The sequence below is a fragment of the Vombatus ursinus genome, unplaced genomic scaffold (genome assembly GCF_900497805.2).
Source record: "Vombatus ursinus unplaced genomic scaffold, bare-nosed wombat genome assembly UNPS02014863.1, whole genome shotgun sequence".
NCBI lineage: Eukaryota > Metazoa > Chordata > Mammalia > Diprotodontia > Vombatidae > Vombatus > Vombatus ursinus.
This window is the reverse complement of record NW_020954641.1, coordinates 2,415,934-2,488,022: the sequence shown is the minus strand read 5'-3', so window position 1 is coordinate 2,488,022 and position 72,089 is coordinate 2,415,934. Positions and strand designations below refer to the sequence as shown.

Sequence of the window (72,089 nt, the reverse complement as noted above, 5' to 3'; positions counted from 1 at the left end):
TGGGAATGTTTCATCAAACTAGAGACTTGGTCTATTTTTCACCAGATTCAGCTTCACGCAGCAAACATTTATGGAGCTTCTATGATATGTGGTGCATACTAAACTAAACATAGGGGACACTGAGCTAGAAAGAAACATCCCCTGGCCTAAAGGGCTTTACAGTCATAGCATTATAGACACAGAGCTAGAAAGGACCTTAGCGGTCGTCAAGTCCTACCCCCTCATTTTGTAGATGAGGAAACTGAGGTCCAGAGATGTTGAGTGACTTGTCAGGATCACACAGCTATTGGGTGTGAGTCAGGATTCAATCTCAGGTCTTTCTGAGTTCAAATACAGTGCTCTATCCACTAGGTCACCTAGCAATCTATTGGGAGAAGGATGAGTCAAATACACAACTTCAATAGAAGTTATGATGTGAGGGAAAAGGTTTATTATTGTGTTGAAAAGTTACTTGTGTATGTGTTTTTCTTTTCTTTTTTTGTTGAGGCAGTAGGGGTTAAGTGACTTGCCCAGGGTCACACAGCTAGTAAGTATCTGAGATCAGATTTGAACTCAGATCCTCTTGATTCCAGGGTCAGGGCTCTATTCACTGCATAATCTAGCTGCCTGTGTATATTTTTTTCTACTAGACTGTAAACTTCATGAGGGCAGAGGCTGTGTATATCCTCCTGCCAAACTGCAAGCTCTACGAAGTCAATATTTGTGTCTGTGTGTGTAGGTCCAGCAGTCAATGAGCTCTGGGATGACTATTGCAATGCATCAGCCTGCTAAATTGTAAGCTCTTTGAGGGCAGAGACCTTGCAGACAGGGAACTCTATTAGGACCAGAACTGCCTCTTATCTCACTTTGTACCCCAACCCTACTCAACACTTCTCAAAAGCACTTTCCAAATACCAGTGCTTAATCTGGATTTGCTGACTTGAAGAGGAGAAGGGTGAAGAGATGCTCTAGAGAAGATTCCTGTTAGCCATTCAGATGACACTAGAGGATGACTATTTAGAGCAGCTAGATAGTACAGTGGTTAGAGTGCTGGGCTTGGAGTGAGGAAGATCTGAGTTCAAATCTGCCCTCAGACACTTACTAGCTGTGTGACCCTGGGCAAGTCACTTAACCCTGTTTACCTCAATTTACTCATCTGTAAAGTGATCTGGAGAAGGAAATGGCAAATCACTCCAGTATCTTTGCTAAGAAAACCCCTAAATGGGATCACAAAGAGTCAGACACAACAGAAAAACATGATTCTTGAGGTTCCTCCTAACTTTGAGCTTCTTCAGGATTCTATACATACCAGACAGTTTCCCGAATTTATGATTGATTATTAAATTCCAGTCACTGGTAGATTTTCTTAAGACTCTTACCTCTAAGGAAATTTTCCTTTCAAAAGTCTGTTATACTGGTGAGTTACATAAGTATATCTTGATAACAAAGCAAGATTGCTTGATTTCATTAAAGATAGTCTGGCTCATTCTAGAAAATAATTTGGAGCCATGCCCAAAGAATTATTAAACTGTAACCTTTTGGCCCAGAGATCCCACTACTAGGACAATACCCCAAAGAAATTCTTTTTAAAAAGAAGAAAAGGTCCTATACATACAAAAAATGTTTCTGGCAGCTCTTTTTGTGGTGGCAAAGAGCTAGGCATAAAAGGTTACCTGTCAATTGGGGAATGACTGAACAAATTATGGTACATGAATGTAATGGTGCGCTCATGTGCTGTAAAAAAAATAATGAAAGATATGTTTTCAGACAATCCTGGGAAGGCATATAAATTGATGCAGAGTGAATCAGGCAACATCAGGAGAATAATTCACATGATAACATTGACATTGTAAAAGTTCACAGTTTTGAAAGACTTAAGAACTCTGATCAATGCACAGATCAACGTGACTTTGGAAAACAGCTGATGGAGAATTCACTCACCTCCATTCAGAGAAGTTATGAGCTGCATGCACAAAATGAGGTACACAATCTTGGACAGAATACATATGGGAATTTGTTCTGTGTGAATACGCATCTTTGTCCCAAGGTTTTGTTTTTCTTTTCTTTTCTTTTTCCAGTGAGGTTTGGGTAGGTGGGAGAGAAAAAACTGCATGAAAATTGACAAAAATTAATTTAAGAAATGTAACGAAAAAGGTAGATTGGCTCTATGTTGTATTGCTATGAATAGATTATACTTTCTTCTTTTCAAACTAGCATAGAAAACCTTAGTGTTGCCTGTAGAAGGTGTCATTTTTTCAGAGAATACTATGGATAGATTTCTTTTTCCTTTCAATGAATTTTCATTTTTGGGGTATAGCTTACATTCAGACCAATGTCTTGTGTGGAGTAACAGAGAAAACCCCAACTTTGGGGTTGAAACCAGAGTTCAACTCCTAACTCTGCTACTGTGTGACTTTGGGCTACATTTTTTATTTCTGGGCCTCAGTTTCCCCCTCCGTGAAATGGTGATAATGAGACATGCACTTTTTCCCACACAGAGTTGCTACAGGAAATGAGATAGTGTATATAAATGCTATATAATGACCTTTGTGGAATTATGCTTCTATTGTCTTCTCCACTTCCATTAGTATAGCTAGGAATATAGTATTCACTATATCCTCATTGACTGGAGGCCAAGTGAGTATAAACTAGCTCACTTAGCCCACTACATATAGCTGGCCCAAGACTGTAGGCCATGCTTCACTTTCATGTCCCATTTAGCCATGTACTCATGCCATCTTGCATCTTCCTGCCACTGCTCCCATAAACCCTCCTCCACAATCATTCTCCCATACTCCCTTTCTACCTCTTGCTCTTGGAACAATATTTAAATTAATAGTGCCATAGTTTTGGGGGGAAAGTGAGTCAACTGACTATCTAGTGGCTTTATTCACCATCCCTATGAGTCCCCAGACCACAACTCTTTTACTTAGCCACCATTCCGCTACATGCGTTGTCTTCTTCTTAAGCAAAGTTTATTGAGGGCAGGGACAGTCTCTTTTTTGTATTTGTATCTTCAGAACTTAGTATAGTGCCTGGCACTTGGTTAATTCATAATAAATAGTCATTAATTCATTCATTCTATCTACATGCTTTACATGTGGAAAAAAGGATTTTTCCTATCTTCAGCCTTGGTGGAGAGAGGTTGAGGACTGAGGGATGGTGTTGAGAGATAGGAAGCTGGATTTGGTCTCTGATAAGAAGCCAGAGGGGTAAGATAACCACTTTCTTGGAATTCTAAAGTCCTGGGTATAAGGCATTCATGTGATCATGGGTTCATAGATTTAGAACTAGAAGGAGGCTTAAAAGTCACCTAGTCTAACCCTTTAATTTTACAGATGAGGAAACTGAGACCCAGAGAAGTTAAATGGCTTGCTGATGCCAAAGGCAGAATTTGAAGCCAGGTCTTCCTGACTACTAAGACTAGCACTCCAGTCATTTCACCATGATTCCCCAGGCTAATACACCTTCTGACTACCCTCTGCTATCAGAACAAATTTATCATAGATGATTATGATTCATAGAAAAGTTCCTTCTAGGTGAGTTTGGGTTGTCAAGTGTGAATGACATGTTAATTGTGCCCATCTCTGAACAGCAATTGAATTTCCTGACCAGCTTTCTATCCATTCATTAAACCTGTGTTTCTTCCTCATTCCTCCCCCAATATCCTTCTCTAAATTGATGTGGAGGTAATTCTGGGTTCTCAAAGGCTGACCTAGCAGAGCTCAATCTCCAACAGGTCTTACCAAGCTGAAAAGGCATCCACAGGGCTAGTCTGGCAAAGAGAAAGAGGTTCATCACGAGAAAGTTGAATGTTTTGGCCACAATGAACCATAAAATGAGGAAGGGTTGTGTGATCTAAACCTACAACATTTAGATCAGTGGTTCTTGATCTAAGGAGAAGTGTTTACTACTGTCCTGGTGTGTGTTCTGGTCTATGAATGACCACAACCACTCTTTTCTGCCCTGGAACTCTGAGGAGAGTTCCCCTCCACTGTGGCCATAAGCTCTGCAATGCTAGTGCTCCTCCTCGCCCTGGGACTGCCACCCAGGACTGGGACCTGTAGATCAGGGGTTCTTAAACATTTTTGTGTCATGGATACTTTTGTTAATCAGGTAAATTCTAGGGACCCCTTCTCAGAAAGTACCTAAATTAAAATGCACAAGATTGTGAAAGAAACCAATCATATTGAAATATAGTTATCAAAATTTAAAAATAAACACAAGTTAATGGATTGCAGGTTAAGAGGCCTTGACTTAGATGGTCTTCAGTCCTGGGCTTCCCTTGTTTTTCAGCCAATTGATAACAAGGCAGCAGAAAAGGAGACAGAGAGTGCTGAGAATAACGCAGCTCTTTCATTGTGTAAAGAATGTAATTCAACTGTTGTTACTCTTAATATTCCATCGTTATCCAACAAACAAGTTGACAGATGGCTGAGAAATTGGGTATCTATTAAAACAATCAGAGAGAGTCCTCCACTATGCTATGCAGCCTTTAAGGAGAATTGATAGAAAGTCAAGGACTGCAGAGGTGGAGGACATCCGACGTGGGGTGTTTGGTATTCTGTCAGATGTAGTCAATGTGTTGGTTAGTTATGCTCTTCTGAACTGTATTTCTCTTTCTTTTCAATCTTTGTTATAAGGGTGGCTCACTAGGGAGTAGTGAGGAAGAGATATAATTGGAAATGAAAATTTATAAAAATCAGAACATGCCAAATATATATGTGTATATATGTATGTACCATGCATATCCATACATGTAAGCACACACATACATATACATGTATGTTTTGTATTTACATGTATGTGTATATGTATATGTTTAAAGAAAGACATAGAGAAGAATTACACAGAATGAAAAGGTAGAGAAGGTTGGCTCTGATATTCTATGATATATGTTCTAAAATTTTTTCCAGCTCTACAGTTCTGTGTTCTGAGAGTCCCTCCCAGCTCTGATGCAATCACTGCTATGGAGAACCTCAGGGGGTAGCCTCAGGGCTCTATGTGCATGGGACAAATGTAGAGGCTGGTGACTCTGTTCTTTGCAGCAAGCCGTTGGGATTTATTGACATGTGGTAGTGTTTTCTTTACCTGCCAGCTTTTTACGTTTCCCACAAATACCATTGGCTTTGAGCTCAGAGAATTTTTAAATCAGTTGGCTGCTTTCAAATGTTTGCAAACACCCGTGGAAGCAGCATGAAACTTTGCATAAAAACCTTCTCTGCTGGAGTTTGGGTGTGCCCATCAACCTGACTTGGCTCACAAACGACTGAAACAGAGCCCATAGGGACAAGATGTTCCCAAGTTGGGGAGGAACATCTCTGTGGTGAATGAGCCTTGGATGGGGAGTCAAGAGGACCTGGGTTTGAAGCATAACTCTGATACCTAACTATGTAATCCTGGGAAAGTTCCCTACCCTTCAGAAATGGAACTAGATGTTCTCTCTAAAGTACTTTCCAATTACATAGCCTATGATCTTACAACTATCCTCCAATCTAGTGGTCTATAAAGTAGGGGACCCCAGCTTCTTGGGGGGCTCTGGCATGACCCCAAAAGGTATCATCCAAACATGGGCTTATTCCTAACGTATCCAGATGGCCCACTTCCCTGGTTGTCTCCCAACTCTCCCCACTCGTGCCTTCCTGTGGCTGTACAAGATCCCAATTTATCCCTTTCTGTCCGAACATGGGACTCTCAGCATGGTTATAACTTATCCTCCTCCAGTCACTCACACCTGAAACTGTGTAGGTGACACTGGGAAAATTCGTCCTCCCTCAGTGTACCTACACCATGATCCCTACATCACCTCATAGTCAAACCAGGTGCCCCTTGGCTGCCTGTGCATCATTCAGATGGCTCTGTACTCCAGGGCAGTAGTTAGTATGTAAGTAACCCCCATCCCTTTTTGTTTTTAGTGGGGCAGAATGAGTTGCTCAGGATTAGTAGGCATGGATGAACTGCAATCTGCACTGCACATCGCATTATGTTATTTTCAGCTCCCTTTCCCCTTCCTTCCCCTTTCTCCCCTGTTACTGTTGAAGGCATCACGATCCTTCCGGTGGACAAGATTCTCAATGCTGGCGTCATCCTGGACTCTTCCTTTTCTTTCACCTCACAGAGGCAATCACCAAATTTTGTTGCTTTGACCTCTCCAATAGTTCTCGTATTCACCGTCTTATCTCCTTCCACATGGCCATGACCTTAGATCACGTCCTTCTCGTCTTTCCCCTGGACTATTAGAATCATCTTCTAATTGGTCTCCCTGCCTCAAGTCTCTTCCTGCTCCAATATATCCTCCACACAGCTGCCGACGTGATTTGATTTGCCACGGCGCTCCTCTACTCAATACACTCTAATGCCTCACAATTACTGCTAGGATCAGATACTTCCTCTTGATCGCATTGTTTTTAAAGTTCCCTTTAGTGTCAGTTTTATAATGCAAGTAATTATTTGCATAAGAGTGTGTGTGTGTGTGTGTGTGTGTGTGTGTGTGTGTGTGTGTGTGTATGGAAAACCACTCCAGTATCTTTGCCAAGAAAACCCTAGGGACAGTATGGTCCATGAGGTCATGAAGAGTTGGACATGACTGGATGACTCAACAACAACAACAATAACAACAAAAAGCATGAATATCTGTGTGTGTGTGTGTGTGTGTGTGTGTGTGTGGCACAGTAGATGGAGTGCTAGCCCTAGAATCAGGAAGACCTGAGTTCAAATCTGCCTTCAGACACTTACTAGCTGTGTGACCCTGGACAAGTCACTTAACCCTGTTTGCTTCAGTTTCCTCATCTATAAAGTGAGCTGGAGAAGGAAATGGCAAACCACTTCAGTATCTTTGCCAAGAAAACCCCGAACGGGATCATGGAAAGTCAGATATGACTGAAATTACTCAATAACAACAACACACATACATTTATACATACACAGACACATGTATATGTATATACACACACACACACACACACACACATATATATATGTAAAAAAGAAATATACGTGCATTTGGGGCTGCATGCTAATACAAAATTTACTTATGAGTATATATGAACAAAAAAAATCTGAAGACTTTCCCTAATCATGTAATGTTGAGCAGCGAGCTCAAGGACAGATGGCTACTCGAGAGCTCCAGGCTCCAGAATCTCCCCTTACCATGGCTTCCCTTGGACCTTCCCATTGGTCTCAGCCAACATCCAGAATGACTAATCTGCTCTCTAGGCTGGAGAAGGGAGAAGTGTAGAACCGTATGCCTAAGGGATCACAGGCTCATGGAACTACAACTCAGAGGCCATCTGGTCCAACCTCTTGAATTTACAGATGAGGAAACTGAGGCCTAGAGAGGCAAAGTGACTTGCCTAAGGTCACACAAGGAGTAAGTGGCGGAACTAGGATGTTGGTAGCCTCAATTCCCGTCCACCCCCACTTCGAATGGCTATTTCTAATGTCAACCCTAAGTGTTATAGCACTTAAAAGATTTTTTTTTAAATGCTTTTCTTACCAGAGCCCTCAGAATGCAGAGATTACGTACTCAATGCTTCAAGGATATTCAGTGCTTTCATGGCTCCCTATAACTGTTAGGATAAAGCACACATTTTAAAACCCAGTATTATCTGTCTCTAATCTATCATTGTAAGCTTTAATCCACCTCTCCCCACCCCTCATGCATGCTGTTTTGCAGTCCAAATGCCCTAATTCAGAGGTTTTTAATTTGGGGTCTAAGAACTTTAAAAAATATGTTTTTGATAACTGTATTCCAATAATAGGCATTTATTTTTATATATTTAAAAACATTACCCTAAGAAGGGAGCTATGGCTTCAGCAGCCTGCCAAAGGGCTCCAGGACACATGCAAAAAGGTTCAGAATCTCTGTCCTGTTTGATAGTCCTCTTACACATCATCCCATCTCCCATCTGTGTGTGTCTTATTGAATAGATGGTGCCCCATGCCTCAAGCTCCCTCCTTCCTAACCCCAGGCACTTGAAGGCCCTTGGTTCCTTTAAGGTACAGCTTCATTTGTCCCAGAGCCTTTCCTGATCCCCCAGGGTGCTAGTGCACCACTACTCACCCATCCTTCCATACCCAAAATTACCTTGTATATATTCTATATCATCTTATTTGTGTACATAGTATCACTCCGGCCCCCCCCCCCCAAGTCTAATGTAAGCTCCTTAAGGATAAGGGAGTGTTTCATTTTTGTCTTTGAATCTCCCATGCCTAGTATAGTTCCTGGCACATTGTTGTTGTTGTTTTAATAAATGTTTGTTAAATTATATTGAACCTGTAGTTTTAGTGGTACAGGTACTCCCTCCATTGACACAGACCATAATCCCTCAATCATAGTCAATGGTCCTTGAGAAATGTCGGCAAATCTGTCACCCTGGTGATGAGCTTTTCTGTACTCTGTACTTGAATGATGGGCACGGTGTCTTTGGGTCCCTACTTGAAATGCAATTTCCTATCTTTGCAGTATTGCAAAGGACATGTTTATACTCTTTCCCACCCAAGGTTCTTGGGAGGAAATGTTCTGGGTTAGAGAAACAAGAATCAGGGTTTACCACTTCTCACCAGAACTTGCACCTCACCTGCCTAGCGTTCTAGAACCCAGGGTTATCTCCACACTCCAACGAGGTACTTATTGGTATTTATTATTATTTGTATATCTGGTGGAGGAGTGAAACAGTTATTATTCTCATTTTAAAGAGAAGGAGCCCTACAGTTCGCAAGTGAGAAGTGGCTCCTTTAAGGAAACACTTAAAGATTTCAGAGTCTGCATTTGAACCCAAGTTTAAAACTAATATGGCATATTGGAAAGAATGAGCAGTTTGAAGTTCAAACCCCAGGTTTGCTACTTACTAGCTGTGTGACTTTGATCAGGTAACTTTCTCACTCTAAGCTTCATTTTCTTATCTGTGAAATGAGGAGGTTGGCCTAGATGATTTTTAAAGGGAAAGACTTAAGTGTGTACAGCATACTGAGAGCCTTACAAAAATGATCTCATTTAATCCGCATAACAACACTGTGAAATAGATTCTATTACTCCCATTTTACAGATGAGGAAACTGAGACACATAGGGGTTAAATGACTTGTGCAAGGTCACACAACTAATAAGTGTCTGAGGTCAGATTTGAACTCAGGTCTTTCTGACCCCAGGCCTAGCCCTTTATCCACTCTACCACCAAAGCGCCATGATTTTTAAAGTCCCTTCTAGCTCCAGAGTCTAGGAAATCCTGTTCTATCCGTTGAGAGCTGGTTAGCTCACAAACCTACATGCCTCCGTACCCTTGTTGGTAATGGCCAGAAATTCTTCACTTGTTGAAATCTTGCCTTTAAAACTCACTTCAAATGCCACCTTTTCCAGGAAGCCCTTCCTGATGTTTCCAGTTGGTAACAATTTCTTCCTGAGACCTCTAATAACACTCTGGACGTCGAATGCACTAACTATGTAATCTTGCTGTTATCTATTTATGCATATTATAGTTTTTTGTGTTTAGGTCATCTAGCCCTTAACAGACTTTAGGCTCTGTGAGAGCAGGAATCATGTCTTTTCTTAACTCTGTATCTGCCCCAGAGCTGAGCATGGGATTCTGTCCACAGCAGGCTTTTAAAGAACATTGATAATATGAAACCTATATCAAATTGCTTATTGTCTTAGGGAGGGGTGAGGCAGGGAAGGGAGGCAGTAAATTTGGAACTTAAAATTTGAAATGATCAGCAGGATTACTTCCTCCCTTGTTCTGATAAGTATATGTTCACTAATGCACCCTAGGTGCAGATAGAGTTAGCTTTGGGGACTACCAGGTTATGCTGTTGACTTATTGAGTTTACAAGCCACTAACCCCCCTGGTCTTTTCCCCTCAGCACCAACTGGGAAGCTCTGTTCTCTGTATCTCTGTATGTTGAATATTACTTTAATGAAACATTAAATAGGACGAAGTGATATATTCTGACCGCCAGAGGGCGATGGGATGCTGAATATCTATGTCTCAATAGACAACCCCTCCTTCCTCCTCCCTAGCCCCCACCCCACCCCCACCTACTCCCCAAAGTGGCTCACTCACTGTGATACTCAGGGGACCTCTAAACAAATCAGTCACAGAATGTCAGAGCTAGAAGAGACCTTAGGGATGGAGTCCAGTGCTTTCATTTTACTGATGAAGATGCCTCAAGTCACACATTTCTTAGCTTTTTCCAAAGACAATGTAGTACATTACAGTATACTTCTATAAGGAGTACTGAATTGAATTGAAAGAAATGGATTCTGTCTTGGCTCTGCTACCGTTAAATCGTGTGAGCTCAGACAAGTCCTTTTTGCTTTCTGAGCCTCAGTTTCTTCATATGTTAAATAAGGAAAATAATCTCTGCCCTGTCTCTCTCATGGGACTAATATGGTAAACGTGCTTTGTAAAATGTCAAGTGTTATAGAAATGAAACCTATTATTACTTACTAGCTCCTAGCACTTAGAACAACTTCCCCTTTTTCAGTGCTCTAAGAGCATTCATCCTTACTAGGTGAGTCAAATCAGGATGATATCATGGAAAAAGGACTGGGTTGGGAGTCAGCATATTTGAGTATGAATCTTTTCTCTGTCATTGACTCACTATATGACCTTTCCCCATATAGGCCTCAGTTTCCTCATCTGTAAGATTAGAGGGTTGAATTAGATTAAGTCTCTCAGGCATTTGCTAGGCTTTATAGCCTCTAAAGTGCATTCCAAATAAAATATTCTATGTGCTAAGTACTGGCTGGCTCTTACATTCTGTACTGTGTTCTAAAGTTCCCCCTAGCTATAGAGTTCTATGAATGAGATCCATAGCTAACATTTACATAGCACTTCAAGATTTACAAAGTGCTTTACATATGTTATCTCCATAAATTTGCATAATAAGTGCTATTCTTTCCATTTTACAGATGAGAAAACTGAGGATAAGTGAGGTAAAGTAACTTGCCAGGGTCACACAGCTAATAAGTATCAGAGACTGGATTCAAACTCAAGTCTTCCTGTCCCCATGCAGCATCCAGTGATTTATCTATTATCCCTCCTAGATACTAACCAGAAGCTATGGTATGCATTCTCTTCTTATAAATTCAAAAGATTCTTCTCACAGACCCTGCCCTCCCCAAGTCCCAACATACAAAGCTTCATCAGGCTGTAGAGAAAGATGTCCTCAAATCATACAAAGGGGAACATGCTATGTGATGGTGTCTTCCTTAGAGGCAGCTCTGTGGTGAAGAAGACAGAGCCCTGGGCCTGGATTCAGTAAAACATGAGTTCAAATCCAGCCTCTGACACTTATAAGATGTGTGACCTTGGGCAAGTCACTTAACCTCTATCTCCCTCAGTTTCCTCAACTATAAAATGGGGATAATAGTAATCCCTACCTCCTAGGGATAGTTGTAAGGATAAACTGAGATAATATTTGTAAAACATTTAACAGAGTGCCTGGCACATAGTAGGTGCTTAATGAATGCTTGTTTCCTTCCTTCCTGAGATGTTTCGTGCAATGTGAGTTTTCACAAATCATATTATACACTAACTGCACATAGGAATGCCTTATTTAAAGGAACCATGTGGTGAATGTGAATCCTTTCACAGTATGGTTAATTCTTCTTTTCTTCTATCCTTTTGAAAGTTTGTGTTTTCATAATATTCCTTTTCTCTAAATAGAGGAGGGGAATGGAGGGACACACCTGCAATCACACTCTGCTTCATAGGAGTGTCAGAAAAACTAAACATTTGCACTGCCCCCCACTTCCCTTTGGTCAGAGCAGCATGAAGGCTCTAAGGAGGAGGGAACAGATAAATAAATAGAATAAGGAAGGGGCAGAGAAAAGAAGAAAAAGAGAAAGAAAAATAAAGAAAACAGGCAAATAGAGAATGAAAAAAGAAGAAAGGAAAGTAGGAAGAGCAAGTGAAAGAAAAGAGGGAGGGAGGGAGAGGAGAAAGAGAGTATAGAAGAAACAGAAGAAAAGAGAGGGAAAAAGAGAAAGAAGAGAGAAAATGAGGGAGGGAGGAACAGATGATGTAGAGAGAAGAGAGGGGATGGAGAAAGAAAGAAAAAGAAGTAGGAGAAAAGAGAGAGAAGGAAAAAGGGAGGAAAAAAGAGTTGGGTTGGGGTGGGCAAAGTATTGTGGAGAGGATGAGAGAAAGAACCATAACGGAGAATCAAATGTCAAAGTACAAAGTTAAGCTGTTTCAGTGTTTCTTCCATTTATGTTAAAACGATTATTATTTTTTCAAACTTGACAACACAGCCCATCTGGGTCTTGTTGTCCCCTGGGTCCCATTATGAGGCCAGTTCAAGCTGACTCCCATGAACTTGTTAATAATAAAGAAATAAAATCCCTTGAGTGTCGAAGCGTTGTGTCACTGTCCTCGGGTTAGGTGGGACAGGGAAGCCCATGCTAACCCTCTTCTCCTTCGTAGAGACCTTGGTGTTTGGAGATCTCTGGCTGCAGCAACTTGCAGTTTCCTGGTTCGCCCTCATCTCCCAGCTCTTGATCAGCTGTGTTCCTTCCAGATTATCTCCTTCCAGGGCTCACTGCTCCTTTGCCTTCAGATCCTGAGCTCCTCTGTCACCTTTCCAGTGGCAGAAAGGAGGTCACTGTTAGACACAGGCTTGGAGGCAGGCAGCACCATGAGGTATCAGTCCCCAGGTCAATGCTTGTCCTCCCAGGAAAGTAGGAGAAAATACAGACCACTCAGCCTTCAACTGTCCTAGGACAGTCCTGGGTCCCTAAGGAAGAAGGAAAGAGACAATGAGATTTCAGAGAGCACCCGGTTTTTTCATCCCTTCTGGAGTGGCTATATATAGGTCTCTGGATAGATTTCAAGGGGCTTATGAATGGCACAAAAAATACACTTTTATTTCAGTATAATTTGTTTCTTATGTAATCCTATATATTGTATTTAATGCAGTTTAAAACATTATTCTGAGATGGGTTCCAGAAGCTTCATCAGATCAAAGGGATCCATGACAAAAAAAAAAAAAAAAAAAGGTTAAGGACCACTAAGGCTCTACAATTGTTTGAGTCAACCATTTTTCCAATCCCGCGAGGGACCTAAAGGCATGAAAGGGGAAGGGACTTAATATGGTATAGTGGCAAGATCATTAGGTTTTGAATCAGGGTACCTGGGCTTGAATCTTGCCTCAGACACTAGCTATGAGTTTAGACATTTCCCTTTTCTGAACCTTTCACTCTGTTCTTTCTATGCCTCTCTGCCCTTCTCCCACGCTTATACTTTCCCTTCATTCTTCTCTCTCTCTATCCCTTTCTCCCTATTTTCCTCTCCCTTTCTTCCCCTCCTGTTTTTTCTCTATTTTCTCTCTTCTATTTTTGTCTTCTTTCTCTCTCCCTCTTCCTTTCTCTGTTTCTTCCTCTGTCTTTGTCACTCTGCCTCTCTAGTCCTTTGTCCTTTTCTTCCTCTCTTTCATCTGTCTGTCTTTTCTTTCTTCTCTCTATTCCCTCTTTTTTCCTCTCTTCACTCCCCTCCTTTCTGTCTTTTCTTTCTTCTCTCTATTCTCTCTTTTTTCCTCTCTTCCCCCTTACTCCCTTCCTCTCTCTGTCTCTGTCTCTCTCAATGTTCTTCATTTTAAAGTGAAGACAAAGGCAACATGAGACAACTCTCATTTTTCTTCTGTAAAATGACGAGGCTGTCTTCCAGCTATGACATATGAAAAAGGGTTGCTATATTAGCAAAGGCCACAAAGCCAAGAGACACAACTGAAATGTGAGTTTAGGCCTCATAATTCCTAGCCTAGGGGTTCCCAGGCATACCACATCTGATAGAGCAATTTTAATCAGTGCAGGCACAGAAAGAAGAGACGTCATGTATCCTATTCTCAAACTGGGTGAGTGAGGGAGGGAACAACAAACCTTTAACCTGACTCTTTAGTGCATTTGAGCAGCTGTCTTATTTTCCTCTGCCTTCCATTCCAGACCTTATTTTCCTCAATCATTTCACCATTTATTAATACTTCAACACTTTGATGTGGAGCCCCCCTCACAAGTGTAGACCACAACTTTTCCAGACCTTAGTAAAGGGGTTGCCTGAATATGTGAGGCCAAAGGAATTCATCCTGTGGTTTCAACCATTTCTGCTTTCCTTTTATGTGTTATCTTCACCTATTAGAATATAAGCTCCTTGAGGGCAGGAACAGTCTTCTTTTTTTTTTTTTGCTTGCATTTGTATTCCCAATATTTAGCTCAGTGCCTGACACATAGTAAGTGCTTGAAAAATGTCTTGAATGAGTGAATAAATGAATGTCATATGCTTCCCCACGTGTAATTAAGCTGGTCTGAGAGAGACAGAGTCTGCCACTGAAGTCTGTACTCAAAAGCTTTCTAGCTGGGTAAGACCTACCAGTGCTTGTGTTCTACTAGAAGAGTCTCCAAGAATTTAAAGTCAGAGCATTACAGAATTTTTTCTTTTAGAAATCAAAGAAGACCTTAGAGATCATCTAATCCAGCCCCTTCATTTTACAAATGAGTAAACTGAAGTCCAGAGAGGTTGGCGATTTGCTCGAGGTTACTCAGCTATTAAGTGTCCAAGCCAGGATTCAAATCTGGGCCTTATGACTCCAAACCTTCATTAACATGTTCCTCAAACACCGCAAAAATCTAGCGCTATTTCCACTACACCATTTTGCTTGCAAACCATGATATAGGATTAGGGGACAACAATGGCAGGAGTTCTTCATTTACAAAACAAAACACGCTTATAAAACCTTAGGACTAGAAGGAAGGAATTTCAGTGATTCTTGCTTCTCTGCATTGGATAATTGATCATACTATATATTTCTTTGTCCCTGGGATGTTGACCAATCTAGTTCTCAGGTAAAAGGCCTTCATTTTTGGATAGTGTGTTTGTTAAAAGTGGGGAAAGAAAGAACCTGGGGTTGAAAAATCAGAAGCTATAGATGTACATTCCTGCTTTGATGCTTCCTACCTGTGTGACCTTGGGCAAATCACTTAACCTTGCTGGGCCTTAGTTTCCTTATCTGTAGAATAATGGAGTTAGACTAAATGATCTTACTAGCTCTAAATCCTATGATGTAATAAATGCCAACCAGAATAAACAAACAAATAAATAAATGAAACCATATATCACAGATCTCTACCAATTTTCAATGAGATCTCACCAAAATATGATCTTTCAATTCTCTGGTCACAGGGCAGTAGGTGGAATCTCAGTGGTGACCAGAGGGTATGGTCTTGTACAAGGATGAAAAGAAGAGATAACTCAGTTTGTTTAGAAATGGACTCCCAAAACTCTGGGCTCTGAACCAAGCTCTCTTATTAACAGAAAGGTGAAAACTCACTTGCATTAGGTTATATATGTACTATTTAGGGACATGGGTTGTGCTTGCTAGAATCAGGAAGGTTAGAAATGAAGGTCCTTTTGAGATCATCTAGTCCACCCCCTTCATCCACCTCCATTACATAGAAGAGGAAATTAAAGCCCAGTGAGGAGAACTGACCAGCTGAAGGTCAATGAGTTAATTAATGGCATAGGCGAAGTCCTGAATTTGGAGTAAGGGGGCCATGGTTTCAAAACTCACTCATGGACAAACCATTTCATCCACTAGGAGCCTCTGATTTCTCATCAATAAAATGAAAGAATTGGATTGAATAAGTTCTTTTCCATCTCTCACATTATGTATTCTGAAGGCCTTCTCATTGTTAAAATTCAGTGCTGAGGTCCCTCTGAGTTCCAATATTCTATATTCTAATGTCCCTTTTAGCTTGAGCATTCTATATCTTCAAATCCCCTTCTGCTCTAACATTCTATATTTTAACCTCTTTCAGCTCTAACACTCAATGAATGCTCTAAGACACTTCAAGACTCTGATATTCTATGTTCTTAAGTCTTTTCTAGTCATTAACACTCTATGTTCTATTGCAAATAATCTAAGATTTTTAAAAATGGTTTTGCTGAACTTCCCTCCCTTCTTTCTTTGTTTGTTTTTTATTATTATTAAAATTTTTTGTTTGAAGAGATGGCCCTCTAGGAAAGGGGAACATCTTGGTGGTTTAAAAACAAAAGATATCAATAAGGATCTTTTTTGAATATTTGGTTTTAAGGTTCCTCCCATCTCTAATGTTCTATAATTTTATACTATTCATCTTAACACCCTGAAATTTGTTCCATAAGTCTAAGAATGGGGAGTGGTAGAAGGTGAGGGACAGGATTGAAGTCTCTCACCAAAAACATCAGTGTCAGCTGGGAAATTTCTCTCCAAAACTCAAGGCTTTTTCTTCAACCAAATTTCTTCCCTTTGCCTAGATTCCTCATGGGAAAGGGAGCATAGCTCTGCTGGGGGTTGTGTTCTATCCCCTTCCCTAGGGACATCCTGCTTAGCCCTCCCTGTCTCCCTCCACAAACACTCGCAAGTGATCTCTAAGTTCCTTTGAAATGAAAAGTGTTTCCTCAGCTTCAGATTGCCCTGACTGGCCAAACTGGTTGCTCTATTCTGAACCCCTAGCCTCCCCCAACCTTGTCTACTGGAAAATATGATTCTAGAGGCAACCTTCTTGATTTGAGAGACTTGTATTTTTTGGCTATGTTGTATTACAAGAAGCCTTGGAGTTGGGCCAGGATGTGAAGCAGCTGCATAGCACAGGGAGACAGCAGGACATGCCTCTCTCTCTCTCTCTCTCTCTCTCTCTCTCTCTCTCTCTCTCTCTCCCTCTCTCAACATCCTTGGCTTTCTTTCTGCTTATCATATTTGTCATATTAGATCTATGGATTCAAAGTCCAGTCAACTCTGCAGTGACAAAAGGCCTTAAGAGTCAAACAACTCTACAGCTACTGTTTGCTAATAATAATTATATTAATAATAATAAAAAATGTTACGTACTATGCGTAGAAGACAGAACTAGGACCAATGGAAAGAAGTTACTAAGAGGCAGAGTTTGGCTCCATATAAGGGAAAACCTCCAAACAGAACTGTCCCCAAGTAGAATGGAGAAAATTAGAGAATAGAAGCATAGGATGTTAGAATGAAAAGGACTTCAGAGTTCTAGCTCAATCCCTTAATTTTACAGAATATGAAACTGAGGCCAAGAGAGGGAAAGTGACTTGGCCAAATTTACACATTTAGGAATTAGAATCATTCTTCCTGGTCCCAAGGGAAAGAGCTAAAAGCAACAGATAGAAGTTGCAGAGATTTTGAGTCAATATAAGGGAAAACTTCCTAACAATCAGACCAAACCAAAAGTGGAATGGTATGCTACAGGAGGCAGTGAATGTCTTCAAGTGGAGGCTGGCTGACCACTTGTCGGGAGTGCTGCGAAGGGGATTTCTGCTCAGGTTGAACTAGGTGCATTCTGAGGTCCCTTTCAGCTCTGAGGTTCTACATCTCCACGAATTAGATTCTGTGAGGATTTCATCGGTTGGAGGTTTCCTCCATGAAGTAGATCAGGGTCCTTCCACATCTCAGTAGGTGGTCAGAGGACCATAACCTTAGAGTTGGAATCTATCCAGTCCAGCCTCTCATATTACAGATGAAGAAACTGACTTCCAAGGAAGTTAAGTGATTTGTCCATGGGGACAAAGGTACTAAGTATGGATGGTGGGATTCAAACCTAGGCCCTCTGATTCTAGAACCAGTGCTCCTCTTATTGTATCATACTGTTCTTAATAAGTTGCCAAGAGCATTCTTGCCTGGTGGCCAAATCTCTGTTTATAAGATTCTCTGTTACCAGTTATATCCTTGAAGATTTCCAGCTTGGTAGGAGAACTTCCTACTGGAGTCTGGCTTCTCTTGGGCAAGCCTTTGAGAGATTAGAGAGATTTCCATGCCAAGAAGAAGCATCAAAGTTAGTGGAATAATAATGACTCTCATTTCTATAAAACTTTACAATTTTTCTTCTCACAACAATCCCTGTATAGTGCAATGATTACTATTTCCATTTTGCATTTGAGGAAACTGATGCTCAGAGAAGGGAAATAACTTGTCTAGGGTTACACAGCTTATAAGTGCCAGAGCCAGGAGTCCATCCTATGTCTCAGGCCTTTTCAAGGGATCTTTCCACTATGGCACATTGCCTTGCTCCTTGACAGTGGAAATGGGGGCACTGGAAGCAGAGCCTGGGTTTAAATTCTGCTGCTGACACTCCCTTTGCAACTTTGAGGAAGCTCTTTAATCTCTCAGCCTCAGTTTCCTCATCTGTAGATTGTGTGTAGGACAAGATGGCTTTCTAGGTCCCCTCTAGCTTTCTTTCGACTTAGGATTCTCTGATCCTGGCTCAGAGAGGTGTCTGACTCTCTGGAAGAAAAAAAAGAGAAGTGAGCTTCTCTCGATCAGACAGAATCAATTGAGTTCTACTTGCTGGATCTAACTGTTCATTTTTGTAGGAGCAGATAACTTAGTGGAAAGAGTCCTGGACTTCAAGACAGAAAACCTGCATTCAAATTCCACCGACACCACTTTCTGTGACCTTGGAAAACTTGTCCAATATCTCTGAGGCTCAATTTCCTCATCTTTCAAATGGGGATAAAATTCTTGCTTTATCTCCCTCATGAGGCTGTTGTGAGAAAATTGCTTTGTAAACTGTAAATCCCTGTAGAAATGTGAGTGATTATTATTCTTCTCAAGGGAAAATTGTGAAGAATAAATGAGATAATGGGTATAAAGCAATTTGTGGCTAGAAAACACTATATAAACAGGAGCTATTTTTATCCTGAGGTTTGTTTCCCTACCTATAGGAAAACAGGCATCTAGGCAGCTAGGTGATAGAGTGGTTGGCCTGGAATCAAGAAGAACTGAGGTCAGATCCAGCCTCTGATACTTCCTAGCTATGTGACCTTGAGCAAGTTTTCTTAGTTTTCTCATCTGTAAAATGGGAGTAATAGTAACAACTGCCTCCTAGGATCACTGAGAAGATAAAAAGAGATAATGTTTGTAAAGCACTTTGCAATTTTTAAATAGTTACATAAATGCTAGTTGTTGTTGCTGTTGTTATAGGAAACTGTCCCTGGAAGATACTCATCTACTTTCTTTAAACCTTCTGAGCTAGAGATGCCGTAGGCTTCTTGATAATGTGCCCAAACATCCTGCAGCCACCTCCATCTAAAAAGCCTCCTTCATTCCCAAACTGAACGACTCTTGCTGCCATCTCAGTGGATTCTCTCTTGTGCAAACAAACATTTGTGGTTCACCACCACCACCACCACCACCACCACCACCACCCCACCCCAGATGCTCTCCCATAGAGAAAGTTGACATGGCTACTAAGCCACTATTCTCAGCCTTAGTAGAAAGAGCACTGGACCTGGACTCCAAAGACTAGGAGGCAGCTAGGTCACCATGGTAAGTCATTTCCTTTTTTCTTAGCCTCAGTTTCCTCATCTGTAAAATGATGGCAATATTACTCTTATTACTTACCCCACCTTACAAGGCTGGTGTGAGGAAGCTAGGATTGTGGATTTAGAGGTAGAATGGACTTTTAGAAGATACCTATCTAGTCCTCATTTTACAGATGCAGAAACAGGTTCAGAGCAGTCAAGAGATTAGACCTGGGGCACATAGCTAGTAAGTATCAAAGACAGGATTTGAACTTTGCTCTTTCTGGCTCCAAGTTCAGCACTCTATCCAGAAAGTGTTTTGTAAATATTAAAGGACTATAGATGTGTGAAATATCATCATCACCATCACTAATACTGTTGTTATTATGGTTATTACCATTATTATTATTATTATCATGGGATCTATGATTTCTTGTCAACAATAAGAATTCATTTATTAATAATATTATCATATCATTAATTTATTAATTATTTGTTAATAAGCATTTATTAAGTGCCCATTATATGCCAGGCATTGTGCTAACCACTTGGATACAAAGAAATCCAACATCTCAAAGAGCTCACAGACTAATGGGGAGACACATACAAATAACATACAAATAAATTATATACAGGTTAAATTAATTGGAGATAACCAAACAGAAGGAGAGTACTAGCATTAAGGGAGATTGGGAAAGGCTTCTTGTAGAAAAGGTGGGATTTAACAGGAACTTGAAGGAAATCAGGGAATCCAGGAGGTAGACATGAGGAGGAAGAGAATCCCAGGAATGAGAAGCAGTTAGTGAAAATGCCTGGAGTCAGAAAATGGACTGTCCTGTAGGTGGGGAATGTGATTTACTGTATGGCAGAGTACATCAAGGGGAGTAAGGTGTAAGAAGATTAGAAAGGTAAAAAGAGACCAGGTTACAAAGGGCTTTAAAAGTCAGATAGAGATTTCATCTGTGCATAGAATTCCTAATAAATAATTCTCTCTTCCAATGTCGAGTAGAACATGCTCTAAAATTTAGAATATTAGAGAGTTGCTTGGGCATAGTAAGAGGTTAAGTGACTTGCCCAGGATGACGTAGAATGAGAATTTGAACCCAGGTCTTGGTGACTCCAAAGCCATTTCTACCCTCTATTGCACCACACTGCATCTCAAATTATTTTCATTGTTGCTGTCAAAGTTCATAGGAAGGAGACACTGCTGGAGCCTGATGTAAAATGTCATAACATGAAAAGCAAAATGTTTGAATGAAATGTACGGTAGCACTTAAAATATAGAATGTTCATATAGGAGGGCACCACAGAACACAGAACAGGGATAAAAGGGGCCCTAGAAATCATCTAGTTTACCACTCTTTTTAAAAAAAAATTATTTATTAATTTTTAATTTTCAACATTCACTTCCATAAGCTTTTGAGTTTAAAATTTTCTCCTCTTCCCTCTTTCCCCTTTCCCCACCCCAAGATGACATGCAGTAGGTTCTACATATATATATGTACATATTAAACATATTTGCACATTAGTCATGTTGTAAACAAAAATTAGAACCAATGGGAGGAACCATGAGAAAGAAGAAGCAAAACAAAACAACAAAAAAAGAGAGCAAATAGTATGCTTCAATCTGCATTTAGACTCTTAGTTTACCACTCTTGCTTTAAAGATTGGGAACCCAAGGTATCAGAAAGGTTATGAGATTTTCCAAAGGCCCCACACAGCAAACCATTAGCAGATACAGGACTAGAACCCAGTTGTCCTGATAACCCAAACAGAGTACTTTGCGTTGTAGAATCTGGCCTATCTCAATTTAATGGAAATGCATGGGCATGTTTTGTCTTGGGGAGTTAATGTGTGTGTGTGTGTGTCTGTGTGTGTGTGTGTATTGTTTAATCTGTGCAGACTGAGTTGCTCCTAATGAGAAGACATATGCAACAAGACTCTTACCCTTTAATTGTGAAAAGAAGATCTAGAATCAGATAAAGATCATATTTCTCCTTCAACAATAGTAACAAAAGAACATTTTTAGAAACTATGGTGATAGCTAGAAAACTCCTTTCATTTCAAAGAGCACCAAGAACAGCATGTTTGGGAATCCTGAGGGTACATACATTCTGCACAAAGTTCTCTCTGGTTCTCCTCACCTAAAATTCCTTCCTCCCATACTGAATGGCTGTCATGGGGAAGAGGAATTAAGTTGGCTCTGCTTGGTCCCTGAGGGTAGAAGTAGCAGCATTGGGGGGGGGGGGTTTGGGGAGCATAGGGGGAGGAGAGATTAGGGAGTGGAGTTATCCACAGGCTGAGTTTGGCTTAATATAAGGAAGGGATCTCTAATAATCAATGGAATGGATGGGCAGTAGTGAGCCTCCTGTCACTGAGAGGCTGCAAGATCAAATGGCAGAGGAGCCACATACGCAAAATAAAAAGTTAGTCTAGATGAGGTTCCTTCCAACTCTAAAATTATGTTTTCCCTTATCTACTCTTCAAGACCCAGATCAAATCTAACCACAATTTCCCCTTTTCACTCATCTGTAGTCCTTACTGTCTGTACTCTTAATTGAATACTTAGGAAGTACTTTCTTGTCCTGTTGGTTAACTTTTAGCATGTAGAAATCTTATTTGGAGGCATAAGGGCTAGAGAGCCAGTTACGGATTCACTAAAGCCTGGTTTTGACACAGCATCACTGTGTGACCCTGAGAACTTGACATGTCAGCCTCTCCTCCGGCCCCCCAACTCTCTAAAACATTATGCATGAATTGCTGATCTGTATTAGGTTGAAGGAAAACGCCATATGAAGAATTTCCTCCATCAATGATATCACAGGTATAGAGCACAGAAGCATACCTCACTAAAGGACACTGACTAGGTCTAAAAAACATGATTTTAGGTTAAACATTTTGGGGAGTATCACAGTATAATGAAAATAGTAGCAGACCTGCAGTCAGAATACCTGGGTTCGAAACGAAGTTCTGACTTACTAGCTGTGTAAGCTTGAAGCAAGTTGTTTAACCTCTATACGCATCAGTTTTCTCATCTGTAAAATGGGGATAATGGTATTTGCACTACCTACTTTACAAAGTAATTGCAGGGAAAACACTTTGTAACCTTTAAACCACTATAGAAATAAGAGCTAGTACTGTTATTAGCACCACAGGAATAATGTTAAAATGTTACGAATAGGCAGTTGCCAAATGGTGTCATAGAAGCATTTTGCAATGTTATGGTGAGGTTTGGTTATAATTAAGTAATGATGTTATTGTAACATGTTCCTGGTTTGAGCAACCTTATGCTAAAAAAACCTCTACTTCTCACTGTTAAAAGTAGAATTTCAATTAATGTCTTCTGGCTAGACAATTGATTGAAGAAAAGATTCCATATGAATTAAAGCTTTGCTACTGATAGAGAAATCTAAATCTTAATTTGTCAATTCATTGTTATTATTCCTGCTACCATTTCCAACTCTAATATTGTTCAACGCCCTAATATTTTGTTCCCTGTTTCCTTCTAATTGTGCTGTTTTGTGTTCTATGTTCTGTATTCAAGCCCCTCATTTTGACGGAGGCAAGAAGTGACTTTCTCAGAGAAGGGAAGTGATTTGCATAGGGACATATGAGGAGTTAACGGTAGGGCTGAGATTAGAACCCAGGCCTTCTGACCCCCAGCTTAGGCTCATCCAGACTACCCCTCAAAAAATATTTTGGCTCCCTGGCTAGGATGTGTAGCCCCCAAAGCTGGTGTCCTGGACTCAATGTAGTTTGATAGTGGGTACCTAGCACAGAGTTGGGCACACAGGGGCACTCATGGCAAGAACCCATGAAGGTTGGCGGTATCTCCCTCAGTGTTCCTGGCCACACCCCGCCTTTGCATTCAAACATTCTCCAAGGTACAGAAGCCAGGAAACAGTAAGGGAAGTTGCCAATAGGTTTTACACAGACATGCCCGAAGCTGGCAGAGTGTTGTTGACACAATTAGCTCCCAATGGGGACAGAAGCCTGAGAGGGTGGAGAAAGGGATGGGAGGGTCTCAATGCCTCCTTCTATATAACCAACCACACTGTTTATTGGGCTGTTCTCTGCCTCAGCCTGTCTACTCCCTTCTGGCCAATTCTCAGTATAGAAACGGTTGCAGCAGCTCCACAATTTAATAAGGATAATGATGGGCATTTATTATCACAATGCATTTTACAATGCACAAACTATTTGATCCCAAAACAAACCTTAGAAGGAAGCAAGGCAAGGCAGGGCTGTCTTCCCATTTTACAGAAACAGAGACATAGGAAACAAGGTCAAACTTTTAGAAAGCTTCCATGTCTTCAGGACTTTTCTGGCTCTGAAAAACATCCATAACAGCTAATAACAACAATAGCGAACCACAACAGCAGTGACAGCTAACATTCATAATGCACCTACTTTGTGCTACACTGTGCTAAGTGCTTTATAAAATATTTTCTCCTTTGATTCTCACAACAACACAGGGAGGTAGGTGCTTTTATTATCCCTATTTGGCAGAGGTTAAGTGACTTGCTTAAGGTCACACGGCTAGTAAATGTCTGAGATGGGATTTGAACTTAGGTCTTCCTGATTCCAGGCTTAGTGGCACATCATATGGTTTAAGGTCCCTTCTAGCTCTCATACTTAATTTTCTATATTCTAAGTGCAGTGGTAGAGACCTCTCTGATACCTCACTATAGCATTGAGTGAGTCTGGCTGTCCAAGGCTTTGAGTGAAAGCTGTGACAATTCCTATCTGCCAAAAGACTTTAGAAGGGATTGGTAACAGACTGTGCATCTAGCATCTAAGGACCAGCCTAACTAGCTAAATGTAAGGAGGGCTATCACCCAAAGGTTGGCCACTGGATGCTAAGATCATTCAGCCACAGAAACTCATGAAAACTAGCCATCTCCTACCCAGTGAGTATTTTCACTGTACTATAGTGAATAATTATAGATCCTGGAAGCGTTGCAGTAGGTGCTTTCAACTTAAAATGTAAAGAACATCTCTTTAGACATAATGTAATGGAAAAAAAAGAAATCTGGAGTGAAAAGATCTGTGTCACTTTAGGCAGGTTGTTTAATTTCTTTGGACCTCAGTTTTCTCATCTAGCCAATTCCCAGACTAGAAGGAAATAGAGGCAAAGGTGTGCAGTGGAAGGAACACTGGACTGAGAGGTAGAAGGAAGCCGGATGGGAATCTATCTGACCTCCAACATTTACTAGCTATATGACCCCCGGCAAGGCATCTAATCTTTCTGAGCTTCTGTTAGATCATCTGTGGGGATCAAATGAAAACAATGTGTGAAAAGTGTTTTGAGAACCTTAATATGCTATACAAATGTCAGTTTTCACTGTGATTATTTGGAAAATGAGACGGTTAGACTAGATAATCTTTGAAATCTGTTCCAACTCTGAATCCTATAATCCTGTGACCCAGCAAATTCCCTTCTAGCTCCGACTTTCTATGTCCCACGTTTGAATATCATGTTGAGTGCAGCAAAGCCCAATTTACTATAGATGTTGATGACTTGTAAGCTTGGGGTCATAGGTCATAGACTGCGAGCTAAGAGAGCTGGAAGGGACCTTAGAGTAAGCCCATGGAAATTAAGTGACTGGTTCTGGGTCACACACCTAATAACAGAGTATAAGACCTTCTTGATACTTTGTTTAATAATTTAATACTTCAATGTCTATTATCTGCCCCTTACCTTCTGTAATTTCATCAATGGTAATGGGAGGAAATCAATTGATCTGGGCATTCTGATTAACTCTTTTACTCCTTTAGAGGTTGTGACATTCTCTGATCAAAACTGATGGAATCAAGAGGTAAGTAGCTATTGCTGATCAAGGATCAACCACCTGCTAGCCCTTTAAAAGGCAAGACACTCCTTAGGACGCAGTCAGAAATGGAATCATTCCTCACCTCTTTTTTTTATGGGAGGTGGTTATTTGTTTTCTCTTCCTTCCATCAACTATAGTTTCTTACAATGGACCTACTTGTCTAGTAAGAAACACTGGACCCAGTGAGGAGCAAATTGTGAGTCAAAGGAGGAGACAGATTTGAGGGTCTTCTCAAGACAGTCAGTCTTGGCAGTTGAGATGGAGAAGAACAGGTTCGAGCACTCAAGCTGAACAACCTGCCCAACATATATACTGTACCCAGGGGAAGAAACATAAGGACACCATGAGAAAGGAAAAGATATTAGGGCCTTGCAGTGTCAGATATGTGAGTTTCCCTGTCTACATATTGGTTGTATGTGCCTTGTCTACTAGTGTACTTTAAGAGTGTGTCTACTTTTCCTACTGATGCTGTGTGTAGTTGTGGAAGAGTGTATTCAAGCTTGATGAGAAGAATGTTTTTGTAGCTATTATTTTTATGATGCCATCTAGACAAATGCCATTGTGTAGAGATAATTATGTCTACTGGCTGACTATTAAAGGTAAGTACATCAGTGGGGGCTCATTAGTTGCAGTTTTAGGAGTGTGGACCCATAGAATACCTTGATCATGATGGTAATTACTCCCTAAAACCCCTATGCTTTTGGGTTAAGGAGGATTATGGAGGGAGTGATACACTAAGAAATCTGTACCTTCTCTTTTGAACTGGACCCTGGCTTTTATTGAAGCCCCCCATGTGCTTATCTGATTTGTTGCTGACTTTAAATCCATTGGTATCTCCTCAAGAATCCGGAGAGGCATCTTTTATCATTCAGCAACAAATCACCAGAAATATTTGCCATACCTCCAAAAGATATCAGAATTTTATGAACCCAAAAACATCATATGTTCCTCCCAATGCAGCCCTCCTGACAAAATACTTTCTGATATAGAACATCCTGGAAATACCAGCTGGGTATTTCTGCCCTGGATTTCTTTTCCAAAGCTTTCTAAGTACAGATCAACCTCTAGCAGATTAATTCTTGTAGAAATGAAAAAAAAAACCCTTAGAAATCATTTAGTTTGACCCTTCCATTTTAAAGAAGGGAAAACTGAGGCTCTGAGAAGTGAAATGACTTGTCCAAAGTCATAGGGGAAATTAAATGACAAAGCCCAGAATTTGAGCCTATGTTTTCTGACTCTGAATCCAGGACTGACTGTTCCTAAAGTGTTCATGCCCACATAATCTTTTAGATTGCCACCAGAATTTGTTCTGGTATATGCTGTCTTATTTCCATAATCCTGGGCCATCTTCCCACTTTCTGATACAACTGAAGTACCTGTAACCAGATTCAATTCGATTCAATAAACATTTACTAAGTGCCTACTATGTGCCAGGCACCGTACTAAGTGCTTTGCTATAGCTTGGGATCAGACACCTAGTGTCCCCAGTAAAGACAGCTTCTGGATCATCCAAAGACTCCTCAAGACTCAAGGTCCCACCTGCTTTGTTGGGAATGTTTTTGCTAACCAGTTTTTCTGGGCATCTGACTAGCAGCAACAACTTGGTTCACATTTATATAGTATAATATGGTTTGCAAAGCACTCTTCGTTGATTGTCTCATTCCATCCTTACAAAAACCCTATAAGTATTGTAGTTTTATTATACCCATTTTGCAGATGGGTAAGAGGTCTGCAGAAGTTAAGTAACTTAGCCAAGAATACACAGCTGGTAAGCAGACAAGTCAAGATTCAATACCAAGTTCTTTATTCCAAATCCATCGTTCTTTTCATGACATCAAAGAAGCCTACCCTACTAGGGTGGCAAACAGAGGTCCATTTAGGTAACCTAAGCATCTTTGTATAACTTCCCCTTCAAATTCTCAGCTATAAATATCAGAATCATCTTTAACTCTTTCTTCCTCTCCCTCCCTCACCTCCCCAATCCAATCAGTTGTAAATCCTGATGATTTTACTAGGGCTATGTGTCTCACAACTGTTCCCACATATCCATTCTGACTACTACCACCCTAATTCAAGCCACCATAGCCTCGATATCATCTTACTGGGATTATTTTATTATTATTATTAATAGCTAGCTTTTATAGCATACTGTTTTAAGATTGGAAAACGTTTATACACGTGTGTATGTGTGTGTGTGTGTGTGTGTGTGATCTTATTTGATCCCCACAACAACCCTGTAAGGTAGGTGCTATGATAAACCTCATTTTACAGATGAGGAAAGTGAAGCTGATATAGTTTAAATGACGTGCCCAGAGTCACATGTATGATGAGTGTCTGAGGTCAGATTTAAACTCAGGTGCTGCTGACTTCAAGTCCAGTGCTCTTACCCTCAAAACAACTTAATTAATTAAGTAGACACTTAGTAAATGCTAGTTTACTGACTGGTTGACTACTTTAAAAGCCTCCTAACTCATCTCTCTGTTCTCAGGCTCTATCCTCTCCAGGCGAACCTTCACAGAGCTGCCAAAATAAACTTCCTAATGAACAGGTCTGACCATGTTGTTCTCCTGCTCCAAAGTTTTCAAGTGGCTTCCTTTTGCCTTTAGGATAAGAAATGAAAAATTGTTAGCCGGGTGGTTAAGCCCTTCTACAATCTAGCTCCAAATTCCCTTTCTAGCCTTCTTTCACCCTTCTTCCCTTTATACCCCTTAACTTTTACACACACACACACACACACACACACACACACACACACAATTTCTCACTATTCCCTGTCTCTTGACCTTTTCTGCCTCTATGTGGATGCCTCTATGTTTAATTTAGGCACTACTTCCCCCATGAAGACCATTCATGATTTCCCCGTGTCCAGTTGAAAGGGATATCCTCATGTTTTCCTAAAGTATTTCATTTGGTCCTCTCCCTTACCTCCACCATATTCTACCCTGTATCATATAATCAATCCTCAACTTTTACAGGGGCAACATTCCTAGAAAACAGAGCCAAAGTAAAAAATGTGAATGTTGATGTGTTGAACCTATGGGAAATTGGGGGTTAGATTCCTGTGACCACCAAAAAAACTGTAATCTTTTGTTAGACATTGCTGAAAATACACTTTTCTGCATACAATTCCTTATAACAAAACAGTAATTCTGTTAACATACACTTTTCCTAACACAGTAACCATGAAATAGCTTATAAAATACAGTACACAAAATAAAATTGGTAACATGCAAAACATTTTCCTCTCTCTAGTAATTCCTAGAATTCTGTGACCCTTTTTGTTAACACCTCAATTAAAAAACAAAAACAAAAACATCGATTTCAGACAATATTCACTTTCTATAACCCATGAAATCCACAGTACCATAAATACTACACAGCAAATAAAATTCTTAAAATTTAAATACTTTTTAACCTGAATCTTACCTTCCGTTATGTCATGTAGTGTGAGGTGTTGTACTGTGCACTAAATAATAAAAAACATTCAACCAATGTATGGATAGTTCTTTACAATGATAAGGTGAACAAGACCCACGAAACACCTAATAGGATACCAGCCACTCCACAAATGTGTGTGCATCTTGCCTCTCTTTTTTTTTCTCTATTGCACACAGCTATGAATGTGTGGTTGCCAACAAGAAAATGAGGTTACTAATAAAATCAAGCCAATATTTGAAGTTGCCAAAGTTAAACATGCTAATATTGAGGTTTGACTGTACTTATTTCTAGACATGACGTATCCCCTCTCTCCCTTTATTACTGTAAGCCCTATGTAGGCTATAGCTCTATATACTTAGCCTATATATGTATTACTGTAGCTTTATATATGCCATTTTCTACCTTCAAATCCATAGTATTGGGCACAAGGCCTTGTTTAGAATATCATAAAATTTAGAAGTGGAAGGTATCTTGGGTATCATCTAATCCACTGGCTAGGGGGCATAATGGAGAGAGTGCTGGCCCTGAAGTCAAAAAAACCTGAGTTCAAATCCAGTCTCAGACACTTACTATCTGTATGACCTTGGGTAATTCACTTAACCCTGTTTACCTCAGTTTCCTCATGTGTAAAATGAGCTGGAGAAGGAAATGCAAACCACTCCAGTGTTTTTGCAAATAACTGAATGAAAATAATCCATTGACTACAAAGATGGGGGAACTGAGGACCAGCAAGCTTACTTAGCTCATCCAAGATTACACAGGTAACATATTGCTAGACTTAGGATTCATACTCAGATCTATTGAAACCAGACATAGTGCTCTTTAACCCTTTGGTTTCTAGCTTGATTTGAATAGAATTGAACAGGCTGGGACCCCAGGAAGAAAGAATCTAACTCCTACTTTAAGTAATCCCCTCCATAAAAAATGAGTTGTTGAGCATATGATATAAGGCTACTTACTCCCTCTACATTAAGGCATTTAGTTGCACTTTGGGATGGCTCTAATTGCTAGAATATTTTTCCTTGTGTCCAAGGAGTCTAATCCTTTTTCCCCATTACAGACCTTCAAATACTTGAAGAGAGCTATCATATCCCCACCTACTCTTCTCTTCTCCAGCTAAACATCTCCATTTCCTTGATATGATCCTCATATAGCATCTTCTGCAGTTTGTCTCCACATCCTCATGGTTTTCCTCCATTGGCTGAGTGTGGTCTTGTTAGTTAACATCTCCCATGTAACCAGCAGGTTCTAAGAGAGGCAGCAAATTGAACTGGCCAAAGACTGGATTTGGTTTCAGAAGGTCTAAAGTCAAGTCCAGATTTCTGCCACTGAAGAGTTATGTGCACCAAGACAAATCAGTTTCCTTCTCTGCACCTTAGTTTTCTTCTCTATAAAATTCGGAGACTGAACTAGAGAACCTTTTAAGGTCTTTCCAGCTATAGTAACCTATTTCTTAGGTGTCATTCCTACAGGATTAATTAAGCCTGTAGCTTCCCTTTCCTAGGCCCCAAATACACAATCCCAGGTCCCCAGCCTGCTTGGCAGCCCATCTCTTGGCCAAGGCTTCTTGGGGAATAGTCCTGGAGAGAGTCAATAGGCCATTCAGCACCTTTTGGAAGCTCTCAACAAGCTGTCTATAGGAAGCTGGCTTGGGGACTGGCCTCTCTCCAATGCCTCTTGACAATCTCCCCTGCATGGGAGGGTGTATCCCTTGGGCAGATCCAAGTCCTTCCACGGCTGCCTGCCTGGCATCAGACAGTGTGGGTGATGCCATTTGTTTTTTTGTAGCTCACAGAGAATCCAATGAAGGCATCTAATTGGGATCCTGGAACTGCTGGGCTCCCATTCCCCCTCACAAAAAATTAAAATAAAACCCCCAAACAACAACAACAACAACAAAAAAAACCTAGTTGTTTTCTCTAGTTATAATTATACAAGCCCACATCTATATGCCACTTTGAGAATCACAAACTTCTTTCTTCACAGCAGTACAGCATGTGTATGAGCCCCATTTTACAAACAAGGACTTAGAGCCAGAAGACAGAAGTGAAGAGTCAGATTGGTAGAGTGAAAAGAGTATGGAATTTCAGAATCAGAAATCTGCCTTTTGGCATTTATAAGGAGGATGACTTCAGGCCACTCACCTCCCCTCTCTAGGCATGGTCCTGGTCTGTAAAATGAAGAGTTTAAACTAGACACCTCTAAGCTCCTGACAGGCTCCAGCATTCTGGAATTCAATGGAATTGAAGCTCAGAGAAATGAAATAACTTGTATGGACATTTCTTTAAAATTTTATATTTATAAAGTACTTTCCACAAACCACCCTATTTGATTCTCAAAACAGCCTTGTGAGGGAGACAGGACAAGTATTATTATCTTCTTATTTCCAGATGACAAAATTGAGGTGAAGAGAGAGGAAGTGATTTTCATTAGAATGGAAACATTTTTCAGCAGTCATTGACCCTAGGCTGAATTTTACCTCCATACTCAGTAGCCATGTGAATAAGGAGAAGCCTCTCTGAGCCTCAGTTTCTTTGTCTGTAACCTGGCTTAGACTTTCCTTATTGATGGAGATTGATGTGACTCAATGTTCCACTCCGGGTGAGAGTTTGGGAGAAGGATCTGGGTCTTCTGGGTTCTAGCTTTGAGAAAGAAAACAAGAGGTTCCAGATTCCCTCTAGGGAGAGGTCCTGAAAGGGAGAGGATGGCTCTGTGAGGAGGCTGGCTTGTAGAGGCGCTGGCACCTTGATCATGTCCTTATTCCCAGAGTGTTTCCTCATCCATAAAATGTGGATAATAATGGTAGCTACCTCCCAGGGTTATTGTAAAGACAAATGAGATATAACTGTAAAACACTTAGCACAATGACTAGTACGTAGTAAGTATTATATAAATGTTCTTCTTATATATATATACCTATATATATCTCCCTGCAGAGAATCTGGAACTGCTTGTCTTGTCTCTCAAAACCAGAAGCCAGTAGACCAGGATCTCTCTTCTCTCAAACATTGGCCAACTACATTCCATCCCACCCATCTCCCTCTGCCACCGCTCGTCCCCCTTCTTAGACTTGGAGCTTGAGTCTTTAATCTCCACCCAAGAGGACAATCTTATGCAATTGGGCTTTGAGCCTTGGATTACATGTTGAATAGGACTAAATATATTTGTCCTACCTACCTCACAGGGTTAGGGTGAAATTTAGATGAGGTGATACATGTGAAGCATTCTGTAAACCTTAAAGTGTTATCATAAGGTTAGTTGTTGTTATGGTAACAAATCAGTTTCCACATGTCCCCCTGTGGGGGAGGCAGAAGAGGTATTATTATCCTCATTTTCATAGAAAGGTAGACCTAGAAGAGATATTAAAGACAATCCAGTCTAACTCCCTCCTTTTACAAATGAACCCCAAAGATCAGAAAGGCTAAGGAGGTGGTCACATGGTGAGTCAGTAGCAGACCCAGGACCTGAACCTAAATGTCTTTACAGAAGTATAAACTGAAGCTCAAAGGAGGAGTGACTTCCCCAAGGTCAAAGGACAAATAATCAAGGATTGCCACTATAGTCATTCATCTGCGGAGAGAGAGGGTTTTAATCAGAGAGGTAGTTACTGGCATCAACATCAGCTTTGGTTGAAATTCTATCAGCACAGACACAGCTGCATACCACTGGACTTGAGGACCTGGCCTGTCCCTAACTGCCCCAATCTGGTGGCACTCATCATTTAGGCCCCAAGCAGAAGTCTCTCTCCCAGCTCCTTTTAATGCACATTTTCTACAAGACTCATTCTCAAGCAGAGAAATACGTGGATGTTGTTGCCTTCTCTCCCTGAATTCTAAGGTAATACTCTTGTTAAGGAGACTGGGTCATTACACACATATGGACATTTCTGAGCTAATGTTTCTACAGAGATTTCTGGTTGCCTAGCATCCTTTGTCTCAAGTGATGGTCACAACTACCCTGTGCTATGGGATAAATAAGAATTCTTTCCATTTCACCTGTGAATAAATTGGGGATTAGAAAGCTTAGATGACTTTCCAATGGTCATACAGCTAGTAAGTGGCTGAGCCAGGTCTACTGACTTTAAATTTAGTGGTATTTTTGCACTGTGCCTGACTTTCTATTTCCGTTTTTACCTTTAATGTTTTAGCCCCAAGACCTCTAATCCCAAGATTCTTAACCTAGAGCCTGTGAAATTGTTTTAAATAGATAGATGAGTAGGTAGATAGACAGATAGATAGATAAACTGTATTTCAATATTATTGGTTTTCTTTGTAATTCTAAATATTTTATTTTATGCATTTAAAAACATTCTTCTGAGGGCAACTAGGTGGCGAAGTGGATAGAGCACCACCCTGGAGTCAGGAAGATCTGAGTTCAAATTTGGCTTCAGACATGTAACACTCATTAGCTGTGTGACTCTGGGTAAGTCACTTAACCCCAACTGCCTCACCAAAAAAAAAAAAAAAATGTTTTTTCTGAGAAGGGGTCTATAGGTTTCATCAAATTGCCGTAGGAGTCTATGACTCAAAAATAGTTAAGTTCCTCTGCTCTAAACACTGTACTATGAGAGGCCTAGTAGATAGAGAGCTGACCTTGGAGCCATGAAGACCTGAATTCAAATCTTGGCTCTGACACATATTGGCTGTGTGACTTTGGGTATTCTTGAGGTAACTCTCTCAACCCCTAATTTGCAGAAGGGCTGAGCTGCTTCAGGAGGGGGAGTCGCCTCATCTGGGAGTTCCCTCTATCAATCAGTGAAATCATAGGTCCAATCCCTGTCCTTAATATATCCATTCTCCTTGTCTAAAATGGGCTACCCATATCCCACCCCCATTCCATCTCAATCTGTTATAGTCTCTCTTTTCCTTTTAAGCCCGGCTCAGTTGCTATCTTTACTACAAAACCTCCTAGCTGAAAGGGCTCTCTCTGTGCTATATTTCTCACAATATTTGTACTTATCAAATTCCATAACTGGTCTCCCCAAATTGGGACCAGAAATGATCCTGTTTCCACTGAAAAGATAACCTTCACATGAGACCACTCTGTGTCACAGGATCATGAAGTCACAGAACGTTTGAATTGAAAGGTAACGTAGAGGGTGTCAATGACCACCATCCATGCCTGTGTTCTACATTATGGGCAACATAGCGTGGTGAGAAAGAGGCCAGATTTGGAGTCAGAAGATTCCAACTCTCAGCTCTGGTTTGAATCCTCTTTCCCAATTGCTACCTATATAACCTTAGGAAAATCATTTAATCTCTCTGAGTCTATATTTCCTCCTCTGTAAAATAAGGGGTTGGTCTAGATAGCCTCTTATGTCCCTTCCAGCTCTAAATCTACAATTCTATGACTGTATGTGGTCATACAGACACCACTTGACGATCTCCATTGACAAAGAACTCACTACTCCCTTAGGCAGCTTGTATGACTTCAGGATAGTTCTCATGTCGAGTGAGTTTTCCCATATGTGAGGCCAAGATCTGCCTCTCTCAGACTTCCTCCTCTTGCTCTTAGTTCTGCCTTCTGAGGTCAAGCAGAACAAATATAATCCCTTTTCCCCATGATAATGCTTGAAGTCATCAATTATGTTCCTTACTAAATTTATTTTCCTTGGGCTAAACAAGTCAAATTGAATAATATTTATAAAGTGTTTAATATGGTGCCTGGCACTCAGTAGGTGATTAATAAATGTGAATTGAATTTAATAGTAGGTGCTTAATGAATGCTTATTCCATTCCATTCCAAACATCCTATATTCTTTCAACTGATACTCACATGACATACTGTCCAGTCCTCTCAATATCCTGATTGCCCTCTTCTGGACTAGCCCATTAATGTCCTTCCTAAAATACGGAACCTAGAACTGTGTACAGTATCCCCAGATGAAATCTGAGAAGGACAAGGGTCATCAGATCAATCACTTTCCCCAAAATAGATATTATATTTTTTGGTTAGCATGTCCCAGTATTAATTCACATTGAGCTTATAGTCTAGTCTACTAAGAACCCTGGATGTTTTTCACATATTCTGTTGTCTCAAGATATTTCTCCTGTACTGTACCCATGGAGATTTTTTTTAACCTTTGTGAAACTTTACATTACATGTCTTCCAATTAAATTTTGACCTGTGAGATTCAGCCCATCCTGTTAGTCTATCTGGAGCAGCTGGATGGCATGGAATCTCAGGAAGACTCATCTTCCTGAATTCAAATCTGGCCTAACACATTCACTGGATATATGACCCTGGGCAAGTCACTTAACCCTGTTTGCCTCAGTTCTCTCATCTATAAAATGAGCATGAGAAGGAAATGGCAAACCACTCTAGTATCTTTGCCAAGAAAACCCCAAATGGAGGTACCAAGAGTCAGACACGACTGAAAACAACTCAGTAACAACAACAACAACATTTAGTCTCTCAAAGTCTTTTTGATCCTGACTCTGTCACCCAATGTGCAGGCTATCTTAATATCATTTGCAATTTTATAAGCATGCTTTCTTTGTTTTCAAATCATTGATTTAAAAAATAGCATCTGATTGAGGACAGATACCTGAGGAACTCTACTAGAAACTTCCCTCAAAGCTAATCAATCTTACACTTTGGGTACAATTGATCATCCAGTCTTGACATTTTCAGGAAGACCAGAATTTGAGTCCCACTCTGGCCACTTATTAACTCTGTAACCCTGGGCAAGTCACTTAGCTAGTATTAGCCTCAGTTTCCCCCTCTGTAAAAAGGGGATAATAATAAGGATTTGCAGGATTTTTATAAGGATTAAATGATATATCATCAATGTACCAGAGGTCTGGTGCAATCACACACATCTGATGGAATGTCCCCTCACAGAAGGGATAGGGAACCTGCTTCTGGTAGACTTGTGATGATAGAGAAGCACCTAGAAGAGATGCTGGAGCATGCCTGGAGGTTCTGTGACTGATTTGGGTTGGCTAGCCATGTGGTGAATAGGAGGGTCTTCAATTAGTTCTGGAGGTGTTCACAAAGGGCTATCAATCAGAGACACTACCATTTTCTCTTTAGCCTCCCCCTGGTGGTCTGACTCTCACTGACAGTATTTGGTGAGAGACAATACTGTAAGTGGAAAGGGCCTGCAGGGGTGGGGAACCTTCTGCCTCGAGGCCACATGTGGCCCTCTAGGTCCTCAGGTGCAGCCTTTTGACTGAATCCAAACTTCACAGAACAAATCCCCTTAATAAAAGGATTTGTTCTGTAAAACAAATGACTGAGAATATTGATAAGTAAGGAACTCCCTTATACAACCTTAGTCAAATCCCCTGGTTGTCTGCATTGATAAAATTCCAGCTCCAACATTCTAAACCTATGCTAAGCTATGAGAAACTCTGCTCCATGATCTCAGGTCCCTTACAGGTTTGACATTTTATGTTATAAATTCTCTTTCATCTCTAACACTCTCTGTCCTATGTAGTACAATCTTTCCTGATGCTGACATTCTTTGTGCTAAGATTCCTTCTGGCTCAAACACTCTATGTTCTAAGGTTGAATCCAGTTCTAAATTTTTAGCGGGAACTGGACCTGACAGTTCCCAAGGGAAACAGATGACCCACTTGCAAAGGGCCAGGAGAAGAACCATGATTTGGAATCTAGAGGTGGGGCAGGTGGAACACCCACATAATAAACACAATTTGGGTAGTAGAGCCTGTTTCTCTAAGCCTTGGCCCAAGGCTGTGATTGCAGCAAGTCATCTCTTTGGGTTTTTGGCAAAAGCATTTTGGAACCCACTTCTCTGAACCAATCATTCACTTGACTGGTTTACCCTCTTCTTGTGTTCATGAAGGGCAGAGCTCAGCTTATCGACTCCTCATCAGACTTTCAAGAGGGAATTTTGGGGAACACCCACATTTGCTGAGTTATTTTTGTCCTGAAGAGCGTTTACTGGGAGGACCCAAAGACACCTTGATCTGACAAAATGAAAATCAGGACCAGAGTCATAAATTCCAATCAGGTATCACAGAATTACAGCACTTCAGAAGTTAAAGTGACCTCAGAGGACATTTAGTCCAACCCATACCACTGAACAGTTTCTGACAAGAGGCCATCAAGATGAGGGAGCCAGTTACTTCCCAAAGCAGGCTGTTCCATTTTAGGATAACTTGCATTTCCCTAACATGAAGGTAAAATCTCTTTCTCTGCAATTTTTGCCCATTGCACAAACAGTAGTGAGTGTAATCCTTCTTCCTCAAGCCAGCCCTTCAACTGCTTCTTTTCTTAAGGCTAAGCATACCTCACTCCTTCAATTGTTCCTCATATGTCATGGTTTCAAGTCTCAGAGTTGTTTAGACTTGTGTAGGTAGATAGAGAATCACAGAATCTCAGACTGGGATGCCAAGAGATCTTGTTTTAAGGAGCATATAATAGCAGGGAGCATTTATGTGTCACTTTGTACAGTTTTTGCAAAGCACTTCAGGAATAAACATGATCTCATTTAATCCTTAAAACACACCCTGAGAGGTAGGTGCTATTCTTATCCTCATTTTGCCAGTGAGGAAACTGAGGCTAAGTGACTTGCCCAGGGTCACCCAGCCAACAAATACTGGAGGCAGGATTTGAATTCATGTCTTCCTGACTCCAACGCCAGCACTCCAACCTACCTGACTCTCCAATATCCATAGCAATCTCTACAATATCCCTAAGTGGTTGTACAGCCTCCACTTAAAGACTTACATTGATGGGGTACTCACAAACCAACCCATTCCAGTTTGGGATAACTCCTTGTGTACTATTCATTTTGGAGTCTAAACAGGCAGGCAGCCATGATAGATAGTATTGCCCTGGGAATCAGGAGATACAAGCCCTAGCTTAGGTTTGGATATTAACAAGTTGCACGATCATGTACATGTCAATACATTCAATCCAATTCAACTAATTCAATTCTTCTCCACTGTGCTGTTGTTGTTGTTTGTCCTTCGTTCTCAAAGAAGACCATGACATCAGGGAGGTGATGTCATGCCATGCAAATAAATTGGATTTAAGTGGTGGAGGGCTGTGCAAAGTTACCAGTCTCACTCTCTCCTCCAGAGCCATCTGGGCACTGTGGCCAGGTATAGATCAGGACAACTGGAGATGTCCCAGATTCTACTGTGGGAGGCATCATGAAAGAATGGGAAGTATCCAGGTACCAAGTTAGGAGACCTGGGTTCAAATTCTACCTTTAACACATACTGACTGTGTGATTCCCCCCACCCCAAACAGCTTCAGTCCTCTCTGCCAGTTTCTTCTTATAAAATGGGACTAATGCTAGTTGCACTACCTTCCTCCAAGGGTTATTGTGAGGAAAGCCCTTCTGAAGCCCCAACTCCACAGATATGTGATTTTCAAAGTGCAGAGCCCTTTGCTCAGCACTGGGGAGACACAAAAATGGATTGAACAAGATTCTTACTCTGAGAACACTCACAGTCCAGTGGGGAGGATCAGTCTTGCATGGCCTAACTACAATTCAAGATACAATGCAATCAAGGTGTAAAAGTCCAACTAAGTCAACAAGCATTTATTTAGTGCTGTCTTCCAGGCACTGTGATGAGCACCAGGAATACAAAACAAAACAAAACAAAACAAAACAAAACAAAACAAAACTGGAACAGCCCTTGCCCTTAGGGAGCTCCCATTCTAAAGGAGGAGAATGTGCCAATGACTATGTATATTCAAGGTAGAGATAGAAGGTAAATGCACAGGGAAGGCATTAGCAGGGTGGGGGTGGAGAGTGCAAGGGGAAGAATCCAGGAAAGGCCTTTTGCAGTAGGTAAGATTTGAGATGAGTCTTGAAGGAAGCCAGAGTGAAACCAGGAGGTGGAGATGAGGTTTAAGCTGATAAGATAGTTCAGAGTGAAAGGGACAGGGAGTGGGAACAAAGGATAGGGAACAGTTTGACTAAGGAGGTAGCATCTGGGTTGTGCCTCTCTGCCTTCAAGGATAAGTAGGATTTCAACCAGCAGAAATGCAGAAATGGGGTTGGGGGGAGGGTATCCCAGATACGGGTGCCAGACAGTATGAGCAGGGGCACGGGGGTGGGTACTAGAGGTATGATGAGTTTAGGAAGAAGAGAGAGAATGGTCCAATTTGCCCAGACCATAGCCCAGGTTCCATGAAATAAGGCATGGCAGTGCCAGATCATGGAAAGTTTGAATGCTAGGCTCTGGATTGGGGATTTTACCCAGTAAGCAATAGCAAACCACAGAGAGGCTTTGGGTCAGCTTTATGCACTTGACAGCCCACGTAGGACCAACTGGAGGAAGAGTGACTGGCGGCAGGGAAACCTTTCAGGAGAGCTAGAGGACAGAGGTGATGAAGGCCCGCACTGGGATGGTTGCTGTGAGAACAGAAAAGTGATGAAGGATGGGAGCTATACTGTAGACACAGAAGTACGGGGTTTAGCACCTGATTGGCTAGAGAGGATGAAGAAGAAGGAGTCCAAGATGACTCTGAGGTATTGAGCTTGGTGGTGGTGCTGACTGAAATAGAAAAAGGTAGGAAATAGTTAAAGTTAGAATTGGGGAAGTTATGAAGAGTTAGGCAAAGCCACTTCCTCTCCCCCCCCTCCCCACCCCGGGTCTGGTTTCCTTCCCAGTTAAATGATAGTATCATACTAGAGGGTGTACAAGAGGGTGTGCAAGCTCCCTTTTAATTCTGAGATTCTGGGTTCTAGGTCCTCTTTACTAGTGACCTGTGTTCCTCATTCCCTGAGCTGACAGTATATTTATGTATGTATATGCACATAGACACATATGTGTGTATCTCTGTGTATGTATATGCAGGGATGTCTATATACATACATGTATGCATATATAGATATAAACATACAAATACACAATACATACATACATACATAAATATATGTATATATATGTGTGTGTGTGTTTAAGTATATACCAGGGGTGGGGAACCTGCAGTCTTGGGGCCACATGTGGCCTTGGGTGTGGCCTTTTGACTGAGTCTGAAATTTACCGAACAGAACCTTTTATTAAGATTTGTTCTGTGAAGCTTGGATTCAGTCAAAGGGCCATTCTTGAGGACCTAGAGGGCCACATGTGGCCTCGAGGCCAAAGGTTCCCCACTCCTGGATATACACACACATGCACACACACACACACACACACACACACACATATACATCTGTCTGCCTATCTATCTATCTATCTATCTATCTATCTATCTATCTATCTACCTATCTATCTATCTATCATCTATTTATACAATAGAGTTCTGGACTTGATATTAGGAAGACCTAGGTGCAAATTCCACCTTAGATAATTAATAGCTGTGTGACTCTGGGCAGGTCACTCAACCTCTTGAAGCTTTAGTTTCCTCACTGGTAAAATAGGGATAATAATAGCAACTGTCTCATAGGATTATTTTGAGGATCAAATGCAGCAAAGTGCCCTGTAAACCTTAAAATGCCACATAAATGTGATTACAATGGTGATGACAACAGTGCTGAGTATCCTCATTTTAGAGAGACAGAGGGAATACATTTTAGAAATATTTTCCCTTCAAATGGCTAAAACATTTAAAAAATATTTTCACAAGAGCTTTACTGCTTAAATTAATTGACAAGGATATATGAAGCACCTACTAAGAGTGTATGCTAAGAGCTGGGGATACAAAAATGACAAAAGCTGGTCTCTGCTGTCAAGGGGCTCGCAGTCTAATGGGAGACACAACACATAAACAATTATGCATGTACAAGCTACATGCAGGGTAAACTGGATATGCTCACAGAGGAAGGCGCTAGCAATTAGGAGGATCAGGAAAGGCTTCCTATAGAAGGTAGGATTTCGGGGCAGCTAGGTGGTACAGTGAATAGAGCACTGACCCTGAAGTCAGGAGGATCTGAGTTCAAATCCAGCCTCAAACCAAACACATGACACTTACTAGCTGTGTGACCCTGGGCAAGTTACTTAACCCCAATTGCCTAAAAATTTAAAAAAAGAAGCAATTAGAAGGTAGGAGTTCAGCTGGTAAGCCTAAAGTATCAGAAAATTTACCAACAATAATTAATAGCTCACAGTTTTCTAGCTCTTTATGGGAACAAAACACTTTATAGTCATTGCTTCCTGTGCTCCTCACAACGGGAGGAGGAGGGTTCTAAGTCTGGCTCCCTTGACTCTGGCACTTAGAGATTTATAAAGTGCTTTCCTGCAAGTCAGTAAAGCAAGTATTCTTAACCCCACTTGACTGATGGGAAGACACGCTGAGAGGGTAAATAATTTGCAAAGAGCTATAGAGATGGTAAGTATCAGAGCAGGGCAGAGACTCGAGCCCATATCTCCTGACTCCAGTTCCAGGGTTCTTTTCATGTACAGCTCCATCCTGTTCAGACCTCGATGGCTTCTGAGATCTCTTCCAAAAGATATCCTATGATCCCAACAATGCTGACTAAATGAGGCCTCAGTGTACTCAGAGTAACCAAACATAGATATGATGTTTGGCTCTGGTGCTTGGTAACAGGGCACTCACTTCATCCACGCCAGGGAGCTGGGGTGAAGAGTTGAATCATATCTCTCTTCCCAGATGCCCAGTTCTGTCACAGGCTCATGGATTTCAGGATTTACAGCTGGAAGGAACATTATAGAAACCATCTAATCCTACCTTTTCATGGGATAGAGACAGAAATTGAGGTGCAGAGAAGGAAGAGCTTTATTCAGAATCATACAGTGACTTTGGTGGCACGGTGTGAACTAGGACCCAAACCTTCTGACTCCTAATCCAAGTCTTCTACAACTCCTTTCGGCCTTGTATAATAACCTACCTATGAAGGTAAAGGGAGCACAGAGACAGGGGGATGGACTAGAGGGCAAGAAGATAGGCTCAATGTTTTTGTGACTCCCTGGGTTTCCAACATAAGGAAAACTCTCTGCCTTCTAGGATCCTGAAGCAAATGATCTAATTATTTTTTTTCCATCTTTAAGCTCTGTGATTATCATTAAACAGCATGAGGTTGAATCACGCTATTTAATCCCCAGCCAACCACACCTGCCTGATTCATCGTGAGAGGCCACATTCCTCTATCTGGGGCATCATACTGGCTCCAGTTGTGATATGTTATGATATCATAATTTCTGGAATGTGGCATTCCTGAACAGATTCAGGCATGAGGAGCAGAAAGAATAGAGAACAGAAAATTTGGATGCAAGTAGAGGCCCAGAGATGAAAGACAGGTGAGAGGGATAATGACCATTTGACATAATCTTGTTCCTGAAAGCTGGAAGAAGTATAGAAGCTATGACTTCCATCATGATGGGAAATCAGGAGTCTTGGGGGCTGGTCCCAGGGATACAACAGTTAAGAGATAGGGAGGAATGTACCAGCAGATACCTACACACTTTTCCTTTTGAATCTTGCTCTTTGGTACCACTAAAAAATAGACTCTCTGTCTCTCTGTCTCTGTCTCTCTGTCTCTGTCTTTCTCTCTCTCTCTCTCTGCTACTCAGAGGAAATGTTTGCTAATCTTGTGCCCTTAACCAAGTATCCAAGAAGTCTGGTGCCTCATACCACAAATTCAAAACCATGAAAAGAATTAATCAACGATCAAGGAACGTTTATCAAGTGCCTTCTGAGTACAGAAGAGCACAAGCTCAGCTTCAGAAAACCTGGTTTCACGTCCTGGCTCTTTCACTAACTCCCTGTGTGGACTCCTAGAAGTGACTTCCCCTGTAAGAGAATGTTCTGATAAGAATCTCAGTTTCCTCCCAGATAACATAGGGAGAAGAATGCTTGCTTTCACTCCTTGCCTCACAAGAGTGCTGTCAGCATTAGAGGAGGCAATGAACAAAAATCACCCTGTGACCACAGAAGCTATTACAAATTGCATACTGTTATTAGGCAGCAGGGTGACTCAGTGGATAGAGTGCCTCACCTGGAGTCAGGAAGATTCCCATTCCTGAGTTCAAATCTGGCCTCAGACACTTAAGAGCTGTGTGACCCTAAACAGGTCACTTAACTTTTTTTTGCCTCAGTTTCCTCATCTGTAAAATGAGTGAGAAGAAAATGGCAAACCACTCCATTATCTTTGCCAAAAAAGCCCCAAATGGGGTCACAAAGAGTCAGACATGACTAAAATAACTGAACAACAAAAATACTACTATCACCCTATTAGGTGGTTTTGCTTAACTTTTTTCAATGGAAAAATTCTATTTCAGTGGGATGGAAGAGGGTGTTATTTATTGGGAAGTGACTGATGTGCCTAAATTAAATGTATGAAGAAAGGAAAATTTAAAAAAAAAAAACATATAAATGTGTGCTTTAGTGTTGGTCCCTACTTCCCAAAGGACCAAGTCAAATCAACAAACATTAATTTATTCCAGATGATGTGCAAAGTTGCACAAAGATCACAGAGCTGGCCTTGCTTATGAGACTCAGGTGTGTGCATTTGCATGAGTTGCAGATCAAACATGGGGACAATTCTAATCAATAGTTCTGGCAATTCTCAGCCTGGCTTTTCAAGTCTTTATGGGGATTACAGTAAAAACCAAAACCAAAACCAATACTCAATCAAACTTCACATCAAATGAAATGTCAAGATCCCCTTCTGCTTCCCCTCCCCTCTTCCCTTAGTAGATGGAATATGCCACTCCCCAGATTAAAACACCGCCACTGGGAAGGGCCCGCACACAAGGAACAACCATGACCAGGGGATACATACGAAGAGCACACAGGTAGGACATCTGGCACCCCATCTGACCCTGATGTGGCCAGCACAACAGATGATTATGCTCTGGTGAGACAGCAGATCTGGGCCACAAAGCAGAAGAGTATCTAGGTCAAGGCCATTGAAATAAATCAATCGCACTGGGGATGGGACTTCTGAAAAGTGATTTTCTGAGCACTGCATCCTATTTCAAGATATAATCCTAATCGTGGAATGTCTGAGCTAGAAAAGACGTTATAACATAAAAAGATAGAACTTACATTGTTAGTGTTAAAAAAGACCATAGAGATCATTCCCCACAGAGGTGGGGAACTTGCGGCCTTGAGGCCACATGTGGCCTTCTAGGTTCTTGGGTGTGGTCTTTTGACTGAGTTCAAGTTTTACAGAACAAATCCTTTTATTAAGGGGATTTGTTCTGTGAAGTTTGGATTCAGTCAAAGGGCGGAGCCTGAGGACCTAGAGGGCCACATGTAGCCTCGAGGCCTCAGGTTCCCCACCCCTGTTCCACACCATTCCATCCATTTTACAAATGAGGCCAAGAGTTTATATGACTTGCCAAAGGTCTTATACAGAGACAGTGGCAGAGCTGGACTGGTACAACACCCCTGGTCTTTTAACTTCCAGACCCCACTGTTCGTACAATTATTATTTTTTTTCCACTAAAGATTTCTAACGGTTGATGTTGATAAGGAATGGATGGGGGGAAAAAATCAAGAATAGAAATACCCACTTCAAGGAGGTGTCAGGAGGATCCAATGAGATCACTACATGCAGTACTTTGCAAATTAGGTCAGCTAACAGGATTCTGGTCTGTTTTTTGTTAATAGAAAAGAGAAGAGAGAAGGATGGAGGAAGGAGAAGGGAGAGGAAAGAAGAGAATTTGAGGGCTTCATGAGCACAAATAACCAGGGGTGGGTGGATAGGGCAGAGTAGTCCCAGCCTTTAGCAGTCAATGCCTGTCAGGGAGAGGGGCAACTGAAGTGAGGGAGGGGTACTAAAGAGAAACTTTTCCTGCTTTACAACTGGGCCTTCCATGGGCAGCCCATGACTCACTTGAGTGTCCATCCACACATCCACCCTTCACTATTGAGTAATTATTGCATAAATGTAGCTTAAAGAAACTTACCGAGCTTAGCTGTGCACCAGATATCCCCAAGGGATGTTCCCTGACCTCTACAAAACAAAGTTGTCTCAGCCACCAACCTGCTGTGTGGCTGTGGGAGAGTCACTTGTCCTTTGGGCCTTATGGAACCTAAGAATCCCAGAGATGGAAGGGGTCTCAGAGGTCATCTAGTTCAAACTGCACCTGAGCAAGAAGCCCTGACAAAGATCCGTTGGAAGGCTTTCTAATGGCAAAAATCTCAAGACCCACAGCTTCCTGATTTGTAATGTGAGGGAAGTTGAGCCTCATGATCTCTAAGGTGCTATCTCTCAGGTTGACTGCTCTACAGTGCCTCCCAACTACCCACTTGTATCCCATTGCAGGCATCCATAATAAGCATTCAGCTGCCAGGAGGGGAAGAGTGAGGAAGGGTTTGATACATAATGAAGGAAGTTGAAGAAAGGGTGGGGGAAAAGATCTTGTAGCTTCCATGATGCTCTGGTTTAAGGAATTACATTTCCAAACAGACACGGTCTCAAAACAATCCCTCTCCTTTCACCCAAACATCTCTAATTAGGGCAGGGGAAGAAAATTTGGAGAGGAACAGAAAAATAAAAAAGAAGAACTGAAGGCACAGGCCCAATTTCTCTACCCACAGAAAGTACACTCTGGCAGGGCTTGGTAAAGGACTCAGCCAGACAGAGACTGTCTTTGTCCTCCTCAGCACAGGGGAAAGAGGCAAGGAGAGTTTCCAGAAAGCCCCAGGACGTTTAGCCTGGGAAGGTAGCTTGACAGAATGGAGTCTGGGCAAGTCCATGGACATCATTTCTTAGGATGAGGATGAGAGATTCTCAGAAAACTAGGAGGTCCCTCACGGTTCAGTTGAGGCCCTTCCTGGCCTCTATGGTCTCCATCTATAGCAGGGGTGGGGAACCTGTGGCCTCAAGGCCACATGTGGCCTTCTAGGTCCTTGGGTGTGGCCTTTTGACTATGTCCAAGTTTTACAGAACAAATCCTTTTATTAAGGGGATTTGTTCTATGAAGTTTGGATTCAGTCAAAGGGCTTCGAGGCCTCAGGTTCCCCACCCCTAATATAGCATCTCCAACAAGCAATTCAGACAACCTTTGCCTGAAGAGGCAATTGACAGGGATCACCCTGTCTCCTCATGAGACAGATGATTCCATTGAAGAACAGCTTTGATTGGTAGGGAATTCCCCAAATCCTACAACTTCAGAGTTGAAGGGGACCCTAGAAGTCCCTAGCCAAAACCTGAGCAGGACCACCTTCTACAACATCCTTAACAAGTGGTCATTCAGTTTCCACTCAAACACTTCCAGGGGATGGGGAACTCATTGCCTTGCAAGGCAACCTAGTGCATTTTGGGACTGTGATAATTGTCTTTTGCTCATTGCACTGCTCATTCTTGGTCACCCTTCTCTGGACTTCCTCCAGGTGGTCAATCCCTTGCCACAGCATTCCAGACATAGTCTGAAAAAAGGGACATTGGGATGATGTCCTTGTTTTGATGGACATTGTGCTTCTCCTGATATACCCTAAAATACCATTAGTTTTGGGGGCTGCCATGTCACAATGCTGGCGGCTGTTAAGCTTTTAACTCATGAAGACCCCCCCCCACTCCATTTCTATGGTCACTTTCACATGAAATGCCTTACATTGACCTGAAATCTATCCCTCTTCACACTAGAAGCAGCACTAACTCAGAATTCTGTCTCAGTTCAAATCCTGCCCCACATGCAGGTTAGTTACAATTGGGTAAATCACTTAATGTCCCTGGGCCTCAGTTTACTGTAAAAAGATGAGGTTGGACTAGATAGGCTGTGAGATCCCTTTTATATCTACAATGATGATTCTACATCCCCCAGGGGTCCCATGTTTTCCTCCCTGGAGCTAAGAAGCCTGGGGTCTCCTTGACTCTTTCTACCACAGCCCACTGGCTCCCTCAAGTTCAAGGTAGCCTGTAAAGATGGCAGGGAGATGAGTTTGAACAGCTGTTATCGTGATAAAAACAGATACTTCCAAGGGCAAACAAAAGGACCATTAGCTGGGAGCCTGGAAAGCCAGGCTTTCCTCTCTGATGGGGGCCTGGGGATGGGGGTGGCACATGAACTGCAGTGTTATTTATCTATGACTAGCCTCTGGGCAGGAATCCCTGAGGCCTTCCCCCAAGCCTCATTTCATACCAGCTCCTTGTGGGTAAACTCCCTGTTTTGCATTTTCTCAGAAAAAGTTTCTGTGACTTAGACAGCCTTGCAGTGTTGTTCAGACAGCTTACTCCCAAAGAAACACGGGCCAAAAGCACTCGCTTCTGTCTGAGCTGCCAGCACAGGCGCCTACCCTTCTGAGGGCTTAGCTGGCCTTTAGGAAAGCATCTGCTCCAATCTTAGTGTACCCTGACAAAGGACCGCGGAATATCAGGACTGGAAGGTTCACTGGACATCACAGAAAGTCCAAAGTTGGGGGAAGAGGAGAGGGCATGAACACAGAACACAGAGCATCGAAACCAGAAGGAGCTTAGAAATAGAGCACAGGACAGCCTAGGAGCTTTTCTGTTACTATCTTGCCTCGTTCCCCACTCCTGGTGGTCCTCTAGTTCCCACATTAACCAAGATGCTCCACTGACTAACCAAACAACCACCGAGTCTCTCTGTACTCTCTTTCTTCCCCCTTTCCTCCCCTTTTGTCTTTTCTTCTTTTCCCTACAGATCAGCACTCTCCCTTACAGTCCAGTACTCTTTTCTCCTCCTCTACCCTTACACTTCTCTTCCTCTCCACCCATTTACAATGACAGTTCTGCTCAACCTGTGGGGAGTACAAAGAGCCTATCCTGGCAAGGAAGACTGGGAAAGGAGAACAGAAAAAAGTTTATTCCCCACAGGGGGAAAGCAGCCTGGCAAATTAAAACAGCTGGCAGCAGCTCTGGTTGGAGGTCGGGCGTGAGGGGAAGAGGGCTGGCAGAACCCTAATGACATGTGTGGGCCATTCAGAGAGGTTTCTCCCCCTCTGGAAGGAAGCCAAGGAGGCAACTGGCTCATTGTTTTCTATAGGGGTCTTCTCAGAACCTGTAATAAGGTTTACCTTGGGAATTATAAGCAGCCAACAACATGATCTTCATGAACCCCAAAACAAACCTTAGACATAGAGCCTATAGTCTGAATGCAAACTTTTGTTTTTGGCCTTTCTTTGTATCCCTAGTGCCTGGCACATAGTAGATGCTTAATAAGTGCGTGCTAACTGACTTTCTGTTCCGAAGATTCCCATAGGCTAGGATAGTTATGTATCACCGCTCCTAAAACTTAACCCAGTTCCTAGAGACCTACACTATAAACTTAGTTTCTTTCTCCTATCATTCACCCTCTCCCTAGTAAGACATCTGCCATACTGTCTGGGTGAGAGACTGACAGGATGGGGTTCTTAAAAATCACAAATACTATTGAATATCAGTACTAGAATATAAAGTGCCTTTAGAATACAAATAGCTGGAAGGGACCCTAGAACACAAAATACCACAGCTGAGAAGGACCTTTGAACATATAATGTCACTGGGAGAAATCTTAGAATAAAGACTAGCCCAGCTAGAAGAGACCTTAGAACATAGAATGCTGGGCTGGAAGTCCCTTTGAACATAGCACAGCAGAGCCAAAAGTGCCTTAAACAGCAGAATGTTAGAGGTGAGTAGTGATGGAGGTATGGAGGTCTGGGAATCACAGAAACACAGATCACCTAGTCTACGTCCTACCTGAACTGCGAAATCCTTCTGCAGCCTTCTCTCCTTTTGTCTCCTCCTTCATCCCCTCCTGTCTTTTCCTTTCATCCATCTTTCCTCCTACTCAGGCTTTGACAAGTGGTCATCTAACCCAGGTGTGGGGAACCTGCGGCCTTGAGGCCACATGTGGCCTTCTAGATCCTGAGAGTAGCCTTTTGACCAAATTCAGATTTTATAGAACAAGGCTGCCCTTAAGGATCTAGAAGGCCACATGTGGCCTCAAGGCCACAGGTTCCCCATCCCTGATCTTGCCTCTGCTTGAGCAGCTCCAATGATGGGAAACTCACTATCTACCAAGCCATCTGGTTCCATTGAGGGACAGCTCTGAGCTGAACTCTGTCTCCTAACTAAGTTCAATATATTGCTTCTAATTCTTCCCTGTGGGGCCAAGCAAAGCAAGCCTCTCCTCTCCCTGACAGCCTTTCAATATTTGAAGACAGAGACCCCATTCCCTTCGTGTCTTTTCATCCTAAACACCTCCAACTCCTTCAATTGATTTTGTTGCAGCATGCCTTCCAGTTCCTTCCCTGTCCCCTTCACAGCCCTCTGCACCAATTTCTGCTGCTCAGTGTTCTTCCTAAAATGTGATACCCAGAACAATACGGATGTTCTCCTCAAAGCTTAACTCAAGACCCTTCACAGTCTGGCTCCTTCACTGGAGGTCCTTTCCAGCTTTAAATCCTTTGATCCAATAATCCTTCACGTACTCTACGTTTGAACCAAATGGAACCTCTCCTGTTCTTGTGCTATACCACCCCTCTTTCTCCCTGCCTTTTCTCTCTTTATTTCCCAAGCTTAGAATGAACTCTTCTGCTCTAAATCTCCACCTGTTGAAGCTTTTCTCGTCCTTAAAGACCCAGTTCAGTTGTTACTTCCTCTATGAAAGACGAGAAACTGGCTGGAAGGAACCTTAGAACACAGACTCTGAGGTCTGGAAGAGACCTTAGAATGAGGAATATATATCTATATCTATCTATTTATCTATCAAAAGAAAGGACTTTGTCATTTAGACTATTTGCTCACCCCCACGGTGAAAGTGACCTGTGACCTCCTTTCTAAAATTTCTCATAGCACTTTCACTGGAATCCTCTCTCTCTCTCTCTCTCTCTCTCTCTCTCTCTCTCTCTCTCTCTCCTCCTCTCTCCTCTCCCCCCTCCTCCTGCCCACACCCAAGGTCCTTGAGAATAGAACCTGAATCATATTGATCTTTTTAAATCTCTCCCCACCTCCCCCTAGTTTAACCTACTACAGGGTCTTATACCCAGTGGGGATTATGTTGAACTGAACTGAATTCTTTTCATGATGGATGCATTCCTGAAAGACGACTATAAATGTAATTTTTGAAAACTAAATCCTACTTTAAATTCATGAGAATGTACTTAAATCAATCCTACAGTGATGGATGTTATAAGGAAAGAGCCCTGGACTTGGAGTTGGCATCCCAAGTTGGTCAATTCCTGTGTGCCCTTGGATAAGCCACTTAAGTTATGTGAGCCTCAGTTTCCTCTTACGTAAAATAGGCATAATAAACCCTGCTATGCCTCCTTCACAGATCAGTTAAGAGGATCAACTAGGATAATGTATGTAAAACATTTTCATAACCATAAAGCACCAAAGAGGTGTTAGATATTAATACAATTTGATAATTATCAACATTAGAATAATTATTTATTATCCCTTATCATTTTCCTTGTTTGTAAATACTATACCCTTGATAACTCAAATGATGTGAAGCAGGCTACAGCTTCTCCATGCCTACATGGACATTGCTGAAAGCATCAAATGCCCTGCTAACCCACCTGCTAGTAAAAAGCATCTCCACACTCCACTAGGCTGGTTATCAGATGACAGACTGATTTCGTGTTTGACATTTTTCCCAAATGGTAGGACCTGACAGCTTGTATGCTCTGTTCTACAACAAGGTACTTGAGTTAGAGGATTGCAACACTAAATTTCCCTAAAGGGTATTTTATACCCTGTCCCTAATCCTTGCAGCATAGAATTTGATTTACCCTGAGATCTCTTTAGGGTTGCTTGGCATTCCACTGACCTGTCTCTACTGTAGATGTCAACTGGAGATCCCTTCTCTTCACCAAAGTGGTAGGAAGTTAAAGAAGATGCCAGGTTATAGAATAATAATAATGGCTGACATTTACTGTATTTTAAGGTTGGGAAAGTGCTTTGAATACAGCATCTCACTTGGTACTCACAAACTACAGAATATCTATCATCTCCATTTTGCAGGCACCTAGGTGTTGCAGTGGAGAGAATGCTGGATTTGGATGGAGTGAAGAGGAAATAAACCAGAAACAGAGGAACTACTTAGGGGGCTTTAGAGACAAGAAGAGATAAGGCCTGAATTAAGGGGTTCACAGTGAGAGTAGAGAGGAGGGACCAGACAGGGAAGCTATTTCTGAGGTGGATTTGACAGTAGCTGACAACTCACTGGAAGTGAGAAGTGAGAGAGAAAGAAGGGTCAAAGATGACCTCACAGTTAAAAGGCTGAGTGCCTGGGGGTTAGGGGGGTTGGGAGGGAGGGGTGGTTTTAAGAACAAAGACAGAGAATTTTAAAAACTGCAAATGAAAGTCCATATGTATTATTAGCTTCTCCTGTAGCTGCAGTAACTAACGACAGAGTAGTGAGGACAAGGAAACAAGTATTTATTAAGTACCTACTATATGCAGGCACTTTACAGATACCCCATTTGATCCTCACAATAGCCCTGGAAGGTAAGGGCTTTTCTTATTATCCCCGTTTAACAGTTGAGGAAACTTAGGCAGACAAAGGATACATGTCTCCAGAACCACACAGCTTTTAGGTATATGAGGCCAGATTTGAACTCACTCAGGTCTTCCTAATTCCAAATCCAAAGCTCTTTCCCTTGCACTACCTAGCTGCCTCTCAATCAGCAAGGAATTGCTTTAGTAAAGGAGATAGGTCACCAATGATGTTGGGATCCATGTTAAGCAGGCAGAAGGAAACAAGGGGCTGAAATTCAGTGGCTAGACATGTAGATATAGGAATCATCTACAGAGAGGTGATAATCAAAGCCATAGAAGTAGATAACTTTGCTAAAAGAGAGACCACAGAATGAGAAGAAAAAAGGATTAAGTATGGATCTGTAGGGAATAGCTGAATTTAAGAGGTAGGTGGAAAGAAACAAAGAGGGGACGGAGAAGAAGTAGTCAGAGAAGTAGAAAAGAAGCCAGGAGAGGACCTCTTAAAATAGGATTTTCTTTTGGTACTTTGAATAAAGATTCTATTTTCCCCTCCTTAACAGGACCTGTGATTTCATTGGCATAGGGAGTTCCTAGTAGGGAATTCCCTCTACCAATGGTGAGGAGCCCCTACTCTGAAACTTAGAGTCTCAGAGAGTTGCCTTGGGGCACAGAAAGGAGAAAAAACTTGCCAGAGTCACCCAACCAGTCTATGTGTCAGAATCAAGACTTTAACCCTGACACAGAGGGGAGCTCACTAGCTACTAGGCCACAGGTGGCCTTGGAAATTAATTATCTTTTCCATCTGCCTGCATATTCACCTCTCTATAGTTCATTCTTGAGGATCCTGATTGGACAAGAAAGAGAGGAGGAGACAAGGCGAACCAAGGCAACCAGATCCCCTCCCAGGGCATGTCCATTTTCATCTGTCTATAAACACTACTCAGGATTTACAAGCCACCTAGAGCCAATGGGATTCGTAGAATCACAGAATTTCAAAGCTAGAAGGAACCCTAGAGGCCTATACTCCTCATTTTATAGAGGAAGAAACTAAAGGCTAATGGAAGTGATTTGCCCAAAGATACATGACCAGTGTTTTTCAGTAGAGGAGTGAGTAATATGATTGAACCTTAGTGAGGTTATTGGGGCAACAGATATTGTGAAGATGGACTGGAGAAGGGACAGGCTGGGGACAGGGAGACCAGTGAGGAATCTTTTAATAAGGAACTACAGGGTGATGACCTTTTCTTAATGCTAGGAAATCATAGACAGAAAGCAATGAGCAAGAGACCAGAGTTTTAGCTCCAGCTCTGACACTCTGTTTCATTCAATCTGAGTCAATAAATATTTATGAAGAACCTGCTCTCTGTGCTAGGTCCTGTGCTGGACACCAGAACAACATTGAAATTGGATACCATTCTTCCTCTAAAAGAATAAACAACCTAATAGGGATAGTTTGACATGAACACAAATATTTTTGATGTGAGTTAGAATAAGAAAAATGCAAAGAATGTATAGAGCACTGATCTTGAAGTCAGAAACACCTGAGTTCAAATCCCACCTCAGACGCTATCTGGGTGACTATGGGCAAGTCACTCAACCCCTATCAGCCTCAGTCCTCTTCCATAAATTTGTTGTTCAGTCATTTCAGTTGTTTCCGACTCTTGTTTTCTTGGCAAAGATACTGGTGGTTTACCATTCCCTTTTCCAGTTTATTTTACAGATGAGGAACAGAGGCAAAAAGGGTTAAGTGACTTGCCCAGGTTCACACAGCTAGTAAATGTCTGAGGCTGGATTTGAACTCCAAAAGATTAGTCTTCCAAATTCCAGGCCTGGGGCTGTAGCCACTGCACCACCTAGTTGCCCTCATCCATAAAGGGAGTTTAATAATAGCACCTTCTCTACAGTGTTGTTGTGAGGAACCAATGAGATAAAACATATTGGCAAATTTTAACTATATAAATACTATTATTGCCATTATTATTAATGAAAAGTTAGAATCAAATTGTAGAGGGCCTTGAATGATCAAATTAAGATTTTATTCTTAGGAAGGCAGTATGGTATCATGAAAAGAACCCTAGCTCCCTTATCAGAGGTCTTGGGTTCAAATTTGTCCTCTGATACATACTACTTATGTGATGTTGGGCAAGTCTCTGAATCTTAGTTCTTCAAATGTATAATAAAGAAGTTGGACAAGATGACATGTTAGGCCCCTTCTAGCTCTATGATACTATGAAATAATATAGAATTTAGGGTCAGAAAAGCTAGTTTGGAATTGTCAGTTTGCTACTTAATACTTGTTTGACCTTGGGTCAATCTTTTCCCCTCACTGACCTCAGTTTGCTTATCTAGAAAATGAGGTCTTGGACTACATTAACTCTTGGTTCTGTTACAGCTCTAAATTATATCATCCCCAATAGAACACAAGATCCTTGAGATAAAGGGCTATTTCTTTTTGTTCTTTGGATCTCTCATATTTAGGGCTGTGCCTGGTACACAGTGGGCACTAAATAAATGTTGGTTGGTTGACTGAGCCTAATTTATTCAGGAGGCAATAGAGAGCCAGTGATTTTTTTTTCATGATTGGGAGTGAGTAATATGATTGAAGTAGCATCTTAGTAAGATAAGTGGGGCAACAACTCCAGTTGGACTAGAGGAAGGACAGGCTGGGGACAGGGAGACCAATTAGGAATCCTTTGAAATATAACTGGGGGAGGAATTTTTTAGAAGCAAGTCCTCTGAAATCATAGACAGAAAGAAATGCACATGAGACCAGAGTTTTAATCCTATCTCTGACATGAACTAGTGTCATCTTCTATAAGTCACTTGTTCCTTCTAGACCTGATTTTCCCAATCTACAAAATGAGAGAGCCAGAGGAGATTACTCCCTATGGTCCCTTCCAGTTCTAAGAATTATGCCCTATCTATAGTCATATGAAAAATGTTCTAAATTACTATTGATTAGATAAATGCAAATTAAAACAATTCTGAGGCACTATCTCGTACCAATCAGACTGGTTAATATGACAGAAAAGGAAAATGTTGATGTTGGAGGGGATGTAGGAAAACTGGGACACTAATGCATTGTTGATGGAATTGTGAACTGATCCAACCATTCTGGAGAGCAATTTGGAACAATTTGCCCAAAGGGCTATAAAACTGTGCATATCCTTTGATCCAGCAATACCACTGCTAGGTCAATATCCCAAAGACATCCAAAAAAAGGAAAAGGACCTATTTTGTACAAAAATATTTATAGCAGCTCTTTTTGTGCTGGCTGAGAATTGGAAATTAAAGAGATACACATCAATTGGGGAATGGTTAAACAAGTTGTGGTATATGATTGTAATGGAATATTATTGTGCTATAAGAAATGACAAGCAGGATGATTTCAGAAAAACCTGGAAAGACTTACATGAACTGATGCATAGTGAAGTGAATAGAACCAGGAGAACGTTGTATACAGTAACAGCAATATTGCATGATAAAGAACTGTGAGTGACAGCTCTTCTCAGCAATGCAATGATCCAAGATAATCCCAAAGGACTAATAATGAAGCATACTATCCACCTCCAGAAAAAGAACTGATATTGTTTGAATACAGATTGAAGCATGCTATTTTTCACTTTCTTTCTTTTTTTTTCTTTTATTGGAGTCTTCTTGTACAAAATGACTAATGTGGAAATGTTTTACATAATTGCACATGTATAACCTATATCTGATATAGGTTACTGTCTCAGGGAGGGGTAAGGGGAGGCAGGGAGGAAGGGATGGAATTTGGAACTCAAAACTTTAAATAAAAATTTTTTAAAAATTATGTCCTAAGGCCATTTTTCTAAGGCTTAACATTCAGTGACCTGAGGGGCCTTTCCAGGGCTGACATTCTCTGTTCTAATCCCTCCCTATTAATTCTAGTTCCTTCCCCTTTTTAGACCCTTCACCTTGGGCTGTGTCCATGAACCTTTAAACCGTGGGATGGGGACTTATGTGACTCCCAGCACCAGGATGGTTTCCCGGGCATGTGACCCAGTTCCCTAGCCTGCCTCTCCCAATGCTCCAGAAATAGACACCAACTTTACAGCTTTGCAAGGACTCTGTGACACCACTAGCCGGGTTGCGTTCCTCAGTAATGGGAAGGGACAGAAAAAGAACAATCTGGTCTCCTAGGCAAAATTATAAGCTTCCCTTGCATGCTTTGTATCCCCCAGAGCAACCACAGCCCCAGGCTTGGCACACTATGGGTGTTCCACAGGAGTTCAAACAATGAATCAGAGAACTCTGGGTTTGGATTCAAGTTTGTGCTCTGCTACTGATAACCTGCATGTGGGATCTGGTGCCAGTCACCACCCTCTGGGTCTCTGATTCACCATCTGGAGAATGGGGTAGGGAAACACGCTGACCGAAGCCATTGCTGGGGAGGGCAGCACACTAGCCACTGTTCTGAATCCTTTTGTTGTTGTTCAGTTGTTTCAGGAGTGTCTGATCCCTCGTGACCCCATTTGGAGTTTTCTTGGCAAAGACACTAGAGTGGTTTGCCATTTTTTTCTCCAGCTCATTTTACAGATGAGGAAACTGAGGCAAATGGGGTTGGCCAGGGTAACATAGCCAGTAAGTATCTGAGTATGGATTTGAACTCATGAAGATGAGCCTTCCTAATTCCAAGCCAGACACTCTATCCCCTGCACCACTTAGCTCTGCCGTCAAATAGCTAAGAGATTCTAAACCTTTCTCAGAGTGTCAGAAATCACAGAATCGTTTGATGATAGGTTTAGAACTGGAAGCGATCTCAGACGTCTCGTTCACAGAGGAAGGCACTAAAGCTTGCTAAAGTTGGTAAGTGATTTGCCCAAGGTCACATAGGGAATAAATGGCAGATTCAGACCTTGAACTAGGGCCCTCTGACTCCCAAACCAGCACACTTTTCATGGCGCCCCACTTCTCATTTTTACAAGGTAAGGAAACTGAGGCCCAGAGAGAGAAATCTGATGAATCCGAGGCCTCTCCACTATTAAGTGGCACAGCTGGGACCCAAACCCAGGTCTCTTGGCTTTTATTCTCTTCCCCCTGAATTTCAAAGCATTGCCATAGCTCTTTCCAGACTCCCCTTCCCCCAACTCCTGTTTTTCCCATGTCTCTCCCCTTTCTACCACCTCTCTTTTACTAACCTCTGAGAGAAACTCCCCAAACCCTTCCCCCACTGTCCCTGGGCCCCAACCCACTCCACTTCCCCCTTTCCCTCCTGTCACTTTCCAGTCTGAAGGGTTCTCTCCTTGGCTTCTGTCTAACCTCTCTTAAAACTCCTCCTCCCCCATAAACATGGTGATTTCCCCTTTAGTCCACTCTGTGTAAATACAAGAGGCCCATGACTCATTATTCCCTCTCCACCAGGGCTATGTACCTACCCCATTGTTGCTAAATAACATGGGATCTATTAAGTTTCTATGGGGTGCTGCTATAACAACACAAATAACACCCCCCTCATTTATGCACTGCAAAGTGCTTTCTTCACAACAACTTTGGGAGGTTGGTAATGCAAACAAACATGCTTATCCCCATTTCACAACTGAGGAAACTGAGGTTAAGGGAATTGAAGTGATTTGCTCAGGGTGTCAGAGATCCAGTACCTAGGGACTCAAGGCCAGTTTCTGTGACTATAAGCCTGATATTTTTCCCATTACATTGCATCATTGCCTCCTGTTCCTATCTACCTTTAAAAAAAAAATCAAGTATTTATTAAGCACCAGGCTTACAGCACTGTGCTATATTGTCTTATCTTATCCTCACAATAACCCTGCAAGGTGGGTGCTATTATTATCTTCATTTTACAGATAAGGAAACTGAGGGAGACAGAGGTTAAGTGACTTGTCTAGAGGTCACAGAGCTAAGAAGTGTCTGAGATGAGATTTGACCTCTGGGCTTTCTGACTCCCAGTCCAGGGCTTAGATTTAAGCACCACCACTTAAGCTGTGTTTCATTGAATTGTTAACAGAACACCAGAAGACTGAAGATCTCACAGGACAAGGAGGGTCAAGCTGGAGCTTACAACAACTTGCTCCCTTCCCCCTCTCTCACCCTGCTGGACAAACCACCTCCTGGCTCACACCCCTCACCACTCTACACCGGAGAAGCACGATAAAAGCAGAGAGCGTCCAATGCAAACCACCAACTGTCACATCTTGACTATCTCTCATGACCGAGACAAAGATAAAGAGAGAACAGATTGTAAATGAATACGTGAGGCTGTTCTCTCCACACAGGCACATGCCTTTCATGCTCTCGAAATACTTAGAATTTTCTTAAATTAAACAAGTGACTGTAGACATTCTTCATCAGCCCCTTGCTACAGACAGCCAGATACCAGGAGTTCAAGGTTAACCTCAAACCCAAAAAGCCACTAGTTTGGCTCTTTATGTTAATTGATGTAGACACATATAAAGTATCACATCAGATTCACTTGCATCATTAGCGACATAAAATGTCAAAGGTGGAAGGAGCCTTAAAACATAGAACTATCAGAGCTGGGAGGGACCTAAGAACAAAGAACATTGAAGGGCAGATTTTAAAGAGCCCTTGGAATGTAAAACGTTAGAACTGGAAGGTACCCCAGAACAGTGAACCAAAGAATGCTAGAATGTAGTCAGTCGATCAATCAGTAACCATTTATTAAGTGCCCACTGCATGCCACGCACTGTCCTAAGCGTTGACAGAATTGAGGACTCAGAACTTGGACCATAGGGGCTGAAGTGACATTGGAATACATAATATTTGTTGTTAATGACTAAGGCCCTACCTCAGATAAGGAAAGTGAGGCTCATAGATGGAAGTGGCTTACCCAAGGTCACCGACCAGGTTAGAGACAGAACCCAAACTTAAACCTAGGTCTCCCCAAATTCAGTGTTCCTTCCTGGGCAGTATGCCAGCCCCCTATGTTTGTTTGGCTTCTTGGTTATTTTATTTTCATGACTAGGCGAGAGGAGGAAGGAGAAGTTGAAATGGGAATTGAAATGGTCTGAAAAAGAAAAAAATGAAGACTTTCTGAGGTTACCAGAATGTTTCCATTTTAGAAAAGCCCTGGCAAAAAAAAAAAAAAATTTTTTTGAACAAATTGGTCCCAGTTCCCCTTAGCAGATGGCTGAGGAAAAGACAATGACACTCCCCCAGCCAAGACCCGCGGGCCACTTGGCATCACCCACATCCATATGTTCTTTGAAAGTCTATACAATCAGAGGCCAGAAAACAGGGCTACAAAGGAGTTCCCAAAGGTAGGAGCTGCCTAGATTTGGGACACGGGCTTGGGAATCAAGGACATAGGTTCAAAACTCACCTCTCATATGTGTGAGCTTTGTGAGAAAGGGCAAGTCACCTAATCTCTCTGGGCCTCAGCTTCTCTATCCATAAAACAGGGATAATAATAGCTACATTATCTATCTCCATGTTGTTATGAAAATGAAATAAGATAATATATGTTAAGCACTGTCCAATCCTTAAAACATTGTATAAACACAAGCAATCACTGTTATTCATGATAATTTTAATAACAATAAAGATTTGCTCTGGTTACTAGGAATTTTAAAAACTGGAAAGAAAACTAGCAGTGGATAGCTAATAATTAGTTGCCATTGATCAGAGCCTTGGATTTAGAGTCAGAGAACCTCGGTTCCAATCCCAGGTCTATTAATTACTGCCTACATGATGTTGGGAAAATTACTTCCCCTCTCAAGGACTAAATTTCTGTATCTATATTGTAAAATTAAGAGTTTCATCTCATCAGCCTATGAATACGCAAGACTATTATGTCCTTCTCACAAACGACCCTCACTCTCTTTCATCCCCTCTTTTATTTCCTATCCCTTATAACTCTATGAGAATGTAAGGGCTGGGTGGCACAGTGGATATAGCACTGGGCTTGGAATCAGGAAGATTCACATTCATGAGGTTAAATCTGACCTCAGACACTAGCTGTGTGACCCTGGGTAAGCCACTTAACCCTGTTTGCCTCAGTTTCCTCATCTGTAAAATGAGCTGGAGAAGGAAATAGCAAACAACTCCAGTATCTTTGCCAAGAAAACCCCAAATAGGGTCACAAAGAGGCAGATAGGACTGAAAAAATGACTGAACAACACCAAAAAAAAGTTAGAAGGGACCTTAGAGTCCCTTAGAAGATAAGATATTAGAGTTGCAAAGGACATTAGTTGTCACCTCATTTTATATTTGGAGAAACTGAAGCTCAAATAGGCTGTGGGACCTGACCAGAGTTACATAGCCAGTCAGTGACAGAGCTAAGGTTTAAACCCCATTCAAGGCTCTTTTTACTGTATCATCATAGGTAAAAGAAAAACCTAAAATGGACCTATTAACTTTTTCATTCAACTAGTTTTTTAAAAATGTTTTTTTTTCAATTACATGTAAAAACAATTTTTAACATTTTTTTTATAATCGTTGAGTTCCAAATTCCCTCCCTCTCTCCCCTCCCCAATGCTTGAGAAGTGAAGCACTTTGATATAGATTGTACATATGCAGTCATGCAAAACATATTCCCATATTAGCCATTTTGCAAAAGAGAACACAGATCAAAGAAAGAAAAAAGATAAGAAAAATTGAGTTTTAAAAGTCTGCCTCAGTCTGCATTGGCTCCATCTGTTCTTTCTCTGAAAGTGGATAGTAATTTTTCATCTTAAGTCCTTCAGAATTGTATTAGATCATTGTATTACTGAGAATAGCTAAGTCATTCACAATTCATCATCATACAATATCGCTGTTACTGTGTACAATGATCTCCTGGCTCTGCTCACCTCACTTTGTATCAGGTCATATCAGTCTTCTTAGGTTTTTCTGAAAGCATCCTGCTCATCATTTCTTAAAGCATAATAGTATTCCATCACAATCATATGCCACAACTTGTTCAATCTTTCCCCAATTGATAGCATCCCTTCAATTTCCAATTTTTTGCCATTACAAAAAGAGCTGCTATAAATATTTTTGTACATAAAGGACCTTTTCCTTTTTCTTTGATCTCTTTGGCATACAGACCTCATAGTGGTATTGCTGGGTCAAAGGGTATACACAGTTTTATAGGCCTTAGGGCACAGTTCCAAATTGCTCTCCAAAATGGTTGGATCAGTTCACAACTCTGCCAACAGTGCATCAGTGTCCCAATTTTCCCACATCCCCTCCAACATTTGTCACTTTCCTTTTCTGCCATTTTAGCCAATATGACAGGTGTGAGGTGGTACCTCAGAGTTGTTTTAATTTGCATTTCTCTAATCAATAGTGATTTAGAGCATTTTTTTCATATGACTATAGATAGCTTTGATTACTTTGTCTGAAAACTGCCTGTTCATATCTTTGACCATGAATCAGTTGGGGAACAACTGATATTCTTATAAATCTAACTTGTTCCTCTATATATTCATCCAACTAGTTCTTATCCTTCCTTGGAGTATGAGTGAGAAACAACAAAACCCTGGAATGATGCAGTCTTTGTTGCCACAGTGATCCATTGCTCTGTATAGAATTACATGCTGGATTTAATTTTTAAAAATTAAGTTTAATTTTAAAAATCCCTCAAGTACAATCCCTTGCATTTCTTATGACACTGGCCCACCCCCTTTTCCACTTACACATGTTCTTCATGGTGTTCATATGCAGTTTTCTCATGCACTAGAAATAACTGGTAATATGCTTCAAATTCCTGTAAACAGAGTGCCTTTTTCTACCCCGGTTTCAATGTTTGATTCAACCTGAAGTTGTGAGTCTTCTGAAACCATGGTACTCCATGATTCTTGGTCACATGGCATCCCCTAAATCCTAGTGTTTGAAAAGATGAGCTTTGGCCACAGGGAACAGCTTGGATCATCTGAAAGCACAGAACAAACTTCCAAATACAATTCAGCCAGATCTCCTACTCAGTTCTTGGTCCTAGCTCACTGTTTATCTCTACAGTCCAAGACTGGTTTACTATCTATCTCAATAGAATATCATGGTGTTTGGAAAATGGGCCATTCTCAAACAGAGGCCACTCCCCTAAAATAAGCTCTCTTTGAAAGAAATATATATTTGCAAATATGTATGTTATAGATATAGATATGTTATAGATATGCATATATGTGTGTGTTGTTATGCTGTAAAGTGACAGTAATTGTAAAATGTACTCAGATTTTATGTAAACTAAATACCAGGGGAAAGGTGTACCCTCTTTTCATACCAGTTAATTAGGTAAATTAATTAGGCACTTCTAATAGGTCAAGCTTAGATAATTTCAGTTTCCCTAGCCTTCCTGCCATTAGAGTTAGTCATTTTCCTGCATGGTTATATGTACTTTTGAGCTTTAGCCCCCCCAAGACTGGTTCCAATTTGTTTATGCCCTTCTGCCGGCATTCTGAAAGTATGCATACCTTCCTTTCAAAGAACAGGTTTCTGCTTTTAATGAAAACCGTGACTTGGGTAGAAATAGGCACTCTGTTTACAGGAAAGATTGTTCTTGCCTTTTGAAGATCAGTCCCCCAAGTTAGACTCTTTTCCTCTGACTTTTGAGCAATTTCCCAAGAGCTTCCTGACCAAAGTCTGCTTTTCATCTTCATCAATCTTAAAGGAGAAATGGCACTGTCAAAGCATGGGGGATATCAGTGCCAGATAGTGCTCATCTGGTCAACAAGAATTGGAAGGTAGGAGGGTCCTTGCACAAATTATCATTTTCTTTGCTACTACTGTTATTTTGCAGACCCCCAGAGCATCTACTCTGGCGGTAAAGAAATTGCTGTTTGGATCCACCTGCCCTTGTATTCCCCTTCTTATGCTATAAGGGCTTAATCATAGGATCTATAGATGAAAGTCAGTCAGAAAGTATTTATTAAGCGCTTACAATGTGTCAGGCACTGTTCTAGGTGCTGTGAATCCAAATATAAAAGTGTTAACTGCTCTTAAGGAACTTAGATCCTACAAGCGAAGACTGATAGCACAAATCAGGTGTTGGGGATGAGGGAAAGGAGCTTTGGTCTAGGTAGTCACAGAAATTGTGAGTAAAGCCACAGCGCAGAATATTGCAATGTCCTTTCCAAGGACAATGTCAATATTGAATCAATTACTGTGCCCAGAGTAAATAGTGAAAGGCGTGCTAAGGAGGTTATGCGTGAAGTGGCAGAAGAGATAGCAAAATGTCTACCCTGAATAAGCTGTGGTGTTCTAGTGGATAGCTGGAGGGGATACAGCATTGTTTGGAAATCTGGGATCTGCTAGAAATAGAAGGCTGATGTGAGAACTCCCTCACTCACCTTCCAATCTAGGCAGCGCACTCTGGTCAAGTCCCAAAGCTGAGTGTAGTAATTCCTGCCAAGTAGCAGAGCAGGGAGACAACAGCAGGGAAGAACTACGGAGGTCATCTAATTCACACACCTCATTTCATAGGTGAGGAAACTGAGGGCCAGAGAGGGGACATCATCTACCCAAGTCATAAGGGTAGAGAAAGGAGGGGAAGAAGAATTTATTAAGCCCCTGCTATGTGCCAGGCACTGAGCTGAACACTTTACAAATATCTTGTTTGAGCCTTACAACAATCATGGGAAACTGGTGCTATTATTATCCTCATTGTACAGTTGAGAAAATGGAGGCAGACAGAGGTGTAGTGACTTATCCAGGGTCACAGAGCTGGTAGGTGCCTGAGACTGGATTTGAATTCAGGTCTTCTTAACTCCAGGTCCAGCACTCTATCCACTGCACCACCCAGATGCCTAGCAGAGATAAAACTCAAACCCAGGTTGTCTGATTCCAAATTCAATTTTCTTTTTATAATAGCATACTTCTTCCTAGCCAAAGACCCTGGTTTGGACTTAGTAATGCTAATTCCCATAGGATTTTAGGATTAGTGCTCAACAGGAGCTTAGAGATTTATTTCACAGATGAAGACAACGAGATCCAGAGAAAGGAAGAAACTTGCCCAAGAACTCTGTTTACTTTTTGTAAGCCCTAGCAAAATGTAAGCTCCTGGAGGGCAGGCATTGTTTCATTGTTTATCTTTGCATGTGTAGTACCAGTACTTTGTACATGTTAAGTACCTGAAAAATATTTCCTAAATTATTGAATTCATTTAATTATTAAAGTAGCAGAGCCAGGATTCGATCTTCAGCGCTTATATTCCAAATCAGTGCTTTTTCTACTCTACCACTCTCTACAAGCATGTTGCCTACTCTATACCAAGCACCATGTTAAGTGCTGGAGATGCAAAGACAAAACTGAGACAGTCCTGGCTCTTTAGGAGCTTACAATCCATCAAGTGGTTCATTCCTTTTTTTTGGGGGGGGGAGTTGTTTGTTTCTTTCCCCATCATTCTTCAAATTTTGACTCTTAGAATTACGAGTGAAGATCCTGGCTAATGTGTATTTGTGGATGTGAATCCCAGACACCTCACCCACCTCTCCCCCAGTCCTCTGCAGTAGTGAGGCCTGCTTAGGATAATGTATGATAGGCTTAGAGATCAGTGTGTATGCCTCCAACAGCAAAATTGCTTTAGGAAGCTGTCTGCAATGAACACTAATGTATTCAAAAGCAACTTCTCTTCAAAAGCAGCCAGGTAAGACCTTTTAAAGTAATCATTTGAAAAATAGCCAGGGATTTGCCAAGTACTTTAGGATTTGAGGGTGGGGAGGCACTACTATAAATAGCATAAATAGCAAAGTTATGATTGGGGTCCCAAAAGATCTGGACAGGCTAGAATGATGGGGTCATATTAAAGAAGACTAGATTTAATAGGAATATATGTAAAGTCTTCTGCTTGTTCAGTTAATGTTTTTGAACCCAAGTATAGGATAGGTAAGACATATCTGGTGTAATTCGTGGGAAAAGGACTGGGGCACTATTGTCTATATTTACAGAATCAGTCTGGTACAGAAGAAAGAACCCTGGATTTCAAGTCAGAAGATCTGGGTTGGAGCCCTCGTTCCTGTCCTTGCTATCTCAGAATCTTGACCGAATCTTCCTGTGCCACTCTGAGCTTCAACTTCCTCCTTTAGAAAACGAGAACCTTCAACTGAATGACCTCCAGGCTCTGTCTCAGTTCTAAAGCCTATAATCCCAGAATAGGAAAGAAGCGAGTAGGTCCTTTAGTCTGACCCCCTTTCCAAGGCAGGAATTTTCAGTATGGATTCACAGGCAACTTTATAAACTACAAGGTAGCTCTTACCTAAAATAAAAGAGTTTCCTTCCTCCTTCTGCAACTCAAGGTAGGTGTGTATTCTCTAGCCCCCTCTACAATCCTCCAGATATGTGATGACAGGGATGGTCACAGGCACTGTGCAGTAATTACAAAAAGCTGGGAAGGAACTGACTAGGAATTCTGACACTTGCTCCCTGTGTGACCTTGGAAGCAAGGTCCTCTACCTCCCTTGACCTCAGCTTCATCATCTTTAAAATGGCGGGGAGAGGTTGGGTAAGAGGGCCTCTGGGGTTTCTTCCAGCTCTAAAATTGTGATCCTATGATTTTATTTAATATCAAGGTGGTCTTGGAAAAGTCACTTTCCCTTTTCCGTTTGTACCTCTTTAAAATGAGATAATTGTTTCTATCCTGCTTCCTTCCCCCTCAAAAAGCCTGCGATGTGGTTAGGATCAGAAGAGACAATGGATGAGAAAGGACTTGGTGATCATAAGGGGCGATATATTGGCAGTCAATATTATTATTGTTATTATTATTATTATTATTATTATTATGTGTCCTATAACTATTTCTTCTCTTCTCCAGAGTAAACACACCTAGTTCATTTAAAGGACATTAACGTGTTGAGAACAGGACTTGTTTCATTTTTGTTTTGTATACTCAGCACAGTGTATGAGTTCCTAATAAACATTCATTTTATTGGTGTCTGGCAAAAGGTGCCTCTCCCTGGCCTAGTTTCCCTGCTCTGGACATGCTCTACTTTGCCAATGTTCTTCATAAAATATGGCACCTGGAATGGCCATAAAACTCCAGATGTGGTTGGATGAGGATAGAAGTCAGCAAAGCTGCCACTTTCCTTGATCATAATAATAGTTTGTATTTATTATTAGCACTCTACATACTTGATCTCATATGCTTGGGACACCATGATTCTATTCTTTTAATGCAACTTGAGATCACATTCGTTTTTTTGGCTGCCAGATCACATTCTTGACATACTTGAATTGGAGTCCACTAAGGCCTTCTAGTCTTTTTCACACAAATTATATCAGCTATGCCCTGTACTTGGGCTCAAAATCATTAACCAAACAAGTGTAAGACTTTAAATCTATTCTTATTAAATCTCATCTTATTTAATTTAGCCCATTGTTCTAGCCTGTTCAGATCTTTTGTGACCCCAGTCACAACTTTGTTATTTATGCTATTTATCCTATATTTATGCTATGTTATTTGTGCATGACAGAGATAAGTATATGGATTCTCTTTATATTTACACAACTTTTGGAATCTATAACAGAGGGAAGGATCAGTGAACAAGTAAAAACCACTAAGGAAAAGATGACATGTTTTCTACAAGATAAAATCATTACTAATTATCTTAGAATTTCTGGTAGAACAAATATGCAGGTGGATATATGGGAACTGATTAATATAAGCTATCTATGCTTTCCAAAAAGTCTTTAACAAGAATTTTCATTATAGGTTATGAACAAAAAAATGAGTCATCAAGGGGACTCAGGCCAGGAGTTTTGTCATGGATGGGGAAGTGACTTAAAAACAGCAAACAAAGGGTAGGGATAAACAGTCAGTTCTCCGAAAAGAGAAACATAAACATCAAAGCTCTCCAGGGAGCAAGGCCAGGACCAGGATGATTTTGCATCTTTAGAAAGGTTGTGTAGGAGAGAGGCCACAGTCTTGAGGTTTGTCAAGGACACTAAATTCTTCAGGACAATAAAAGAGTGCTAATAGTATCACACATCGGCTCGTGGCTACTTCCATGAACGCCACTCAAATCCCCCATCTTTCTCCCTCCAATCTCTCCTTTGTACCATGCTCAAGTCATCTTCTAAAGCAAAGTTCAGACTATAGCATTCTCCTGCTACATTGTTGCATAATGGAAAACATCATTAGAGCTTAGAAAGGTACCTTTCCAACTCTAAATACTACAGGCCTATACTTTAATGCCTAGGAACTCACAGAGTAGTTATTATTATTATTAGAGTTATCCACTATATGCCTCATTCCCCTACAAGACTATAAATCCCATGAGAATAGGTATTATCTTTTTAATCTAAATTTTGTATTTTCACCAACCCTGAATGCAGTATCCTGTATTCAGCAAGTGTTTAATAAATATTTGTTGAATGAATGAGTGAATATTGAGAAGCAAAGTGGCATGGTGGAAAGCATATTGTTTTTAGAGTCAGAGGATTTGGGTTTCAATCTTCAGGGTTGCTACTTACTATCTAGGTTGCCACCAAATAAAGGGAAAAACATTTACTGAGCATTTAGAGGGTGCCATGCACTGTGTTAAGCTGTGAGGTACTTAAAAAGGGAATATAGTCCCTGGCTTCAAGAAGCTTACTTTCTAATGGGGGAGGGGGAGAGACAACATAGATAGAGGAGTGATGACCAAGGAGGAATATTTTGTTTTGGAAAGTTAGAAGAGCCATGAGTAGTGAGTAGAGCCATGTGGAGCAGATTAATATAGCTTTTTCCTGGAATAGTGACAGAGTTAATTTGATTAAGCTTCAAGAATGGAAAAAGGGGGAAGGGGGTGAAAGGTAGAGGGGAAGCAGCATGGCAGCTGTCAAGAAAATGGCCTGAGAGTGAAGTGAAGCATGTTTGGAGTGGGGCCTAGGAGTAATAACAACTGAGACAACAACCAATAGGGGGCAGTGATTTCCTGAAAGAGTTAAATCCTGGCAGGCATGGAGGCAAGTTGGTTAACCTTTCTGGCCTTAATTTTCTCCTATGTAAAGTGAGGGGATTAAATTAGGTGATTTCTAGTGTGCTTTCCAATCTAAATCCTATAATTTGTGAATAAAGTTTAAATTCCTTAGCTTGGCATTCAAGTCTTTCCCCAATAGGGAAGACTAATCCTATACTATTTCCTTTCATGTGTTCTATACTCCAACAAAATTGAGAGATTAACCATTACTAGTATATTTCTTGAACTTTCCCGCCACTGTGTCTTTATTCAAGCTATTTCCTATGCCTTGAAGTTCTCTCACACTTACTTTTTCCTCCCATCTCTTGAAATCCCACCAATCCTTGAAGGCCCAATTCAAATGGTAAATGAAGTTTTCCCTGATCTAAATAACACATATTAAATACTTTTCCTTCCTCAAATTTCACATAGCATTTTCTTGAACCTGTTTTATATATGTAGGAAGACCATCAAAATTCTGTGTTGGCCAAAATACAATGCAAAAGTCTGGGAATTTTTAACAATTAGACATAAACAATACAGGGCATTCTGCTGGCTTTTTTTTTTTAGCTTTCTTTCTAGATGGGATGGCTCCTGGCTTTGCCTTTCCAATAAAAGAGCACACATCTTTCCTTATCAAGGAGAGACCTTCTAGCCGCTGCACCTTAACATATGACAGCAGTGAGATACAGATAGAGCTGAAGACGAGGAGTGTAGACAACCAGCAGAGAGAACTCAACAGAGGGCAGAGGCGTGTCATCCAACAGAGTGGAGAGTCAACAACCAGCTGAGAAGAGGAAAGAAAAGCAATATGTCATTGAAGGATATCAGCAGCTCGAAAGCATTTGAAGAGTGAGTTACCCTGGCCATTTGTGTCTCTTATGTGTCTTCCAGAACACATGACTGTGTTCTGGCTATACAGGTTCCTGACCTGCTTTGACCATAATGGTTCCTGACATACGTACTCTGGCCAAAAAAGTTTCTAGTGCAGGCACCTCACAAACATTCCCTGGGAGGGACCTCTTTTTTTTTTGTCATTTTATTTGCCATGCTGCTTGAATTAATGTCTTTTGTTTTGAACTAACTTGTCTTCTGGCTGGCTGATAAAAGTAACCACATCTGTGGGGACCTGTGAGTTTTGATGTTGAGCGAATGATCTTGAAACAAGGACCTTGTACATTATGGGATGCCCCAAGTACTACATATATATCATGTATTATTTTACATCATAGTGATTTTTGCATGAATAATATCCCCTTATTCTGCTGGAAGTTCCTGGATGCTGTGAAGTTTACTGAAGCAACTAGATGGCACAGTGGACAGAGCATTGGGCCTGGAGGCAGGAAGGCCTGAGTTCAAATCTGATCTCATAAATATATTAGCTCTGTGACCCTGGGCAAGTCACTTAACCTCTGTTTGCTTCAGTTTCTTCACCTGTCAAATGGGGATAATAATAACACCTCCTTGCAGGGTTGTTGTGAGAATCAAATAAAATGATAATTGTAAAGCACAGTGCCTAGCACATAGTAACAGCTGTATAAATGGTAGTTATTATTATTAGTGGGGAGTGAGCTGGACTTGGATTCGAACAATCTGAGTGTGAGTCCTGGCTTTGATATTTACTAGCTGTGTGACCTTGGCAAAGTAACTGCACTTGATAGAAGTAAACATAGTTACCCACTGTACATCACAGAATTCTATAGCTTCTTTCTCTGGTATGAGGAGGCAGGGACCATGTTATGAGCAAACTTTTAATCCTCCCAGCATTGAACATAGGGCTCTGCACACTGTAGGTATTTAATAAAGGTAAGTTGGATTGTATTAAACTGATGACTTGTGGTTGAGGGATTTCCAATAGTTAGCAAAAAGGTTGAAAAAATTAGTGCAAATGCATTTAGGGGAAAGTAATCTCAATTTTTCTCTGAGGATGAATCAATCCAGGCACTTTACCATAACCCAGCAAAGATTCTCTGTAGACCATTCTCTGAGGATGCTAGCTCAGGGTGTTATAGTAATAATAACTTCCATTCAGAGAGTGCTTTAAGATTTATAACATGCTTAGCCAAAGAAACAAACAAACAAAAAAAACATTCTGTGTGCCATTAAATTATGAGCTCCTCGAGGGCAAGGGACTGTCTTTTGCCTTTATTTGAATCCTCAGTGCCTAGCACATAGTAGGTACTTAACAAACGCTTGTTGACTGGCTGACTCATGGTCAAAGAGAGACACTTCTCATAGTCTCCCTAGGGAATCAAGAGTCTCTGTTAGCTTCAAGATTCTCTGGTTCTAATCTTTCACTAATACTCTTGTCTATGAATTCATAATGTAATGGTGACCCTAGAGCCTCAAAAACTGAAACAGCAGAGAGAGAGAACAAGGTCTGACAATCTGGACCAAGAGGGAAAGGCTTTGCATATGAGCCTGGGCATGGAATGTATGTCTATCACTCAAGGACCACACTAGTAAAGCAGGAAGAATCTCTGTCATCAGTGGAACCCCTATAAGGAATTTCCTTTTTTTGTTGTTCAGCTATAGTAACTGAACATGAAGTCCATCTACTAAGGTGTGGATGGGCTGAGACCAGCATCAATCAATCAACCAACCAATAAGCATTTATTAAGTGTTAGCTATGTACCAAGTACTATGCCAGGCTATTAAAGTTACAGAGACAAAAACGAGAGTGGGAGAAGTGCTCACACCAATGAAATCATGGACTCCTGAAGTACAGAAATAGGATTTTTGCCACTGTCTCTCCAGAAAATTGAGGTTGTTCCAGAGAAGAAGAGAGAAGAGACTTTCAGTTTAGGCATGAGTCTGCTTCAGCCTGAAAAGATTAAGACTGTGGTAGAAAGGGATCCTGAAATTACAGAATATCAGAATTAGAAAGGACCTCAAAAGGCATTTAGTCCAACTTATACCTGACCATGAATTTCTTCAACAGTGTTACTGATAAAGAGTTATCCATTCATTTGAATACCTCCATGATGGGAAAGTCTTCCAGAGGCAGCACATTCCATTTTGGATTGCTCTCACTGATAGGAAATGTGTCTTTACATGGACACTAAAACTTAGGTTCTACACAACTTCCTTCCATTACCCTTAGTTCTGACTTCTGGAACCAAGCAGAACAAGTTGTATCTGCATAAATGACCTTCAGATACTTGAAGACAACTCTTATGTCCCTCCTGAGTCTTTCTTCTCTGGACTGAAGCTTCTCTTCAACTGAGTAACATCTGGCATGATCTTGAGATCCTTCACCAACTTTATCATCCTTTTCTGGATGGTTTCCAGCTGAATAGTATCCATCTGAAAATGTGGCTCCCAGAACTGAACAAAAGAGTCCAGATATAGTATGACCAAGGTAAACAAAAATAAGATCATCATTTCCCTTATTCTAGATGTCATGATCCTATTAACATGGTCTATAAAATTACAAGGGGCATAAAAAGAACAAACTTGGGTTTGTTCATCAAATTCCAGATACTAGGAGAAGAAGCTCTATTGGAAACTTGAGAGATGGTTTTGGGGGGGAAAGAAAAGGAAGTCCTACGGAAGCTATGGAATATGTTGCTCCCATAAAGTGGTACCAACAGGGGAGAGGTTTAAAAAAAGTTTAGATAAACCTGTGAAAGACATTTCTGAAGACATTGCTCATCAGTTCAAAATATCTTCATTGCCTATTACCCACATGATAAAACCCAAACTGCTATCATAGAATTTGAGGACAGTGCAATTAGGCTGTATCCTACTTTTATACCACCATTTCATACTATTGCACTTCCCACATTTGACAGTCTTGCCAAACTAGACTACCAACAGTCCTCTCAATTTCTCTCCCCTGCTTCTATTCTAACACTATGTATTTGCTCACACAGTGCCTTCTGCCTAGAATGTCTTCATCTTCCCCTTAAAATCTCCACTTTTTAAAATCTTACCCATTCTTCAGTTCTTAGATTAAATGTACCTCTCCTCTCTGTGAAGGCTCCCCTAAAAAATCAACTTTTCACATATCTAGAATTTCTCTCTTCTTTTTAAGATCTCACAATACTTTATACCTATCTTTTGGAAAGAGAACAGGACTTAACTTGAGGAGTTCTTGTTGTTCAGTCATGTCTGACTCTTTGTCACCTCATTTGGGATTTTCTTGGTAAAGATACTAGAGTGGTTTGCCATTTCCTTCTCCAGCTCATTTTACAGGCAAGGAAACTGAGGCAAATAAATGACTAACCCAGGGTCACACAGCCAGTAAGTGTCTGAGGCCAGATTTGAAGATGAGTCTGTCTGACTCCAGGCCTGGTGCTCTATCCATTGAACCACCTATCAAAGATCAAATTCCAGGTCTGGTACCTGCTGTGTATGCACAGATAACTTACTCACCTTTCTGAGTACCTGTTTTCTCATTTGTAAAATGGGGATAATAATACCTCACAGGGAAGTTGTGAGGAAAGAGATTTGGAACCCTTGAAGCACTAAAGAAATGAGAATCGTCGTCATCAATCATCATCGATCATTACAATTTGTATCATAGTAATTTGTGTCCTCCCAACTAGACAGCAAACTCCCTAAGAGCAAGACACAAGGCTGGTTGTCAAATCCTGTAGTTTCCACCTTTCACAACATATTCAACCCTTTCTCTCCAACCACAGAGGTACCACCCTAGTTCAGGCCCTTGTTCCTTCTCATCTGAACTATTTCAACAGCATTTTAATCAGTCCCCCAACCCCATGTCTCTCCTGTTTCTCCACATTACAATCCATCTTCCACTTAGCTGCCAAAGTGATTTTTCTAAGTTGTAGGTCTAATTCTGTCATCCCTCTTTTTGGCAAACACTAGTGTTTCTTTAAATGCCCCCAAAATCAAGTATAACATTGTCTATTTGGCATATAAAGCTCTTTAGAACCTGTCCCTTTCCTCTTTCCCAGTTTCATATACTTGACTCTCCTCTATCCGCTCTATGGTTCAGTTACAATCACCTATATGCTGTTTCTCACAATGTTATACCTCTCTGTATTTGCACTAGCTATCCCCCATATCTAGAATTATCTGCCACCTCTCTTCTGCCTTTTAATTTCCCTGACTTACTTAATATTCAGTTCAAATCCCTGGTCTCCCCCCTCTCCCTAGCTACTACTACCTTCCCCTCTTGGATTACCATCCATCTATTCTGTATTTGTCTTGTATCTACTTAGTTATTCACATGTTATTTTCCCCATTAGAATGTGGACTGCTTGAATTTAGAAACTGTTTTTGCCTTTCTTTGTATCCCCAGGGCTGGTACAAAGGAAGCTCTAAAGAAATGTTTATCGACTGATTGACTTTGTGTCTCCCTTAGCACTGAGCACTGTTCACAATGAGTCCTCAAGAATTCTACAATTCAATTGTGGGATAGTCCCCCAATTGGTGTCCTTCTGCATC

The 72,089-nt window shown here is 41.2% G+C and overlaps 1 long non-coding RNA gene across 1 annotated transcript; it reads right to left on the bottom strand.

Moving 5' to 3' along the window:
- Positions 1–12,161: 12,161 nt before the first annotated feature.
- LOC114027637 lies at positions 12,162–44,419 on the bottom strand. Its single transcript, XR_003567278.1, has 2 exons — positions 44,342–44,419; positions 12,162–12,712 (listed from the first exon to the last, which is right to left on the bottom strand). It is a non-coding gene; the product is annotated as an uncharacterized LOC114027637 (long non-coding RNA).
- Positions 44,420–72,089: the final 27,670 nt, after the last annotated feature.